At 54.7% G+C, this 60948-nt stretch overlaps 1 protein-coding gene across 1 annotated transcript; it reads left to right on the top strand.

Annotated features, from left to right (window-relative positions):
* The first annotated feature begins 1010 nt into the window (after window positions 1-1010).
* On the top strand, window positions 1011-56637 carry MDGA1 (MAM domain containing glycosylphosphatidylinositol anchor 1). Its single transcript, XM_045541880.1, has 17 exons — window positions 1011-1077; window positions 30086-30225; window positions 34798-34972; window positions 36844-37040; window positions 37818-37950; window positions 38172-38441; window positions 40266-40595; window positions 43736-44032; window positions 44794-45078; window positions 46705-46856; window positions 47718-47895; window positions 48145-48168; window positions 49113-49265; window positions 50047-50181; window positions 55133-55263; window positions 55461-55569; window positions 56285-56637. Exons 1-17 carry the CDS (start codon window positions 1011-1013, stop codon window positions 56374-56376), a joined length of 2868 nt encoding a protein of 955 aa, XP_045397836.1. The 3' UTR covers window positions 56377-56637.
* Window positions 56638-60948: the final 4311 nt, after the last annotated feature.

The following is a 60948-nucleotide window of genomic DNA, read 5'->3' as shown; positions in this document are numbered from 1 at the left end:
CGCCGCGCCCCGGAGCCCGGCCCGGCCCCGCCCGCCCAGGGCCCCCGCCGTCCGAGGCCGCCGGGCGGGGGCGGGGACGACCAACTTGGGGCGCGGCGCAGCCCCGCTCTCCCGAGAGCTCGGAGCCGGGGAGCGCCACGGCCGCGGCCAGACGGCGGGAGCCGAGCGCGGCGAGCGGAGGCGGCGAGCGGCGCTCGTGCCGCAGCCCCGGCCTCGGCGAGAGCGCGAATATTTTTCAAACGACTCAAACTTTCCTCCTTTCCCCGCCTTCTGGGGCCCCTCTCGCCTGGAATTGCTCTCCAGATTCCCGCGGGGCACCGGGGTGCGATTCCTCCCCCGGGTTTGTCGGCGGCTCTGCTAACTTCGCGGACCCGGGGACCTGCGGCACTCGCGCCTCGGCCGAACCCAGCCCGCGCTGCTCCCCGGCTCGGGAGGGCCGGGGCCGGGGCTCCTTCGCCGCCGGGAGAGCGCCCAGCCCGGGCCCCTTGGGTCGGACCGCTGAGCCCTCAGCACCCGCCGCAGAACTGGAAACAGCGGATTAACCCGAGCGGAGCCCGGGCCTCCCCGCCCCCGCTCCGCGGAGGGGCGTCCCCAGGGCAGGGAAACGACAAGTTTGTCAGGCGTCGGTGGCCTGTTGGATTCAAGCGCCGCCGCCGCCGCAGAGAGGTCCCCGGCAACCAGCACCCTTTGTGGACAGCCCTGGGGACCCGGGGCGGCTTGGCGGCCGGGCTCCTTGGGCCGGGGCGCTGGCCTCTACGCTGGGCGCGCCGAGGCACCCGGGGCCGGGCCAGCGCCCCCTGCGTCCCCACGCGGGCAGCGGCCCCGCCGGAGGAGAAACCCAGGTCGCTACCGCCGCCTCTTCAGTCTCCTAGTCTCCGCGGCCGCCGCTGCTCTCTGTCGCCTCTCAGGGAAAGGGGGGGACACAGGGGCGTCGCAGGGCCCCGGCGGATGCGCCCCCCGCCGCCTCCTGGGCTGCGCCGCCTCGCGGGGATGAAGCACCGGCCGTGAAGATGGAGGTGACCTGCCTTCTACTTCTGGCGCTGATCCCCTTTCACTGCCGGGGACAAGGAGTCTACGGTAAGAGCCCGCGTCCCGCTCCACGCTGGCTTAGCCCCGCGCGGAAACTTTGCAAGAGGCGCAAAGTGCGCGCTGCCGGGGTTCGGTGGAGCCCTCGGCTCGGACTCTGGAGTGTTTGCCCACGTCCCCGCCCTCTCCAGGGCGTGAGGAGACCGAGCTAGCTGCTTCGAAACACAGGGACCTGTCGTAGGGTCTGGCGTAAAGCTGGGAATGTCGGGGGGAGGTACCCACTTTCCCAAACCTTGCTAGGAGAGGGAGTGACTAGAAACCCCTGAGAGCGCCCAGTCGGCTCGGGAGACCCGGACAGACCCCAGCCCAGGGCTGGGGCAGAGACTTGCACCGAAACCTGGTTCTCTCCTGGCTTGGCCTCCGGAGTGGAAGCCAAGCGATGCACGATCCGGAGTTGCGTGCTGCTTGCCGGCGAGCCGGCTGCCAGCACCGTGGCGGGGCGGCGAGCTCGCCTTCCCTGTTGTCGCTGCTGCTTCGCTTTCTTCTGCTCGCTTCTTGACAGCCGGAGCAGATGCCGGCATCCGCTGACTCGGGTGCCTGCAACCATGGCATCCCTTTCGGACCTTTCCCGAGCCAGTTCTTCCCGTCCCCGGTTCCCGGCTACAAAATGCCAGCCCACCTTCCTTCTCCCTGCGCGCACACACACAGACACGTTCAGCCACCATCCCCAGGAAACGCGAACACGGCACGGCACGCACCCATTGGGCTACGTGTCCAAACTCTGCCTCCTGCCACGCAGCTTTGCTCCTGCGTCCCCACACCTTGCTCCTTGTCGCCAAGGGGGACTCTGGTTACCCTTCACCCTCCCATCCCATGGGTTTTCCCAGGGAAGGGCGGAAAGGCAGGCATCATCCCTTCAGGGTCACCCAGGCTCACCCCTCCCACAGTGCCTTCACCCTACAGCAACGAAAGTCGGTCTCCGAAGGCCCAGTGGCTCTTACTTTGCCTTCTCCTGACGGCAGGGTGGGTTTTGTAGGTCGCTTTTTGGTGACATGTAGCTGGAATGAGTAGGATTTTCTCTCTCCCTTTTTCTTGGGGTGGAAGGCCTCATGATGCCCCTTTAGATCAGGGGAGAGTTTGACCTGTTCTGTGTGGGGTGGCAGAGGCACTGTCCCCCTGCTGACAGCCTCAGGTGCTGATGCTAAATGCTTCCTTCTGGAAGGTATCTGGTCTGTCTGCCTGTGCCTGGCAAGAGGAGGGGGCGTCCTGAGGGGTGTTTGGGAAGTGACAGGCTCCTGGCCCTACACAGCTAGCTGGCTTGGGCTTAATTCCCTGGTGAGGCTGGCCCAGGCATCTGGCCAAACTCTGCTTTTTAATTAGTTTGTGTGTCTGTTACTGCCTGGCCCCTCACATAGGCCAGAAATGGCAGGAAGGAAGAAGAATGCAGCAGGGACTGGGAGACGCTAGGTGGTGGAGAGGAGGCCACTGGGCAGGTCCTGGAGGCTGTGGCCTCCCCAGGGCAGCAGTCTAGGGGTTCCTCTTCTTTATCTCCAAGGTTTCCCCGTAGCTCCACGGCTTCCTTAGAGGTGGCCTGAGAGGGATGCAGCTGAGGCCTTTGCGTCCTCACCACACCCCAGGGGCTCTGGAGAACATGGAGAACTGTCGCTGTGGCTGCTGGCCTCCACTCTCCCCCTCCCGCCGTGTGCTCTTGGGCAGATTGGGCAAACCCATCTCCTCTAGCTTCTCCAGCCTTCTCCAGGCTTCACAGGTCCCCATCTTGAGAGGCTCCTCTCGGCCTAGCCTAGAAACCCCAGCCATGAGGGTGGGGTTGGGAGACAGTCTCTGTGGACCCTCACTTCAGAGCACTCTGGGGCCAGAATGCAGCTGTAGGCTTATCTGTGCCCTTTTCTCTCTGCATCTGGTCCCCTTCTGCCTGTGGCCAGGTCCCAGTTGCTCTCACTCAGAGCAAATCGATGAGGACTGGGTACGCTGGGGCTAACCCTGGCCCTTGGGTGATGTTCTTTCCACCTTTCCTTTGAGAGCTTGGCTTCAGGGAAGGTTGGGGCTTCAGGGGAGTTGCAGGGTGGGAAGTCTTTATGGACGCGATGGAGAGGTGGAGAAGATTTAGTATGAGGGGGAAGAGGACAGTAAGAGGTCACCGAGTTTCTTGTGATGCTAGAAGCTTTGGCCAGATACAGCAGAAAGGAGCATCTTTGTAGGACTGGGACTGGGTTAAAAGAAGTGGGACCTCCGTCTGCTGGGATTAGTTCTTCTACCTAACCACCCCCCCTGTTTTTCTCTACTCCAAAGCAGATGAAGTAGCTTGAGAAAGAGTAAGAGTAGCATGTAGGGGCCAGCACCCATCATGGTGCCTGGCGCACACCTCGGCAGGTATTTGTTGAATGAATGAAGACCTGTGGTTGGGGGGGAGATTGAGGAAAGGCTTTTTGAAATTCTTTCTCCCCAAGGGGTCTCTCTAGGACTGGGCTTCCGGTGGGGCAGTGGGGTACTCTTTGTGGGTCTCTGCTTAGAGAGAGTCATGGAGTCCCAGGCTGCAGCCTTAGAAAGGAGAAGAGGCTGGCAGCCCAGTGTTGCCTTGGAAGGGAGGCAGTAGGTTTCATTCAAAGCACCCAAAAAAAAATGTGTGGCCTGGGGAGGGAGCCCCTGCCCCTCCAGCTCCAGGCTCTTGTGGCCGAGGGAGGGGCCCATTAATGCAGAGGCTGAATTGAGGAGCGGAGAAGAGCAGGCGGCAGAGGGAAAACCTATCGGCATTTGGCCTGGGACCAAACGCTGAGGCTGGTGGGAGGCAGGTGCCTGGAGCCCTACCCCCTGCTTCCCCCTGAGGTCCACCGTCCTCTGTAAGATCCGCGTCTGCAGTAGGGCTAGGGAGGCCCTCTTAGTTTGGCCAGGTGGCTTTGTTCTTCTTTGGGGCACAGATGCTACAACAGCCAAGTGCTGGACCAGATGGTCCATTTGGAGCCAGTCCCCCTCCCTCCTCCCAATCTCCTGGCCCAGTTTGTTGTCTTCTGGGATGGATCTTGTAATCTGCTTTCTGGCAGGCTGGGGGGCTGAGCTGGCCCCAGAGGCCTAGTTCTGGGGCAAAGGCAGTAGCCAGGCGGTGGAGGAGGAATACCCTGCGTGTGGATAGTGGCAGAGAACACCCCCTCTTCCGTCCTGGCTTCCTTTCCTCTCTCATAGCAGCTGGACTTCCAGCCAGCGGCAGGTTGGTGGGATTCCTCTCCCTTACAAAAACACAACAAACCCCTGGATTATTTAATATGCAGAAATGGGAATTGACATTATCCTTAAGACAGGTTGTTTGCAACTTACTGGTGGAAGTCAAAATATTTCACCAAAGGTGTCATCAGAAACTACTATCCTATGCTAATTTTTGTAGGAACATGAAGACAGATGTTGAATAATTTGACAAGAGCAACATAGCTTACAAAATTATCACCAAGTCAGGTTTCCTTCCCCTCCTCTGGGGAGCGTGGAGAAGGAATTCCAGGAAGTGAGTCTCCCAGTGCTGTCTCCTGGGTGTTGACCTGGGCACGGGCACTTGGGATTTTTCACTCGAGTTCCTGCCTCGTGCCTTGAAACTGTTGTCCACATCTGGCTCTTCCTCTGGAGACGGCCTCACATCTGAAAACTTTGGTTCCCTCGGGCTAACAGAAGGCTCAGAGTTTTCTTCATGTCCTCAAGAAGGTCCACATTTCTGTCCCTTCTTCCGTCTCAGTTATGGAAATCGCCGGCAGGAGAGCGAGCACCTTGTGTCTGCAAATGCAAGCTGTTTGTGCTTTGACAGTGTCGTCGTCCCCTGGCCAAGTTGATGTTGGCCCTTGAGCCAGCCTGAAGGCTCCCCAGGCCTTGGTGTCAGGCCGGAGGGCCCCCCTGAGGTTCAGGGTCCTCACGGTGTCCCCTCCTATATTACAGGCTGGGAATCTGTGCTTCCCGGATGGGTGGGGGCTCCAGCTGAGGGGAGGAGGTAGCTTAGAGGGATTTTATTAGCCAGGGAAGCACTGTTGAGGGAGCAGGCGGAGGACAGCCAAGAGTCCACGTGTAATTGGCCAGGCTTGGCTGTGAGCTGCTGGGGCTGGGGTGGCAAAGCCTCATTTAGAGCCTGGTATTAGCTCTGCTTTGCTGGAACATGGAGGGACAGGTGGGGGGTGCGGGGGGGAGCTCCGTAGGGAGAATAGAGGGAGCTAATCACAGCTGCCAAGGCCCAGCAAATGAATGATGCAGGAAATCAATACCTGGGGGCGGGAGTGGAAATCTGGGCAGTGGCAGCAACCCCGGCTTCTCCCGGCTGCCCAGGAGGCATGGGTGGGCCGGGAGGAGTGAGACAGAGGCAAGAATGTGGAGGATCCCCCCATCTGCCTCCCTCCACCCCCACGCCCCCACTCCTGACTTCCATCTCTTCAGTGGCTGGGCTCACCGAGGTTGGGTCAGGAAATGCCCCACCCAGTGAAGACGGAGGACCTGGGCGATGGAACCTTGGGCCCCTCAGTCCTAGAAGAGCCCCACCTTACCCCCCACCTGCCTCTGGACACCTGGACCTGACTAGGTCCCAGGTGCCTGGTGTGTGGGTGTGTAAGTAACTGCCTGGGGGCCCTGCCCTGTGTGGCTGGTGCTGCAGCTCCAGATGTGGCCAGCAGGGGGAGGGCTTGGCCGCCACATTGCTTCTTGCCTTTCCGGGGCTCTCGTGGGCCTCACCCTATCCGAGGCTTGAGCATTATTCTAATTCCTCAGCCTGGAGCCAAAGGGGACTCCTTAGGGCCTTCTGGAGCTCCAGGCCTCCCTCCAGCTCCCACATACCCACCTATGGCCCTGGGCAGCTGCCCGTGACCGAAGCCGCACTTCCTGTACTCTCAGCTGGGCCCAGGTCTTCCCTAGGCCAGAGGGGTGGGACTGGGCTTAGCTCGGTGGGCTCTTGCTCCTGCAAGGCTGTGTGTCGGGGAAGCCGGGGGTGAACCCAGGGCACGGCTCCCTTCTGCATCTTCTTCCCCATCATCGGAAGCCCCTGCTTTGCAGGCATGCACCTGCTGAGGGAAGGTTCTAGGTACCAAAGGGGCTCCTGTGGCATTTAAATGTTGATATGGGCAGCAAGAGCACTGCTTAGCTCAAAGGAATGAATCTTTTTTTTAAAACAATGGAATCTTATTTTTCCCCAAGTCTATGAGTAACACCATGAGTAACTACTATGAGTAACATGTGCTCTTTGCAAAACAATCAAAGAATACATAAAAGTATAAAGAAAGAAAGGAAAACTCACTCAATAACCATGATGGTTCTTTCAGGCATCTTTTTGTGCAGAGAGGAATGAACCTCTTAGGAAGGATCATTGGTTATAACAACAGTCCCTTCTACGTGTGTTAAGTGCCAAATGCCTTACCAAGCATTTTCATGCTTCTGTAGCCTTTGCTTCTCGTGACATTCTAGGAGGTCAGCATGTGCCTATTGTCCCTATTTAACAGATGAGGAAACTGAGGTTCTAAGAGTTTGTGACCTACTCAAGGTTATACAGCTGTTAAGAAGTGGCTCCAAGACTTGATCCCAGTGCGGCTTCTGATGTGGGGGTAAGGAAAGCAGTGTGATGTTGCTTTCACTCACCATTCATTAAATATTTACTGAGTCGCTACCTTGAGCAAGACCCGGTTCTGGGCATCGGCAGGGCTGTGAGATGAATGAGGTGGAAGGGGAAGGGGAGGGGAATCACATATGAGATGGTGGTTCCTGGAAGATCTTGATAAATGCCTGGCAAGACAGATACAAGGCTGTGAGAATTTGAAGGTGAAGAAATTACTTCCAGGCCTTGTGGAGGAGGGAGCATTTGAACTGGCCTTGACAAATAGAAGTGAGGATTGAGGTGGGCCTCCCAGGTGGACGGCACATTGTGGCAAAGGCATGGAGGCTAAGGAACCTGGGGGTGTGTGGGGAGCAGTGAGTTGTTCAGCTGGGCTGGAGCATAAGTTGAAAGGGAATTGGGGCAGTTAGGGTTGGAACGGTAAAGCAATAATAATAAAAATTGCTAACATTGACTACCCAGGCTGAGATCATGAATATGCATTATCTTCTTCAATCCTCACCATAACCCCTTGAGAGGGTTGTTCATCAGCCCATTTCACTGAAGAGTAAACCAAGGGCTCAGAGAAATGAAGTCCCTTGTCTAAGTGGCAGAGCCAGACTTGAACTCAGAGCTGCTGATTGCAAAGCCTGTGCTTGAGAGGAGGGGGCTGGAACCCTGGGTTTGGGAGAGGCTGTCAGGAGGGTGTTGAACAGGGAAATGGGTTGATGTGAGCCATATTTTGGGCTGGGTAGCTGTGAAGCTGTGTGTTGGAGGAGGCTGTGCAGATGTTCAGGGGAGTCACAGGGAGCCTCGTGGATATCTGCAAGGAGTGTGTTCCAGGCAGGGGAACAGCAGATGCGAAGGCCCTGAGTAGAAGCATGGCTGGGCTGTTTGAGCAACAAACAGTGTGGCTGGAGCAGAGTGAGCCGGGGGAGGGGAGTAGGAGGGAGGCCAGAGAGTTAGTAGGTCCAGACTGTTTGGAGCCTTGAAGGCTATGTAAGGACTTTGGGTTTTATTCTGAGTGAGATGAGGGACCACGGGTGGGCTTTGAGCAGAGACAGTTCATGAACTGACACCTTTTAAATAGCATTCCCCTGGCTGCCATGTAGAGACTAGATGCAGGTGGGTTGAGGGCGGGAGAAGGGAGCCAGTTAGAGGCTGTTGCAAAAGGCAAAAAACGAGACTGTACCGTCATTAGGTACTAAAAGTGTATTGGCAAGAGCTCAGATAAGGGATGGAAGCTGAAAATGGCTCTGAGGTTTAGAGTTGGGAGACTGAGCACACAGTGATAATAGGTCGAACAAAGCCACTGGAAGTCAGACAGGTTCAGGGCAGTGAAGTAGTTAAGAGTCTCAATTTCTGGGTAAGACACCTGGGTCTGAATCCCAGCTCTGCCCTGCACCAGCTGTAAGAGTCCATGAAGTTCCATGTGCTTTCCAAGCCATGGCTTCTCCACTTGTCAGATGCAGATAATTGGACTTCACCACAGGGTTTATGAGACAGTGCCTGGGAAGCCCTGAGCACATGCCTGGTGCTTAGCAGGACCTCAATAAATAGATTTGTTTTTTTGAGACAGTCTCGTCACCCTGTCACCCTGCGTAGAGTGCAGTCGTATCATCTTAGCTCACAGCAACCTCAAACTCCTGGTCTCAAGCGATCCTCCGGCCTCAGCCTCCTGAGTAGCTGGGACTACAGGTGCGAGCCACCATGCCTGCCTAATTTTTCTATTTTTAGTAGAGACGGGGTCTCGCTCTTGCTCAGGCTGGTCTCGAAGTCCTGAGCTCAAGCAATGCTCCTGCCTCGGCCTCCCAGAGTGTCAATAAACAGTTTTAATGAGAATGTGAACGCAGCTTTGAACTTCTTGGGACTGTGGCGCTGGGATGTCTGGAAGGGACATTGACAGGCCAGGTGGACATGAGCACTGGTGAGAGATCAGCTCTGAAGAGGTGGATTTGCACATCTGGACTTATGTCCACAGAACGGTGTGGGTTGAAACCATGAGGTGGAATGAAATTGCCAAGGACGGAAGAGTAGAGAGAGAGACGGACTGAGCTGAGGCCAGAGCCCTAGGGAGCACCAATGTTTGGGAGGAGGGAGTAGACCTGAGAGGGGACATGGACCTGAAAGTCAGGGACGGAGTGTGTGAGAGGAAGAGCTGTTGTCTGCGTAGAGGAGGAGACAGAGAGGAAAGGGCCTTGGGGGCTGGGGAGCTCTGGGCAGCTACAGCACAGAGTGGGGCTCCCCCGGGGATCTCGCCAAAATGCACATTCTGGTTCAGTGGGGCTGGGGCTGGGGCTGGGGCTGGGCTGAGATTCTGCCCAACCCAGATCCTGCCAAACTGGGTGATGTGAGGCTGCTGGCCCAGGATCCCACTTTGCACAACAACGGCATAAAGGAAGAGGACTGGACTCATATGGGCAGACTGGTTGGAGGGCCAGGTGGGCAGCTTGCTGCCTCTGAGGGTCCTTGCACAGTAGCCTCACCTCTCTGGGCCTCAGTTGCCGTGTCTGGAAGGCTGGTTCAGGCACACCTTCCTCTTGGAATTCCAGAGAACCCCAAGAGTGACAGCACTTTGTAAACCCTAAGGTGAACTATGGGGACTCTGTTTCACGAGAGCAGAGCGGGTGGCAGGCAGATGGCAGGGAGCTCCGGGTGTGGGTGGCATGTGGAAGCAGGAGGCGCAGGCTGCGCTTTTGAGAAATGTGGCAGGCCAGGGAGGGCTGCAGCGGAGTTCCCGCTACCCAAGCCAGCCTCTTGCCTGTCAGAGGCTGGGGCTGCAGGGCTGGGTGACCCTGGTGGGGTGGTGGTGGTTTGGGCAGGCCTGAGGGCGCTTGGAAGGTTCCACCCCAGGCTCCTCTTGGGTCCTTTCCAGTCTCAGCAACTCAGCCGAGATACTTTGATTATCTGGAGGGTTGGTAGCTGTGTAGAGAAGTGGTTTTCAGCCCCAGCGCATGTCAGAACCACCTGGAGAGCTTTTTAAACAACAGATGCCTGGCTCCACCCCGGACCTCCTGAATCGGAGACTCTGCAGGTGGCATCAAGGCATCTGTGGTCGTAAGAGCTCTTCAGTTGATGCTCGGGGACAGCTGGTGTAGACAGTGCGTCCGAATGAGTCAGGCCAAAACAGATGTCTTCCTCCCTTGGGCTTTCTGAGGGCATTTCCAGGTTTTCCAGGTCACTGCTCAAGCTTAGTTTCAACCAAGCACGTCTGCACCCTGGCGTCTTAAAAAAAATCCCACTTACTATTTTTTAAAATCCGAGCAGGGAGACTTTCTACTTTAATGGTGCTAACTGGAAGTGTAGGCCAGGGGCTCGGGAGACTGCCCCCTCTCCTGGCTTCTAACCAAGGGATTTCCAGTCCAGAACCTAGAGAGATGGGGACCGCCTCAGAAATACAGTTTTCATTGTTTTTTTTTTTTTTTTTAAAGAGACAGGGTCTCGCTCTGTCACCCAGGCTGGAGTGCAGTGGCATGATCATAGCTTATTGTAACCTCCAACTCCTGGGCTCAAGTGATCCTCCTGCCTCAGCCTCCTGAGTAGCTGGGACTACAGGTGTGTGCCACCATGCCTGGCTAAGTTTTTTTATCTTTTTTGTAGAGAAGGGGTTTTGCTATGTTGCCTAGGCTGTTCTTAAACTCCTGGCCTCAAATGATCCTCCCGCTTCAGCCTTCCAGAGTGCTAGGATTATAGGCATGACCCACCATGCCCAGCCTCTGTTACCTTTTGGAAATGTGGCCCTTTTGTTTGTTCTCTTCCTTGTTTGGTTAAGAATAAAGTGAAAATTTCAGGGCTGGAGTGCATAATAACAATTCAATGTAAAACAAGTAAATATTTAATGAGTAGCTACTAAGTGTCTGGAAGGGTGGTGGGTACTGGCTGCAGAGGTGAATGGCACCTGCCCCCAAGGAGCTCACAGCTGAGTGAGAGAAAGCAATCCTTTCTAATGCCCTCATTTTCCAGATGGAGAAGCCAAGGTTCAGACTGAGTGACTTGTCCAAGGTGCTACAGTGCACAGATGGTGGAGTCAGGATTTGAACTCAAGCCTGCCTAATGCCAGGCTGAGTGCCTGTCTAGTGCCCCAAGCGTGAGGTTCCTGAGGGCACTACCTGGCCAATTTTTGTTCCTCAGCCTGTGGTGTGGCGGAGGGGTTGGCCCATGGGAGCAGCAGGAGGACCCCAGTCCTGCTGCAGGAATCACATTCTGTTGCTATAATAGAAGCAAAGACCTGACTACAGAGGCTTAAGCAAATTAAGGTTGAATTTCTGAGGTCTAGAGGTAGGCTCTCCAGGCTCCTTTCATTTTTTTGCTCTGCTCTCCTCACAGTGGTGGTTCTCAAACTTGGCTGTACATTAGGATAACCTGGGAAGCTTTAAAAAAAATCCTGATGCCCAGGTTGCACCTCATACCAATTAAATTGGAATGTCTGGGGTTGGAAACCAGGCATCAGCATATTTTTTAAAAGATTCCCAGGTGATTCCAATGTGCAGCAATGTTTGGGAAACTCTGCCTGAGAACATTTTGCCGCAAGGTCACCAAAGGACTGCTGGGGCTCAGCCATCATGACACGTTGCAGGCAGGAAGAAGGGAGGAACCTTTCAGAGGCAGGCCTATCAGCGGGGCTGGCTTCCTTTACAGAGCTTTCCCCGAAGCCCCCTCCAGTGACTTTTGCTTGCGTCTTACTGTCCGTTCTTAGCTGCAAGAGAGGCTGGGAAATAGAGTATTTTAGATGGGTGCATTGTCACCTAAGCAAATATCAGGGTTCTGTTAGAAAGAAGGGGGGAATGGACATTAGGCAGATAACGATCCATCTTTGCCACGAGTCCCCACCTCACGGTCAGGTGGTGTTTCTCGGATGAGAGGGATTTAGGTAGATGTGAACTTCCATCCCGCCCCACTGTCCGCTGCCAGCTCAGGTGGAGGTGGGGGGTTCTGGCTGCTCTGAGGATGCCCAGAAGGGACCTTAGGGAAGATGAGACTGGAGCAGAGAAGTGACTTGCTGGGTCACCCAGACATTCACGGGAGAGTCCCACCCAGCTTCCTGTCTGCCAGTGCCCCACGCTGTCCACACTTCCGTGGGGTTGTTCATTTCCACTGGTTGGTACCTCTCTCCTCTAGTAGTATCTTCTTTCAGTCCCAGCAGCGAGAGAGCTCTGTGGACCCAGAAAAAGCAGCCTCCTGCTTTTTGGGAACAGAAGTGGAGGGGCTGTGCCAGAAGGCATGGGCCAGAGAGCACTGAAGTGGCCAATGGCGGTCCTTCTACCTCTCAGCAGGCCCACGCCCACATCAGACCTGAGACTCGACTGCTGTTTGCTCAGCGTCTCTGATCCATCATTTTGGGAAGTTCTTCTCATTGTCTGATCTTATTTCATCTTGTTGTAACAAGCTCTTGTCAGAAAGATTTAGGCCTCTGAGCTGAACTTGAATATCTCCTTGGCCCTGAGACTCTCCCCCAAAGATTCTTCAGAAACTCTTGATGAAACCACTTTTCCTCATGTCTGAGAGGGATATTCGGAAGGTAGAGGTGGGGAAGGGACTGAATTTCTGCTCTCTTCTACTTGGGTTTGACTCTGGTGTTCCAGTAAGATGCAGGGGACCTTGGGGAGGCCAGTCTACCTTCTGGCAAAATACAGAAGTCCACAAGGCAAGCTGAAGGCCTGTGAATCCAGGTGCCACAGCAAGGCCGGGATTCACTCTCCTTTCTAGCACAAGACCACAGGGTAGACACGGAAAAGGCCACGAGGAGGGGCACAAGAGTATGGCAAGGAGTGAGTTCAGCTGCCAGCCAGTGGCCTTAAGTGACCCAGAAACTGATCTTTAAGCTTCAGTGCAGTAAGACAGAGACCAGAGAAGGCAAGTGGCTTGTCAAGGTCACACAGCAATTAGGTGCCAAGGCTGAATTAAAAACCATGTTAAAGGACTGTAAAGCTGGATCGTTCTCATTCTGTGTCATCTCCAGGCCCAGGAAAGGCCATGGCCTGTGCACGTGGTATTCATTTTATGCCTGCATCTCCGTCATCCTTCCTCGACCCCTGCCAACCTCACTTCTTATCCCAGGCCTCATCGCATCTGGACTACAGGATCCGGTGCTCACTCTGGGTCCAGGACTCCGGTTAGATGTTAGAAGCCCTCAGTGGAAATGTTGGGAGGCCCCCTGGTCTGTGGGAAGGTGAGCCTACCTGGTAGTGTCAGCTGCAGGTTGCTGCCGGTCCCCACCGGGTCCAGCAGCTTGTCACACTGCCCACAGGTTCCACTCTAGAGTTGTTAACGAGTTAGCCAGCAGGAACACTGCCACTGCTTCTAGAAGTTTGCTGCAGTAAAACCTGGCAGCTCTAAGCCTTCTCCCCATGGCACAGGTCGGTTGATCAGATGAGTTGGATCTTGACCGACGGGATTCAGGCAAGGCGGTTTCGAGGGGAGTGATGGGTGGAGGTAGGGGACGATGGCAGGGTGTTCCATATGGGGGGGCGTTTGTTAGGCAATATGTGGGCTCTGGCTTGTGGCCATGTGAGAGATTTGATAGTGATGCCGAGGACAGTCAAAACTCACCTGGACTCGGGGTCTTAGTTTTGGTTCCCCCAGAGGCAGGCCCTGAGGTAGGTAGCTGAGCACTGTCGTTTATCTGGGAGCGAGTCCTGGACGCTCTGGTAGAGGAACGGGGAGGTGAGACAGGGAGGCCAAGGAGAGCAGGAGAGGTGCCTCACCAAGCCAGCTGCCGCCGTGTCCCATGGGGGAACTGTGGGACACTGCGAAACACACACTTCAGGGTTATTCCAGCGTGGGGTGAGGCAGCTGGGGCATGTGTACACCCCTCTTTCTGTCATCGGGTGAGGGCTGCTCCTGGGAGTGGCAATTGCACACAGCTAGTGTGAGCTGCTGAGGCAGAGGCCGCCGCCAGGCAGAGAGGTGCCTGCAGACACTGGCAGCTGGGAGCCGGCTGGTGGCACCGAAGTGGGGAGGAGGGGGGTGTGGTGGGGCACTGACATCCTGGAGCACATCTCACCCGAGCCAGAAGTCTCGCTTCTTCAGGGCAGCCGTTTTGCAGAGCCCTTTGTTCTCAAGGCTCTTCTGGGCTGCATGTGCAAGCCCTGATCCCAGGCTGAAAACTCTCCCGTGGCCACCAGACCTGGGAGCTGCTCGTTTACTTACTTGGATTCTGTGACCAGAATCCCAACGTGTCCATTTCCCCGAGACAGTCCTGAGAGAGTTCAGGCTGTCTCTGAGGATTGAGGGGCCTCACGCCTGTGGATGACAGGGTTGTGGGTCACTAAGGACAAACCCAGAACATACAGGGTCCTTTGGTCATTGCCATGAAAGGAGCGATCGTTTGTTCTTCACTGTGCTGAATTCAAAACTAACAGAGAGGTAGGGCAGTCTCTGAGACTAGAGGACTGCTCCTTCTCTCTGTAGGCAGGGTTCTGTGTGACAGGGTTGCCATTGGGGTTAGAGGGTGGGTCATAGTGTCAACTGCACTCTGTCCACTTCCCTCCCCAGGAACCAGCCTCCCCCCTGGGCCATGAGCAGAGTAGTCTGTGTCCCTGAATATCCCCGAGCCTTGTGGGTCCAGCCCCGCAGCACCTCCTCCCTGTTGTGTATGTCTCTGTCTCTTCACTCCCAGCTGCAACCTGAGATTAATTAGTTCGTTCAATATTTATTGAACACCTCCTATGTGCCAGACTCTGTTCTAGGTGCTGAGAAGACAGCAGAGAGCAAGACAAAGAGACGATCTAGACTCATAAAGTGCAGAGCCAGGAGGGATCGTGGGGTAAATCTAATCATTGGTTAGAAGAGAAACCTGAATCTCAGAGAAGGCAAGAGAAGTCTTCAGGCCACACAGCAAACAGGGGGCCCAGTTTGGAATAGAAAGTCACAGGTAATGGGCTTAGTGGTTACCTGGTCCTACCTGCTCAGTTTTGTTTTGTTTTGTTTTGTTTTGTTTTGAAACAGATTCTCGCTTTGTTGCCCAGGCTAGAGTGAGTGCCGTGGTGTCAGCCTAGCTCACAGCAACCTCAAACTCCTGGGCTTCAGCGATCCTACTGCCTCAGCCTCCCGGGTAGCTGGGACTACAGGCATGCGCCACCATGCCCGGCTAATTTTTGCTATATATATTTTAGTTGGCCAGTTTATTTCTTTCTATTTTTTTAGTAGAGACGGGGTCTCGCTCTTGCTCAGGCTGGTCTCAAACTCCTGACCTTGAGGGATCCACCCGCCTCGGCCTCCCAGAGTGCTAGGATTACAGACGTGAGCCACCGCGCCCAGCCCTGCTCAGTTTTAAGAGGCAGAAACCAGCAGCCTGAGACGAACGGGTCTCGCTGAGCTAATGCTCTACCTGCCAGCGAGCACACCTTCCTCTCCCACAGCTACCTCCCAGGCCAGAGCTGGGCTCTGATTTACTGAGAGGTGTGTGTGTGTGTGTGTGTGTGTGTGTGAGAGAGAGAGAGAGAGAGAGAGAGAGAGAGAGAGAGAGAGAGAGAGAGAGAAAGAGAGAGAGAGAGAGAGAGAGAGAGGTGTGGGCTAGGGTGGCAGGCAAGAGACATGAGTGACTTTCTTCTGATCAAGCCATCCCACCTCCTAGGAGGAGCTCACTCCTGAGGGATGCCCGGCATGGCTCACTGTCTTCTCCTGGGGAGCTGAGGGACAGGGGCTGTGAGGCAGGCTGGGATGAGGGTGGGCTGCACCCCTCACTGTCTCCTCTCCCTCGTTCTGTTGGAGACGTGTGTTTGTGTGTGTGTGTGTGTGTGTGCATGTGTAGACCATTGGCATGAGGTAACTGCTTTCACTGGGTACCCTGACAGGAACTGAAATACATTCTCCAGGTTCTCTGCCCTGTGCAAGTTCACTCTATTCATATTTTTTTGCACACGTAAATATGCGTGAGCATGCATGTGCTGTAGGTGTGTGAATGATGTGCACACAAGAACATGTATGTATGTGCAGGGGACCATGTACGTGTGTGTGTGCACCCTGCAGACCTTCCTAGGGGCTTCTCTGGGTCCACCTTTATCCCACTGCCCTTCCAGGAGCCCCTGGCCACCCTTGCCGTGGTTCCCAGGCCGGAGGTGGCACGTGCGCGCAGCACCCTGGGTCGCCAGTGCGGCGTGTGTGCGGCCTGGGAATGGCTGGCCTCCACCCTTTCCGGGAGACCTGGAGTGGGGGCAAGGGCAGGCCGAGGCTGGCCTGGAGCTCCTGGCTAATTTTCCCGGCCTCTATCGATCCGGCAGCTTCTCCTGAGTCTATTAGCAGTCGGCGAGTGAAAATATCCCCCATCGCGAGCCCTGACCTGAGACAGGGAGGAATCCATAGCAATTTGTTCAAACAGAGGAAAGCGTTTCCCTCTGATTTGTATTCCAATTTATTCCAGGCAGGAAGGGGGTCAGGGTGGGAGGGCAAACCCTGGCACAGCCAGAGTTGGGCCCAGACCCGTCCCCTTCAACCCCCCATGCCAGCCGGGGTGGCACCTGGTGCTCCCCATGGTGCCTGGGGGGGCTGAGAAGGGGAGGGTGGGCCACAGTGGGGGGCGGGAAGGGAGGCCCGCCAGCCTTCCCAGCAGGCCCTGCCTGGCTGGAGAGCTCAGTTGTGGATTTGATTTTCACAAAACACAAAGCCGCCCGCTCGGAGCCTCTCTCCCGGGCACTGGGGCCTGCGCCAGGCGTGCGCTCACCCACTGCGCCCGTGCCAGGTTGGGGGCTGGGCCGGGCGCATCGAGACAGTGGCCCCAGCTGGGCAGAGTGGCAGGGGGCCTATTCCTCTCCTGAAGCCCTCTCTGGCCAGCCGTGCAGCAACAGAGCTGCCGAGCCTGGAGGGGAGCTGGCACCTTTGAAAGCCCCGTGCAGGGATGCAGGGCAGAGAGCCCCTAGCGCAGCCCCCGATTCAGTGCTCGTGCTTCCTTCCTGGTCTGAGCAACTGAGACTTCCCGGTTAGGACACCAGTGAGCCTCTTCTGCGCACCTGCAATAATGACAGCTCCGGCTTACATTTATTAAGTACCCACTGTTTGCTGAGCACTGGGCTGGTGCTGCCAAGGGTCTAGTCCTTGCAGGGTCCAGTCTTCCTCATGTGCCTCAGTTTCCTCATTGGTGCTCCTCCCACCCTTCTGCATACCTGTCACCTCCCTCACCTACCTCTGCTCAGTCCTCACTTCCTCCTGGGAGTGGGTTCTGCCAATGACCTGAGGGTGGCCCTGGTGACTGAGGGTCTCAGAACCGATGCCTCTGCAGCCTCCCTTTTGCAGAGGGACCCCATGAACAGGCTAGCTTCCTTCCTTCTGGATCGCTTCCTTTGGCCCCACCTTGCCCTTCCCTCCCTGCCACGGCCTAGGCCTCTGCAGAGGTGGCGCCATGACAACTGGAGAGGAGGATTCTGGGAAGGGTCAGCCAAATGGTCCAGCACAGCTGCCCCCTCCCGGCCCCAGTGCTTCCTTCCCTCCTGCACCAGCGCCCCAGCGAGGAGCGTAACTGGAGAAGTTCTTCACACCGAGATGTCAGCGACTAGCAGCTCTGAGGTCAGCTGTTGCACATGACTTGCCAGGCTCCATGACACCACCAAGGGCTAATTACAGAATCAAGTAACTAAATATATCAACGTCGATGAATAATCATGTCTCGCTCAGGTGGAGCGTGGTGGGGCAGAGTGGCTCAGGACAGGAGCAGAGGTTTCCGAAGCAGACCTGGGTTTGAGTTCTACTCAGCCACTTACTGGCCCGTGTGATCTTGGGCAGGTTTTATGCCGTGCCTCAGTTTCCCCACACATGAGACAGGGATCATAATGGCACCTTCCTCAGAGGGCTGCGGTGAAGAGGAAGTGAGGGACATGTGGAAAGCCCGTCTTGGCCCCGTACCTGGCACGTGGGGAGTCAGTAACCATGGCTGTTCGGAGGAAGCCTTGCTAAGTGAGTGATCCCAGTGCTGGGTCCTGGCTCAGGAAGCCAATGCTGTCGCCTGCTGAGTCACAGAGGCCACCAGGGAAGTGGCATGGGAGGCTCTGTGTACATGCACGTGGCACCATATTGGGAGAAAGAGGGAACAAGACTGAGACCTGACCCAGGAGAAAGGGTGGAAGAAGTCCAGCCCTCTTCCCATTTTCCCTGGGGAAGTTTATAGCAAGAATCTTCCCTTTTAGCTAATTTACAGGGCTGGGAGCCAGGCGTGACTTGCACCCAGCCCTTTACTGCCACCCACCCCACTGTGCATTCCAGACTTCACTTTCCTCCCAAGCGGCAGCCCCCTCCTCCCATGTCCGCAGCCCGCAGGGGCCTCCTAATGGCAATGGCTTTTCTGCCCCTGGCTGTGACTGAACCCTGGTCCAATTGGCCTTCCCCATCCCCAAGTCCTTCACTTTTCTCCCTCAATCTACTGGATTTCAAGTCATTTACAAGTTGCTAGAGGTTCAGCATTATAATCAGATCCTGTGGTGCATGCCACTTATGTGGTTTCTAAAATTTCAGCCTAAAAAGGAGAGGAAACCCTTCAATGATGAAGAAAAAAACAAAAAACAATAAGAGAATACTTAAGCAGGAGGCAGATATTGCATTTCCTGATTTATAAATATACCTGATGCTAAAGAAAACATGTTCCTAAACTTTATGTTTCCTGAATTGACTCTTGGAAAAAGAAAAAAGATTGTTCATCCCTTTCAGGGATTTACTGTGCTTTCCCTCCCAGGGGTGTTTGCCTTTTGAAAAGGATACAGAAAGAGAATAAACAAGTGACTATTTAACGTGTTGGGCGTCAGTGAGTGTCACGGAGATCGCACAAGCTGGGGAAGGGGTTGGGAATGATGGGGTGCAGTTGAGCGTGTTAGCTCAGTGGGGGGCAGGCAGGGCCTCTCAGAAGAGCTAAAGGAAGTGATAGCGGGAGCCCTGGGGACCGGGGAAGGGCAGGCCAGGCAGGAGGTCTGAGGAGGGAATGGGCCAGGCCTGCTTGAAGAGGGCCATAGGCGGTGAAGTGGGACGGGAGCAGATGGCGGAGGGCGTGGCTGGCTGCTACAGAAGCACTGGCTTGGACTCCTGGTGACACGGGTGCCACTGCAGGGTGACAGAGAGGAGATGGGATCTGGCCTAGTGTTGCTGAAGGACCCCTCTGCCAGCTTGTGGAGGCCAGGCCAGGCCAGGCCAGGGCACGTGTGGGCCAGACCTCACAGGAGGCTGCTGCAACGACCCAGGCAGGACACGGTGGTGGCGGCTAAGACTAGGGTGGCATCGCAGGGGCGCATTTGGGATGGGTTCTGCAGGTAAAGCCGACAGGGCTCGCTGGCGGACTGGGTGTGGGGTGTGGGAGGAGGAGAGAAGTCGTGGATGGCTCCCAGATTTCTGCCTGATGCTTGGTCAGCAGGAGATAGTGTGTTCCCACTAATCTAAGCGTAGGGGTGAGCAGTGGCTCTCAGCCCTTGAGGGTGATGGGGGGTGATCAGCGTTGGCGTCCAGAGGTCAGCAGATGGAGGGGGGCATAACGCTAATCAGGTCCTTACACTTCTGCTCCCTGGTTTTTAAACCTCAGAGCTAATTCTCCTGCCTCCTCTTGGGCTAGGGCCGAGGCCTGGCCTGGAGGAACCTTGTAACTCCACATGCAGAGGTGGCTTTAAGGGGTTTCCAGCAGAGGTTGCAGCACCCCTGTCCCCACCCTGCAGCTGGGTGGTGCTTTCCAGGAGCTGGAGCTCTGCCCAGGAACCCACAGTGACCTGGGGGATGGGAGTGCTGCCTGGAGGCCCCCCCAGAAATGGGGCTTCTCCTTCCCTTCCCCTTCTGTCCTGGGGGCTGAGGCCCCACCTGCTCTCAAGCTGCAAGATTGATTTCTGCTTTCGGGGTTGTTGTTATTGCTATTATTATCCACTTAAACAACTTCATAGAAAAAAAAGCAGCCCAACGACCATGAAACATTAAGCATTCATTCTAAATTCCCTGCCCATACCTGTCAATATATTTTTACATAGCAGTAAACAGTGGTCCGTTCTGCTCTCTCGGCTGACTTTATCTCCTGCACACGTCTCTTGCTATTGACCGAGCCCTCAGACCTGTCACTTTAATGGCCGCAGGGCACCCCCTGCATTGATGTGCCAGAGTTTGGGTCACCATTTCTCTGGTGCTGGGCGTTCGGGTAAAGGAGCCAATTTCCTTTTCTTTTAGATAGCTCTGCCGTGAATATCCTTACGTGAATTACTTTTTCCTTTTAAATTATTTCCTTGGGGCCTATTCCCCAAAGTGAGATTGCCTAATAGGTCATAGGATAGGAACAGTTTTATGGTTCTCATTTCACACTGCCGGGTTGTGCGACAGAAAGTTTGAGCTGGTGCCGCGCACCGCCCAGCCACAGTGGATTTTATCATTTTAATTTATTTTCACCGGTTTAATAGGTGTGTTATGACCTGCTTTTTAACTTCCAATTTTCACTTCCTGAGCCATATTTGGGTCTTTCAGCACCTAATAATAATAAGACCCGATCTGTGCAGAACTTTACAGTTTACACGGCGCTTTCTTAAATGTCATCTCACTTAATAAGACACTGTGAGCCTAATATTATTGGCTTCTGTTTTACGTGAGGGAAATGGGGGTTTAATCAACTTAAGTGCTGGATGGAGCCTCCAACCAGTTTTGGCAGGTTTGGTTGCTTTTCCACTGCACCGTGCGGAAAGGACTCCCCCCGCGCGCCACCATCCCATTCTTACCTGAGGGCTCAGGGTCCCCAGATGTCCGTTTCAGCTTAGCCCCACTGCCTACCCTTGGCCCCCACACCCAGGCCTGTGCTGGAGCCCCAGGCTCAGCCCTGTGCCTCAGGGTTGGGGTTTAGCTCCACAGGGCTTGGAGCGAGCCATGTTCTACCCTTTGCCCCACCGGCGTTTGGGCCAGGCAGGGCTTTGGGAGCTCCTTGCTTCAGCACAGCCACGGCTCCCTCCATTTTCTGGCCTACGTCCTGCATTCTGGGTTGCTGACCTGGGTCTGGCAGCGTGTCTTTGATGCCACCCAGGAGGTGCCTATCCCTAGTGATTGTGAGACCGGGTCACTTAGGGTGCTGTCAGGCTCCACACTGGAATAGGAGGGCCATCTCAGGGTGGGCACACCCGGAGGCATGAGTTCGGTTTTATTCCAAACTCATGTATCTACTAGGCGGCATGTGCAACCCTCAGAGCACTCCATTCTTACTGTGTTTAGTACAACAGGGAGCACTCTTATACCGTCTTATAGTAGGGAAACTGAGGCTCTAGACTAGAGGGCTAAGTGATTTGCCTCAAGTCACACAGCTGTCATGGCAAGTGCCTGGACAAGAACCCCACTCCCAAGGCTGTGTCTGTCCCAGCCCTGCTCCTCCTGTGGGCTTGGTGCAGCAGGTGTGCCTTGACAGGAGGGGCTTGGTCAGATGTAGACTCTGGGCTGCTGCCAGGAACCCAGGCCAAGTGCTCCACAGTGGTGGGGTCTCTAGGACTGGCAGAGCTCAGTGGGGCTGGGTGTCTGGACCCCAGGCAAGAGAATTTTACATGCAGGACATTGGAACAGGCTCTCAAAGGGTCTTGGGCTATATAATTTTTTTTTTTTTTAAGAGACAGACTCTCTCTTTGCCACCCAGAGCTTGAACTCCTGGCCTCTAGTGATCCTCCTGCCTCAGCCTCCGAAAGTGCTGGGATTACAGGTGTGAGCCACTGTGCCTGGCCCTGGGCTATATTATTAAATGGAAATGGACTGGAACTGAAATTTATTGAGTATCTACAGGTACTAGTCACTGTGCTATGTATCCAGTGTGCATTGTCTTGTCTAATCCTCACAACGACCTAGAAATTATTTCCATTGGACATTGCTATGTATTACAGCCTCATCCCTATTTTGCAGATGAAGAAACTGAGGCATAAAGAGGTTAAACAACTTGCCCAAGATGACATGGTCATTGAGTAAGAGGTAGAGCCCTGTCTCCTGCCTCTCCTGCTACACCATCTGGGCAGCGCCTTCGGAATTGCCCTCGCAGCCTCCGATCAAGCAGTGCCAGCGGGAGGCCTGGGCCTCTCTGCTCTCTTCATGTGTGTCCTGCCTGCGCTGGACAGAGCTGGCCTATGTCCCCTCATCATTGAGAGTTTTGATCCTGTGGGTGTAATGGGGCCCACCAGAGAGAAAGTCCCTTTGTAGTGTCCCTCAGGGGGCCTAAGAGTGCTCATTTAAAGGGCTTTCCCAGTGGCCTGTCCAGACATCCCAGGGATCCGTAAGTGCGTGTGCAGATTAGACTTCCACTGATACACGATGAAGATTCTGTGAGCATCACCTGACACTCGCAACACCTGCGTGCCCTCTGATGAGGCCAGAATGTGGGTGCAGTAGTGCCGAGCATTCCCCGGGATTGGGGCACAGATGGACTGGCCACCACTTTCAGCAGAGGAGGGTCGTCAAGAGTGCCGGCCTCTTCCAGAAGCTCCGGGCCCTGCACCGGCTATGAAAGCAGATCTTGTTTTTATGCTCAGTCGTGGTGGCAGGGTGGCAGCCTGTGCACTCATCTTCTCAGCGATGGCTTCTTGCCACGTTCAGTGACAGTGCCCTTGTACCCAGAGGTCAGAGACACATGTCCTCTGGTTGGGGAGAGATTTTTGCGGCCAAAGGGAAGGTCAGCTGAATATGGGTTTGGTTTTGATTAGCAAAAAAGGCCTTGTGGTGGGGAGCAGACTATAATACGGTTTGTGGCAGGGCGAGGGCAGAGGTTCTTCGCCGAGGAGGAGGCTATGCCTCATTTGGCTTCGCATCCGAGCGCGGGGGGCAGGAGATTTCGCGTAATAGGTGCTCAGAAAATGTTACAGAGCAAATCAATGAATCAATGGCAAATTAAAAGGTGATTATGTGTGTCCTTTGAAGGATTGGGAGGACAGGGAGCAGGAGGGAGGACGGAGAGGGAATGAACTTGGCCCTAGTTCTGATGGCCTGTGAGAGAAGGAGCAGGGGCGGGTGGGCCGAGTCCGCGGTTGCTTTCCCTCAAGACGCTCTGCCTTCGGGAGGGGCCGGAGGACGTGGTGCGGTGTGGGTGGGGCTGTTGCAAACCGGTTTTCTGAGCACAAAACTGGGGTCTCCCCTAGACACAGAGCACTCTTGAGAAGTCACCTGTCTACCCCCAGCTGGGGGTGAACAGAGGACAGGCTTCGGCCAGCTCTGCAGACAGCCAGGGCTGCGGGAAGGGCAGAGCAGCCCCACTGCAGAAAGCACAGGAGGGCAGTATTAATTTTCCCCAGTGGCCCACGCTTGATGGCCCACGGTCCGCAGAGAGGCCCGGAGCATCATCCCTGGCAGAAGCAGGCCCTGGAGGAGCAGGCCAGGCGTCTGCCCAGGCAAGCCTCCTCGCAGGCCCCTGGCCGCCATTCTCTGAGCAGCTAATTAAAAGAGAAAAGCCTGTTAATATTTCAGCACTGTTAACTCTGCTAAATTATTAAGTGTCCATTTGCATTACATGCATAAAAGGATCAATAAACATGTGCGTACTAAGAGCTGGGAGGGCGAGGGGTGTCCCAGTGAGGGTGGTTCCTAAGGATGCTGCACAGTACTGGCCCAACTAGAGACTTGGGGACCACATCCTGAGCTGTGAGCCCCTGTCCTTGGCACTGTGCCGGGCACTCGGGAAGTGGAAATGCATGGAGGTTAGCATGGAAGTCGGGGAGTCGCACAGACGCCAGACCAGCGGGGTGTCTTTGGGCAACATACTTAAACTTGCTGAGCCTCAGCTTCCTCATCTGAAAAATGTGACCAATAATAGGCTTGTTACAAACAATAAATAAGAAAACATATGAAGCACTCAGTACAAAGCCGGCACGGAGTGAATGCCCGACACAGGGTAGCTATTATGGTTACAGTTGATCATGGGGGTGGACCGTGATAGGTGGGGGAGCCCTGAGACAGGGCCCAAGTCCCTAGCTCCCTCTGCCTCTCAGCAGGCCTTCCTAGGTGTCATTCTTTCCAGCCTTTCCAGACCATATGCTTCCCTCACACAGGCCCAAGTGCCCTGGCTCCCTGTGCCCCAGCACCAAGTTTAGCATCTCACACTGATGAGGATTGTTGAATGACTGTCTGATAGAAGCCAGGACCGGAACGCAGATCCCAGTTCTGTATCACCCTGTTCAGAACACTCAGTGATTCTTCTGGGAGGTGGCTGGGGTGGTGGTATCCGTTCTGCCATCTGTGGGCAGATAAAACCAACTACTGGTGGGGAATTCTGCAACCCCCTTGCTCCTTTTGCTCCTTGTCCCTCCCCCTGCTCTGCTCTTGGGAAGTATTCCTGGCCTGTAGACTCACTTCCCTGGAAAAAATCAGAACTAGGAAGAGGATGACAGCCCCAGCGTGGCCAAGCCACGGTTGGCCCTTTTTTCTTTTTTAATTTATCTTTAAAAATTTATTTATTTTTTGAGACAGAGTCTCACTTTGTTGCCCAGGTTAGAGTGCCATGGCGTCAGCCTAGCTCACTGCAACCTCAAACTCCTGGGCTCAAGTGATCCTCCTGCCTCAGCCTCCCAGAGTGCTAGGATTACAGGCGTGAGCCACCACTGTGGGCCCGATTGGCCTTTTTAAGTGCAGGATAGGGAGGAAAACCTGGAGGAAAACTGAAGGTGCTTTGGTCAAGCTTTTCCATTCGTTTTGTTGTCTGCCTGTCTTACCCGGCCCTGCATCCCAGTGTTGTATTCATGTGGATTCGACAGCACCCCTGCCCCTGGCTGGCAGCTGGAGAGCAGATTCTCTTACAGAGGGTGGAAGTGTCTGATGAAATTCCCTTCTTAAGTTCTAGTGAGATTCTCTTTGGAACCTTAGTAGGCAGGTTGCAATTTGCCTTAACCTGAGTCTCTGAGGGTTTGTGGCTGCCTCACGGGGCCTGCTGGGTGCTGGCAGACACAGCCCCTCCTAAAAATTTGGGGTGTACACTTTTGGGGGAGGAAAGGAGTGGGCTAATAGGCCAGGAGCATTCTGCCTTGGCTGTTCTCGTTACGACACTGCCCCAAGGGTGACATCTCTCATGCCACTTGGCTGTTCTCAGCCAGGGGCTGGGGAAGGGCCATGCTACTCAGGTTAAACAAAGTCACACAGATGTGTTTATGGCAGGACTTTTCAGAGCCTTTAATGCTATTCTGCGTGCCGAGTCTCTCTGAGAGGGAGAGAAAACACGCAGCGTCCTTGCTAGGCAGTGAAAATCTTCTGTGATGGACTGTCAGTGAACACCACGGCACACAGGTTGGGACATTCTTTTCCTTTTCCATGGGGTTTTGTCGCTAGAGCTTGGGAGGGTGAAATAGGAAAACGCTCATCCGCCAGAGGCAGGGAAACATACTCAGTTCCGAAATCCTGTCCAACTTTCTGTCCATCCATGTGATGTCAAGCAGAGATTATCGACCCCAACTGTGCCTCCGAAATTCCCGGGGAGCTTGTTCCAGATACACACTCTGAGGCCCCAGCCCTTAAGAGTCAGATCTGGTGGTGCTGCGTGGTCTGGGAATCTGCACTTTAACGAGCTTCCCTGGGCGACAAGTGGGGCTGGGGGTGGTCCGTGGAGGACTAAGACAGTGAACAGAACCCCAGCAGGGAGAAGGCCTGGGTTTGAGTCTTGGCTTTGCTACTGTCTCAGTGAGGGACTTGGACAAGGCATTTCTTTCTCCAGACCTCAGTTTCCTTCTCTGCCAAGGGGAGTAAATATGACTTGCCCTTTCTGCCTCAAGAACTGAGGCAGGGAGCTTGGAGACATACAGTGGACTACAGGAATGTGCCCACCCCATCATCTGTGACAGGAAGGCGGCCCCCTTTCACGCAAAGGGTCTGCAGGCTGCAGGGCAGGCGGGTGCTTGGGAGCAGTGCAGGCTCCTTTATGGAACCATAACGCCGCTAGCATTTTATATTGCTCACTGCCTGCCAGGCACTGTTCCAAGCACTTTATGTGAGTTTCCTTGTTTAATCCTCACAACAGCCCCATTTTACAAATGAGAAAACTAAGGCTTAAGGAACTTGCTGAAAGCCACACGGCTAAGTGCGCTAGTATCATAAGAAGAAATTCCTTTTCTTCCCAATCCCTTAGGAAAGGGCTCTCTCCCTCCCCACTGTTTTCTAGCTCCTCTCAAGCCCATCACAGCTCGGTATGAATTTTGAGCACATTCATGAAACATTCCTACTAGTTCAATGTCTGCTTTGAGCCTCTCCACCCCTGGGATGTAGGGGGGCCTCAGCAGGTGGTCTTCTGTCCCCATCTCTTGCTCCTATTTAACCATCTTGTGAGCTGTCATTTATGGAGAGAGCGCATACTGATTGGCCAGATGTTTTATGTATATTGCATTAAATCCTCACGCCCGCTCTGGGAGAAGGCATCGTTGTTCTTATTTTACAATTGAAGAGGCTGAGGCTCAGAGAGGTTAAGTAACTTGCCCAGGATCACCCAGCTAGTGGGTAGCAGAGCCAGGAATTAGTCCCAGACGATCCAACTGCACAGCCATTCTCATTCCATCTCTCTAAAGCTGACCTCTCTGCTCCCCATTGTTCCTCATCACACCCCCCTGTTTCAGAGTCATCGTATCACTTATCACGCTCTGAAACCATCCTGTCATTTCTGTTTCCTTTTTTTGCAATGCTCTCCCCAGCAATGCTCTTTGAGAGCTGATCGTGTTTGCTTTTCACGACAGCATCTCCAGCACCCAGCACAGCGCCTGGCCGGGAAGCGTCTGTTGTTTGACAGACTGAATGAAGGGACTATGTCATGGAGCATCTTGACACAGGCCCTGGCCTGGCCGCCTTTCAAATCAGGAGACGCTGCTACTGGCAGTGCCTTCCTGGAGTGCGCAGTGCTGGAGGCTGAGGTTCAGTGGGGTGCGGCCCCTTTGGGGTTCCAGCCATTCCAGGGGTGAGCAGAGCCAGGGGAGGCTGACTCATGTTGATGAAACTCAGTGGGGGGTGACAAGCAGATGGAAATGCCAAGGCCAAGGTAGACTAGGTAGTTTGCTCTTAGGAGCACTTGTTCTGGAAGGAAAACTACACCTGCAACCAAATCAGCGATGGGAAGTGGCTCATCAAGTAGGAGTCAGAATAGAAGGAGGTGGGTAATTGTGGTGGTTAGTGGATTCTCCTGGATAATCTCAGTGGTTAATGTCATCAAAGGGAGGTGGATGTTCTTGTTTTTTTTTTAATTCGGGTATGACTTAGGGCAAAATCTTAAGTAAATACATGTGTCCACTCACTGTGTAACCACCACGCAGATCAAGACGGGCAATATTTCTACCCCAACATATGGGACCCTACCTTCCCCCCAGAAAGTTTTCTTGTGCCTGTCCCAGCAAATAATCCCTCACCCCACCCAAGGGCAATCACTATTAGGCCTCTGTTACCCTAACATTAGTTGTTCCAGTTTTGAATTTTGAGTAAATGAAATCATACACTATAGATTCTTTCGTGTCTCAGTTCTTTCACTCAAATTGTGCCTGTGAGTTCAACAGTGTCCTGTCTATGTCCAGTTCCCTCTTTCCATTTATGGGGAATGTTCCATTGTATTAAGATGCCAGAACTTATTTACTTATACTACTCTTGATGGACATATGGGTTTTTTCTTGTTTTTAGCTACTATGAATAAAGCTGCTATGAATATTCTTATTGTCTGGTTGTCATAAATATTTCTGTTGGGTGCATACCCAGGAGTGGCATTGCTGCATCCTGGCTCCACACTGGTTTACCTTCAGCAGGTACTGACAAAGTTTCTTGCAAAGTGGCTCTGCTATTTTAGAGTCAGATAGTCTTAATAGTTAATGCCATCAAAGGGAGTTGGATGATCTTAACAATGTCATCCATGATACCTACTCACAGCCCTGTCTCCAGTGGGGAAACACATCTTTCAGGTGACCAGAGGTGCTGTGTCTGCTCGCTAAGCCCCATCTCCCCTGGCCTGTGCTGGCTGTGCTCTGAGAAAGTCCAGTTGTACAGCTCTTTTTCAATATTCCTTATCAGTCACCAAAGCCTCTGTCATTACAATACTGCTTGCTACCGGCAAGCCACAGTGTCCAAGATTACGGCTTATCTTCCACCGGAGCCCTGTTAAATTGATGTCTCCCTTGTTTAGAGGCACCCCAGGCCACTTGGTGTTATCAGTAAGTGGCATGCTCATCATCTCTTGGTAGGTTGTTTCTTGATGAGATTTCCTGGGGACCTTGGCCACAGATGGCTATCTCTTCCACATGCATTTTTGTTGTAGGGGGTGACAGTTTCAGGCCCAGTTCCCAGATTCTAGGGTGCATCTTGTATAGTGACTATGTGCTGATTACAAAATACATAGAAAGTGTGAGTTGAAAAAGACCTCAGAGGTCATCTTATCCACTCACCTCCTACATGTGGGGGAAACTGAGGCTCAGAGAGGTGAATTGAATTGCCCAATGTCATGCAGCTTGTCTCCTGACAACCAGCCCAGGTTCATTCTTCTGTGGCAGCCAGGCAGGCAGGATGGTCACCTGGACACTCAGACTCTGGGTGGGTGGCAGCTGCCACTGTTTGTAGAACCTGCTGCTGTTTGCAGAGACCCTCATGATTAAACATAGCCCGTGTCACTCCCAATTGCTGCCCTACAAGTTTCTCAACCTACTGCCAGGGGGCCTCTGTGGACCCTATTTCTGTGATTAGTTCATGTCTGTTCCATCAATATTGGTGGAAGACCCTATTTGCAGCATCTGTAGAACATATTACAATTCCACTGAGCATTTTTTTTCATTTATTTTGTGTTATCATCACATCCACCATTGTGAATTCTTAGGTTTATTTTCATCTCTTTATTTTAGAGATGAGAAAATTAAGGTCCAAAGATCACTAGTGGTTTACCCTATGTAGTATACAGTTTGGGAGTATCCTCTGTCAATCATAGAGCCTCCTTGTCCTTTGAGGCCTGGTTCAAAAGCTGCCTCTTCCATGGAGCCCTCTGAGGTTCTTCCTCTGGAAGATAGTGATGTCTCTGTCCTCTGGTCTCCTAGGGCCTTCTATATCTCTCTGATGGTGCTTAGCAACTTGACCATGGGATAGCTTTGTAAGTTCATTCATTCGAGGTTTACTGAGCACCTGCCTTGTGCTCAGGGCCTTGTGCTGGGGATACCAGGAGGAAGCTCATGGTCTGGTTGGCAGAAAGACAGGAATCCCGAATTTGGCAGACAACAGGTGTGACGCTGTGCTGTGGCACCAGGGGAGTGACACGTACTCTAGACATGTGAAGAGCGAGGGTGCCTGTCTGTCGCGGGGTGCTTCCTGGAGCGAGTCAGACATTTATGTGTGGGCTTTATCTTACCTCTGTGCAACCTTTCGGGGCAGGGGTGCACTTGCACCCCTTTGTGTGCCCCATGCTCTGGGTCACCTCTCTCACCTCTGCTGTCAGCTGGGAGCAGACAGGTGTGAAGCTGGGGGCCTTTCCTCCTCCCAGAGCCCAAGCATTGGTGGGCTGGGGCTGGTGTGCCGTTAGGACAGTGGGGCTAGACACTGAGGGAGGGGTTGTGACCTTGGCAGGTTCAGTCACTTTCCTGCTGGGCCTGTCCAGTCATATCCTAGCTTTTGTCCCCTAGCCCTGGCCGCAGCCCAGCCCTGGGCACTGTGGGAGAGGTCAGGGAGGAGCCACAGTCTTCCTCGAGCTCCCAGGCCCGACTTCCCTGAGAACTTCTGCGTCTTGGAGAAGCCGGGCGCAGGCTCAGGCAGCAGTGAGAGAAACGAACAGGGCTTTGGGGAGAGGAAAGGGCAGGCAGTGGGGTTGGAGCCTGTGTGTCTCCTGGGCCAGGCTCTCTAAAAGCAGAGTCTGAGATGGCTGGGCGTGGGGAGTCGTGGTTGGGACAAGCGACTTGCTGAGAAAATGCTCTCAAGAGAAACTGAGGGAAAAAGGGAGGCGGCCAAGCCAAGCTGTGGTTCAGGAAGTTCAGCCTCAGCCCGTCCCCAGGGGGCGCTCTGGAGCCCGAGCAGCGCCACAGGCACCCCGCCCTGCCTGTGTGTGCGTGTGTGTGTGCATGTGCGTGTGTGTGCGCGCGTGTGTGCGTGTGCGTGTGTGTGTGTGCGCGCGCGTGTGCGCGTGTGCGTGTGCGTGTGTGTGTGTGTGTTGGGGAAGGGGCAACCTCCTGAGCACCTCACTCTGGCCGAGGCAGTGCCTGCTGGCCGAGGGCAGTTCCCTGGGAAGGTGAGCGCTGGGAGGCGGCCCCAGAGGCACCGACACACCTGGGCGGAGGACCCACTGCATCCACTTCTGCTGCTGAGACAACCGTGCGCACTGAGTGATAACCAGTCTGTGCAGATGACAAAGCCCCCTCCCACACATCAGCCCAGTGAAAGGCACGGGTCTCTTTCTGGGGGTGGGGGTGGGGAATTGTCCCCTTCCTGGAGTCCCTGGCCCTCCTGGTTCTGGCCTGAGGACCCTGGGAGGAGTCTTTCCTGGGCTCAGTGGGGTCAGGCCTCTGAGGAGTGGCCTGGGGAGGTCTGGGCTGACCCCTGCCCCGACACACTCAGGAGTGAGTCCCAGAGCCCCCTGGCCCGGGGCTTCTTCTCTAACCCGACTCCATCCTCTCCCATCAGCTCCAGCCCAGGCGCAGATCGCTCACGCGGGCCAGGCGTGCGTGGTGAAAGAGGACAACATCAGCGAGCGCGTCTACACCATTCGGGAGGGGGACACCCTCATGCTGCAGTGCCTTGTCACCGGGCACCCTCGACCCCAGGTAAGCCCCCAGCCGGCCTTGCCTGGGCCCCTCCTGCCCTCACCCCCGTGCTGGGATCAGTGCTTGAGAAGAGGCAGCAGGAGACGAGGATGAAACGTACAGTAGTGGCAAGTAGGTAGGAGACAGGAGACTGGGGCTGGGGAAATAGCTGGAAAATTAACTCTGTGGGGAAGGGCAGGAGGCTGCGAGCTTATTCACCTGGAAACACTGACGACTGAGGGGAACAGACGAATGCCGGTTGTTCAGTTTCACTCTGTGCCATGGATCTGTTGAGCAGACACATCCTTAGATGCTCCTCCAGCCGGTGTCTGAGGGCAGACCACGTGCCCGGCTCCATGCTAGGTACTTTCTCCAGTGTGTCCTCTTCAGAGCCTCACGGCTGTGCTGTGAGGAAGGCATTAGTGCCCCCATTTTGCAGCTGAGGAAACTGAGGGTCAGGGAGGTTGGGTAAACTCCCAAAATCACAAAGCTTTGTGAGGCTGGAAGCAGAATTTGAATGCAGAACGAGTGTTCTCTGTAGCTGGTAGACTACCAGCACACCCTGCTTTGGGTCGAAGGCTGCAGGAGTTCCAAGCAACACAGAAAAACGATCTCTGCTTTAGGAGGCTTTGAGGTTCAAAGACCCAAAGCAATTAGAACGGAACAGAAAACAAGAATCTGGAAATGCCAGGTGAATTCTGTCACAGAGCAAGTGTGTGGTTCAGGCAGGAAGTGTTAGCCGGTTATCACCGAGAGCTGATGGGAGGAGGCGGGCTGGAGGGGTGGGTGGAATTTGCTGGTGAGCTGCTGTGACCTTTAATAGCAGCAGAGAAGGTGGCAACTGGATCCTAGGAAGGACAGTAAAATGGAAAATTTTTTTTCCCCCCGGGATAATTTTTGGGACAGGATGGCTGTAGTATGTTTGGCCTTGAGACAAACAGATGGACAAGGAAACCCCTAAGGTCTCTTCAACCTAAAAAATTATTATCACTGTTTACTCCTTCCCAAAGGTTTGTTTGGAAGTGAAAACAATTCCACTAGATTTAGGTCGGTGTTGGTGTCAGGTGCGACTGTTAAAGTGGGGATGGGCCTCCCTAAAAGCCAGTGAGGGAGCTGGGCCATCTCTCCCTGAGGCCACACCGGCCATCTGTGTGTCTCCCGGTGTGTCCCATGTATGAGTCATTTGTGGCTGTGACTGTGTGTACGTGCACTTGTATTTCTATTTCCATTGGAGGTTTTGTTGTTTGTTCTCCCACCCAGGCTCCAGCCCTTGGACTCATACTTGACTCTGTTTCATCTCATTCCCCACATCTAGCTAGACTCTGAGGCCTTTCTTTTTACATTGTGCATGGATCTTTCCCTCTCTATTCCTCATTGCCCCTCTAGGTCAGGCCTTCAGTCCTGTCCCTTGGACCACTGCAGCAGACTCTAAACTGACCTCCCAGTCTCCTGCTCTCCTCCTCCAATCCATTCCTGTATTCTGTTACCAGAATAACCCCCAAACATGCTACATCATATCGTTCCACCTTCAATGGCTTTCCGTTACTTAGCAGACCCATTCAAGCTGCTAGGAATGGGATTGAAGACCTTCCCCAATCTGGCCCCACCTGCCTTTCTTATTTGATCTCCCACTGCCATCTTTCTCACGCCCTGTGCTCTAGGCCGGCCTCCCCATCACTCCCCAAGTACACCTTTTCTGGTCCTACTTTAGCCATAGATGCTTGCCTCTCCTGAAATGCCTTCTAGCTTCTTATTTGTACATTTCATTACAACAAATATTTATTGAGCACCTGCTTTGTGCTAAGCACACTGACGGGTCCTGAGGATGCAACTATAGTTCCTGTTCTCAGGGAGCATGGAGCATCCAGTCTAGTAGGGGAGCAAGGGAAACATCATCTCCTGGCCTACTTTGTGGTCAGGGTGGGGGACTGAGTGGACATGGAATTCCTCACTCCAAACAAGTAGCAAGAGAGGGGGGATATCTGTGGAATAGACTTGCAGATAGACTCTACAGTGATGGCAGTGAGCAGAAGTTGAAGAACCTGCCCACAGAGAGACTGGGACTGCATACACACTGTAGCAATGGTCACATTAATACACACATGGGGAGTACGAGTTGAGGCCACAGGTCCATCCATGGCTGGGAGCTGGAACTGGACTCTACCGGAAGCTGGAAGCTCAAAAAGAGTGGTGCCATCTATGAATGGGGACCAGATGATGTCTGTCCCACAGCCCAGAGTCACAGCGGGGAGCAGACTCTCTGCTTCAGGGTATGGGTACAAACAGAGTCACCTATGAGAGCGCATAACCCTAAGGCTATCTGTGTCTTGCACTATCCAAATGGTGAGGAAACCCTAACCTGAGAAACTAACATAAAAACTGGTTGAAGCCCATGAACCCATTACCTTGGGCATAGGCAAACATAACACTATACCACATACAGCCTGTAAAGACCCCAGTAGGGCGTCTGTGGAAGATAATCCCCCTGAATACAGCCTGTGAAATAAAATTTCAAAACATTTAAAAATAGTGTGAGGAGGATCAGTCCATAGACCCAATAAGTTGAACAATTCACATCTGAGGAACAAGAGAAAATAGAGCGATTAGAAAGGGTCTTCAGAATAAAATTGTTTAAAATATTGGAAGAGATAATGGAAGGAATAGAATCTATAAGACAGGAGATTATGAAACCTGATCAATCAGATATGGGGAAAAAGCAAATAGAAATCCTAGAAATAAAAATACAGTCTTTAAAAAATTTGGCCTCAATACCCTAGAGATAGCTAAAGAGAAAAATGATTGAACTGAATGGTAGATCCGAGGAAATCTGCCATAATGCAATCCGGAGAAGACAAAGAGATGGAAAATGGGAAAAAGCAATTGAGAGATGGGGAGGATAGAAGGAGAAGCTACAACATAAATTAAGGCATTCCAGAAGGACAGAATAGACAACACAGAGAGGAGGCAGTATTTAAAGAGATAAGACTGAGAATTTTATAGAATTGAAGAAAAGTAGAAACTCTCTGATGGATGAAGCAAACCAAGTCTTGACTAGTGTGTAATCAAACTCTAGTTAGATAAATCATGGTAAAACCATACAACATCAAATACAAAAACAATAATTATGTTCACGACCCTGTTCTCTCTCCAAACCATGCTCTGAGCTAAGGATGGATTACCTGAAACAGCTCTAATGTTTTCCAAGTTTTGTAACCTCTAGGTCACTGGGGATAGAGTCGAGGGTGGGGAGGGGATGAGAGCAGAACCATTGTGGCCCTCAGGGGCCCCTCCCTGCATGAGAAAGATTGCCCTTTCACCGGCTTGTCCCCAGCCTTGTTTTTGTGGCTTCTTGCCTGACCTATTCACCAGTACCGGGGTCCTTACTAAGAAATCCTCCCCACTTCAAGACTGAAGCTGCCCCCTCCCACCCCTTACACTTAATTATCTGGAACTGAGATGTTTCTCTTAAACCTCTAGCACCTTGAGTAGTAGGCTCAAGTTTCCCATGTGATCTTTGCTATTTTTGTACAATCTGAGGCAATATGAATAATAGAAATTCGTTGAGTGACTAATATATACCAGGCACCACACCTAGGTGCTTTACATGCTTTCTTTCTAAACCTCATAATAACCTTGCAAAATGGGTGTTATGATTGCTGCATGATATATACTCCAAAACCTGGGGGCTTAAAACCACAAATACATACTGTCTCACAGTTCCTGAGGGACCGGGACCTGGGAGCAGCTTAGCTGGCTGGCTGTGGCTCTGGGTCTCTCTCAAGGCTGCAATCCAGGTCCAGCCAGGGGTGTGAACATCTGAGGATGACCGAGGCAGAAGGATCCACTTCAGACTCACTCAATGGCTGTTGGCCTGAGGCTGCCATTCCTCCCCAAGGAGGCCTCTCTCTAGGGCTGCTCAGGACGTGGTAGCTGGCTCTCCCCAAAGATCCCAAAGAGTGACCAAGATGGAAACCAGTCTTCTGCAACCTAATCTTGGAAGTGACACACTGTCACTCCGGCTGGCTGCATTCTGTTGGTCACACAGACACCGTAGTACAAAGTGGGAGGGGACTACCAAAGGGTGGGAAGACCAGAAGGACATCTCCGAGTCTGGCTACCACACACGCCCCCTTCACAGATGGAAATCGGAAGCTGAGAGGCCAGTAACCTATCCAAGGCCACTAAGCTAGTGAGTGGAATAATAGAAACATTTTATCAGAGTCTCAGTCTTCCAGGCACTAAGTATATACTCATTTAATCCTCCCAGTAACGCCAGGAAGGAGGGTAATATTCGCCATTTTACAGGTGAGGAAAGCAAGGCAGGAGAGGTTAGGTAACTTGCCCGCAAATCCGTGCTCTTAACCACAGCACGGTACGCCTGATGTAGAGCGTCTTCCCTCTGACCCTGGAGTCCCCAGGCTCTTGACTCTGGTGTCCGACCGCGTGTGTGCATCCCCACGAGTGCGTGTGGGGTCGTCTCCGAGGCCTGTGAGTGTCCCACGCGCGCCTGTGATGAAGTATGGGGACGGGGCAGCGCCGGTGCAGGGCGCTGGGCCCTGAGGCCCCCGGACCTCAGCCTCTCTGGCGGCCCAGGTGCGGTGGACCAAGACGGCGGGGAGCGCGTCGGACAAGTTCCAGGAGACGTCGGTGTTCAACGAGACGCTGCGCATCGAGCGCATCGCGCGCACGCAGGGCGGCCGCTACTACTGCAAGGCGGAGAACGGCGTGGGCGTGCCGGCCATCAAGTCCATCCGCGTGGACGTGCAGTGTGAGTGGAAGCCCTCTCCCTCCCCGGCCCCGGGCAGCGCACGGGGACAGGGGGCGTGGGGAGCTGGGGCGGGGAGGGAGGGCAGGAGAAGCGGCACCTCGGCGGGGCGGTGCAGATGGCCCAGGCGGTGCGTACTCCACTCTGCCATTTCCACGTTCCCATCTGTAATCCCGCGAGAACCTTGCGGCATCCCTGTAAGGTGGGCAGGGAAGGCAGGACGAGTTGGATTGTATCCCTTCCACAGATAAGAAAACTGAGGTACCAGGTGACTTGCTCGCAGGCATAGAGGCCAGATCTGTGATGAGGACACACAGGTCTCTTCCCTATGGCCCAGTGCCTTCCCGCAGTACTTCATGTCTCTGCTTTTGCCCCAAGGGCAGCTCTGAGACGTCCCTGCGCTACCACCTGTAGGACTAAGTACACCACCCACCCCTTGCCGCTGGCTGAATGGGAAGCCCTCAGTTGCTACCTGCCCACCATGGGTAGCCCCTAACCCCAGGAGCCTGTCTCCCTGTGTGCCACCCGTCCCCGCTGACACAGGTACCCAGAAGCTATAGGTCCAGGCCCAAGGGTGTGCCTGGCACTATCTTAGCCCTACAACGAACCTACCTATTAACCATGTATCCTCCCACCCCCCAAGTGGGACCTGATAGAGTGATGAACAGTGGAACTCCAGACCTCTCTTCTGTCCCTCATCAGCCACCCAGGGTCCTGCTGACCCCTGGGGCTGAATGTCATTTCTCAGGTTATCGGTGCTGGAAGGGGCTGGTGGGTATAGCCTGGGCTTCACCAGTGCCCACCTCCACTCATGGCCTTGTTTGCGATGTCTGTCCTGGGGGGCTGTGGAAGGAGGACAGAGTAACAGGATGCTGGGACATCAGCTGTGGGACGTTGGAATGTGGACTATTGGTGCCTGTTGTGCACAATCCTGGCTGTACACTGTAATCTCTAGGGGATGCTTTATCTTTTTTTATTTTTAATTTTTTTTTTAGAAACAGATCTTGCTCTGTTGCCCAGGCTGGAGTGCAGTGGCACGATCATAGCTCACTGAGATCTCAAACTCCTGAGCTCAAGTGATCCTCCTGCCTCAGCCTCCTGAGTAACTGGGACTACAGGCATGCACCATAATGCCCAGCTAATTTTTCTATTTTTAGTAGAGACGGGGTCTCCCTCTTGCTCAGGCTGATCTCAAACTCCTGATCTCAAGTGATCCTCCTGCCTCGGCCTCCCACAGTGCTAGGATTATAGGTGTGAGTCACTGTGCCCGGGAGAGTGTGACTTCTTACAAATGTATGTGTGTGTGTAAACACCATCCAGTTCAAGGTATAGAATTTTTCCAGGACCCTAGAAAGTTCCCTCATGCTCTTTCCTAGTCAATAATTCCCCCAGAGGCAATCACTATTCTGACTTTTGACACCATCAATGAGCTCTACCAGGCATCAGTATCAAAAAGAAAATCTCCCTGTGATCCTATTGTGCAAACCGGGGCAAGAACCACCAATCTACTCTAGTTTACTAATGAGGAAACTAGGGCCCAGAGAGAGAGAAGGGACTTAGGCAGGTCACACTACAAATCAACAGCTAACCTAGGATTTGAACCAGGGTTTTCCTGATTTCCAGTCTGCAGCCGCTTCCTCCATCCTCATGCAGGTCCCTGGGAGGCACAGCTGGGAGGGATTCTGGGAAGCCATCAAGTCCAGTCCCCTGCCTCTAACAGGCTGGTCAAGCTTGCAGGGCTGGGAGAGCATCTTGCTCCCTGGAAGTGTACCCTGAGGGTGGCTCAGCTTTCCCTGAGGGCTGCCAGGAGCCTCAGCCCCGCCCCCCATTTGGGGTCACCCAGTCCTGACTCCACAGGGGCTGTGCCCTTGCAGACCTGGATGAGCCCGTGCTGACGGTGCACCAGACGGTGAGCGACGTGCGCGGCAACTTCTACCAGGAGAAGACGGTGTTCCTGCGCTGTACCGTCAACTCCAACCCGCCTGCCCGCTTCATCTGGAAGCGGGGCTCTGACACGCTGTCGCACAGCCAGGACAATGGGGTCGACATCTATGAGCCCCTCTACACCCAGGTCAGGACGGGCAGCTGGCTCACCCCACACTGTTCCTCCTGCACCAACAAGGGAGGGGGCGGGGGTGAGTTCTTGGGACTGCCCTGATTTCAACAGTCCTGTTCTGAGGTTGGGAGCGCACGGTCCACCGGGAGTTCACATAGCCTGGGGCAGGGAAGGTCAGGGCAGAAAGGTCAGGGAGCAGTGGTGAGGACAGGAGAGTCCCCAAAGCCACGTGTCCCCCAGGAACAGTGCTAGTTTAAGGGGAACGCAGGCCCTGGGGCAGACAGGTCATCCCTGCCCCCTGCTGGCTGGTAGAGTATTGGGAACCCACGGGCAGGCACAGCAGAAGTGGGGGCAGGGAGACAACTCTCTTCCACCAGCCCCCTTCAGTCCCAGGAGATGGTGATGATGCCGTCCTGCCCGGGAGGGCTTTCAGAGGTGGCTGCCAGAGCCTCGCCTGTGGCCTGTGGGCCAGCCTCGTGTGTGTGGCTTGCATAAGGCAGAGCAGGATTCCCTCCTTACCCCTCATTTCCCAGAGTGAGGAAACTGAGGCCTGGTCAGCGAGCACCAGGGCAACCTCAGAGCCAGAGAAGCCCATGACAAGGCACTGCCAGGGCTGTGGCGAGTCTGGCGTCCACTCCAGGCTCAGGGCCCGGGGCAGGTGTGTGGATGGAAGCTGAGAAGACAGGACTTAGAACAGGAATTTGCTGTAGCCGCTGGCGCTCGGTGAGTGAGTGTGTGGGACCCCTGGAGACTCGAGCAGGCGCCTCACCCCAGTGGTCCACTGCCGCCCAGGGGGAGACCAAGGTCCTGAAGCTGAAGAACCTGCGGCCCCAGGACTATGCCAGCTACACTTGCCAGGTGTCTGTACGTAACGTGTGCGGCATCCCAGACAAGGCCATCACCTTCCGGCTCACCAACACCACGGGTACAGGCCTTTCCCTGCCCACACTCCTCGCCCACCCCCACAGGACTGCAGGCGCGTCGCTACTGGTGTCCAGCCCGCCTCCCCACTCCCTGCTCGCTGTCTTCTCCCTCCTCATCTCCCCCCAGGGCTTCCCTGCCTCCATGGTTCCCTAGCCCCCTCATCTCCCCCACATCCAGCCCTGCCTCACTGTCCCCTAATTCCCCACCTCCTTGTCCTCTTAGCACCACCAGCCCTGAAGCTGTCTGTGAACGAAACTCTGGTGGTGAACCCTGGGGAGAATGTGACGGTGCAGTGTCTGCTGACGGGCGGTGACCCCTTACCCCAGCTGCAGTGGTCCCACGGGCCTGGGCCGCTGCCCCTGGGTGCTCTGGCCCAGGGCGGCACCCTCAGCATCCCTTCAGTGCAGGCCCGGGACTCTGGTTACTACAACTGCACAGCCACCAACAACGTGGGCAACCCTGCCAAGAAGACCGTCAACCTGCTGGTGCGATGTACGTGGCCTCGAGGAGGGGTGGGAGGGAAGTTGTGAGGGGCAGACAGGGTCCCTGTCCTCCGGGAGCTAGCAGGGAGCTGGGCAAGGGGCCTGTCTGCTTCTCTTTGGTAGGTGAGGCGTGCTCAGGAGGCGTGTTCCAAGCACTTTGATTTCCCTGCAATTCAGCCCACCTGCCAGCAGAGGGCAGGACTAAAATTTGTGTAAAGTTTTATTTACAGTTTACAGTCTACATTTCCAAATACAACCTCAACAATCCATTTTTTTAGGTGAGGAAACTGAGGCTGCAAAAGCTAAATGCGGACATTCTAGGCTTTAGGAGAAATTTCCTGGTTTTCTCCCTCTACAATGGTTTCTACGTGATTCACTGAACATAAAGTAAAAATAACACACATTTCCACATACCTAATATGTAAATCTTTATTAGGAAAGCATTTAAGTGAATCTGAAGGCAATTACTAAGGGTAAAAGTGATGCAAAACTTGGTGCACAGTCTAAAGAAATATAAACACGTTTCTTACTAAGCCTCAGCCTCTGTGTAATACCATCAGCTGCTCATGATGATCTTGATTCTGTCACTCTGATTTAAGGGGGAAATGTAAAATTTTTCTGCTTGTACAGCTTGAGGGTTTTTTGTTTGTTTGTTTTTGGTTTTTAAAATCCAGGCTTGTTTCCAGCTCTTTAGCCCTTGAAAGTAAAGTACAGCTTCTGCCAAACCCAGCTGAGAGTCAGTGATGACCTGGTGTCTCTGATTCATTCATTTCTCACCACCAGCCTCTTTGACTCTCCTCACAGACTTTCTATTTAATCAGAGCGAGAAAGAAGGTAACAAGACTGTGGCTAGCTGATGACTACTTTTTCTCTCGATGGTACTTTTCCCATCAGAAATTATTTTCTCCGCCTGATTCCATTTGGCCTTCAAAACCTGGGTTGGTGAGATCTCAATTTATAGGAAATACTTATGGTCACCTTTTATTGTGACTATATAGCCTGCCTTGTCCAGCACAGTCCCGGTGTGTGGCTGTTGTACCAGTGTCCTGTCCAATAAATTGGGTAACCTATTAAGAACTCTGTCTAACTCTTAGTTTACTTCAAACACGATCCACATTTTTTTAATGAGTCCAGACCGTTTTCTTTCTAAACTCTGTGTTTTTTTGTTATTGCATGTAAAATGATTGTATTGGTCTTTTTTACAAAAATTACATATGCTTGTTACAAAGTCAAACAGCACAAAAGGTAAAATGTGAAAATTAAATTGCCTGTCATTTCTTCTCAGTTCCACTCTGTAGATACAACCACAATTATATTCTAGTGCATCCTTCCAAATGTGTATTTTGCGTATTCAAGGTTTAAAACTGATAAAAATAAAGCAGTGTAGTGGTCAAGAGTGTAAGCTCTGCGTTTGAATTCAAGATTTGCTACTTTTTTTGGCAAGTTGCTTAACCTGTCTATGAGCCTCAGTTCCCTCCTTTGTAAAATGGGGACCATAAAGCACCTCCCTCAGAGAGTTTTGGACGGGTAAAATGAGTGAATCCACATAGAGTGCTTAGAACAGTGCCTCTCACACAGTGTATGTTCAGTCCGCAGTGGCTGTAATTATTACCAAACCTGCTTTTCTGCAGTGAGCTTTTTTGAACTTTTAAACACTCTGAGCAAGTAGAACAATTTCCAAGCAGAGAAAGTGATGGTTTCACCTGGAGGGGTTGTAGCCCCCCACCTCCAGGAGGGCCAGTTTGAGGGGAGAAGCTGGGTCTGGGTGGGGTGGGACATGGGCCCCTGGCTTCAGGCCAGCCCCAGCCATCCTTCCCTCCCCATCCACCCGTAGCCATGAAGAATGCCACGTTCCAGATCACACCTGATGTGATCAAAGAGAGTGAGAACATACAGCTGGGCCAGGACCTGAAGCTGTCATGCCACGTGGATGCAGTGCCCCAGGAGAAGGTGACCTACCAGTGGTTCAAGAATGGCAAGCCAGCACGCATGTCCAAGCGGCTGCTGGTGACTCGCAACGACCCTGAGTTGCCCGCTGTCACCAGCAGCCTAGAGCTCATTGACCTGCACTTCAGCGACTATGGCACCTACCTGTGCATGGCTTCCTTCCCAGGGGCACCTGTGCCTGACCTCAGCGTCGAGGTCAACATCTCCTCTGAGACAGGTGGGCAGCTGGAGGGGCGTTGGGGAGATGTAAGGGAGGTAGAGTGGGGGGAATAGCTTGGGAAAGGGAGGCCAGAGTAAGGAGGATGCCATTTGTTTTATTTATTAAGCCCCTGTCATATGCCAGGCACTGAGCTAGGTCCTGGTGTAGAATAGTGGGCAAAACAAACTCTGCCCTTATAAAACTTAGTAGGAAGGCAAACATGTTTCAGATAGCCTCACAAATAAATATATCATTGCAGACTGTGATAAATGAGAGCCTGGAAAGAGTTCCCTGAGATAGAATGTTTGATCTGAGATCTAGGCAGAGGAGAGCAAGGAAGGGCCAAAGAATCAGCATGTGCAAAGGCACTGAGGCAAGAAAATGCACTGGACACAGGAGAACTGAAGGAAGGAAAGTGTGGCTGGGAGAATGGAGTGGGATGAGTGTGGAGAGGTTGGCAGGGGCCAAATTATGTAGGACCTTGTAGGCTGTTATTAGTCAGCTAGGGCTGCCGTAACAAGGTACTACAGGCTGGTGGCTTAAACAACAGAAATTTATCTTCTCACAGTTCTGGAGGCTAGAAATCTGAGATCATGGAGTTGCCGAGGTTTATTTCTTCTGAGACTTCTCTCCTTGGCTTGTAGATGGTCATTTTCTCTCTTTGTCTTTACATGGTCTTTCTTCTGGGCATGTCTATGTTCTGATCTCTTCCATTTATAAGTATACCGGTCATATCAGACGAGGGTTTACTCTAGTGACCTCATTTAACCTTAATTACCTCTTTAAAGATTCTGTCTCCAAACATAGTCACATTCTAAGGTACTTGGGGTTAGGACTGCAACACATAAGTTTGGGGGGGACACAATTCAGTGCATAACATAGGCCATGGTAAGGATTTGAGTCTTTATTCCAATAATAATAAACAACAATAATGAAATGGTATGGCTAACATTTATTGAATGTTTGCTGTGTGTTCTGACAATTTTATATTTATGTCATTCACTTTCATGATTTACCTTATGGAATAGTAGTTTATCTTCTCATTTTACAGATGAAGAAACTTAGGGTCAGAAAGTTTGAGAAACTTACCTAAGGTACTACAACAATAAATGGTAGAGCTGGGGTTTGAACCCGGGCAATCTGACTTCAGAGCCTGATGTCAGCCACCGCTGAAGGGTTTACACTTTGAGAATGACAGGAGGTTGGAGGGGACCTTTTGGAGAGGGTCTCCAGAATCTTGGCTCCAGCCCTAGGACCTTGTACTGAGAGGCAGGCTGACTTCGGCCGGCTGTCCGCATGACCAGGTGCAGAAATGTAACAGCTATGAGTATTTCTTCCTTTGGCTCTTCAACTCTCTGGGCCTCAGTTTCTCTCTGTGAGAGACTGGACCACTTGGCCTTGGAGGCCTCTTCCACCCTGACATCTGCACAAGGTGAAACTGGAGAGGTCAGAAAAAGCTTCTGGAAGGAGATGAACTTGAGCTGGCTTTGGGAGTGGACCAGAAGTCCATAGATTGCATAAATTCATTTTGCAAACTGTCTTATGCCAAGCCCTGGGTGCCAGACTGAATGCACAGCCCTTCCTCAGAGCTCACTGCCTAATCAGGAGAGAGGGACGTGTTGGGGGAGGGGTAAGGCAGGAAATGGAAGGGCAAACCTTGGAAGTGTGACATGGAGGTAAAGGAGGAGTCTGTAGAGCATCCTGGGGAAGCCAGAGAAGTCTTCTTGGAGAGGTGTGTTCCATGTGAGCCTTGAGGGCCTGATAACATTTGCCAGATGGGAGGACACTCCTAGGAGAGGATATGACAAGCAGAAGGAATAGAGGAGCACCCAAAAGTGTATGAGACCTGGTGTGTCCAGGGATTGTGTTTCTCACAAGTGGATCCCACAGCTGGGACACAGGATGGGAGAGGGGAGATGAGGCTGGGGGTGGTAGAGGCTGGAGCAAGAGGACCTTGTTTGCAGAGCTCAGGAGTTTGAGCTTTAACCTGAGGGTAGTGCAGCCTGGAAGGGAGAGAGGCTCTTAGCCTGTGGGGAGTATAGAAGGGTGGGGAGCTGGGATGTTTTCAGAGCCAGGAAGGGGCCTGGGGCTGTTTCCACCATTTGGCTCTAGGCCTAATGCCTCAGGCATGGAAGTGTTTTTAAGGACTGTGGAAACAATTTAGGACTGGACAAATAAATTAATTGGGTCTCAAATACAAAGAGAAAACTGCAAAATTAAAGCCAATAAATGCACAAATGTTTATAGAGTATAAATTATGCTAACTAGATAACTGTACCTTAGCTTGCCTTGTAGAGCTATTTACAAATAATAACTTTATATTTAATTATATTTAATGTAGGACATGGGTACATTTTAATGTTTGATGGGCTGTGTGATAGGACCCATGGAAGTCTTCAAAAGACCCTTCATTGGGGCAATGTGTTGGGTTGGATTAGGTTTGGTTATGAATCACAGAAGAACCCTAATTAATAGTGGCTTGAACAAGCAGATGTGTATTTCCTCTTCATGTAAAAGTCTGGGGTGAGCAGTTCGGGCTAGTATAGAGTCTCTGCTCCACCAAGTCCTCAGGGCCCCAGGCTGCAACTGACTTGCTCTTCCATCATCCTTAGCATGTGCCACCTTGTCCACGATGGCAGTTCCAGCCATTGGCCAGAATTCAGTTATGTGGCCACAGCTAGCCATAAGGCAGGCTGGGAGATTAGTCTTTATCCTGGGTGGATGTGTGCCCTGCTCAAAACCAGGCATTCTATTACTTTGGAAGAAAGGGCAAGGATGTTGGGGGACAGACTAGCAGTCTGTGATAACACTTTAGGCAAGAGAATATGAAGGCTTTAACCAAGGCAGGCCCAGGGGTAGGAGAGAGGGGACTGCAAGTGGAGATATTTAGTCGAAATGTTTAAAAAGTGGAACCCTCAGTACTTAGTAGTGTTGGGGAGGAAGGAATAGGCCAAGGTGACTTCAGGTCTCTGAGTTGGGAGACCCTGAGGTAGAGAGGATTTGGAAAGATGAGTTCTGCTTTGAAGATGCTGGGGGTCCCGTGGGAAGTCTGGGATGGGGGAGAGAGGCTTGCACTAGGGGGAGGCAAGCAGGAACCAGAGCGCAGAGGCCAGAGGGAGCTCTAACTGGCTCCCACCTCTCCCCCCACCCCTCCGCAGTGCCGCCCACCATCAGCGTGCCCAAGGGCAGGGCCGTGGTGACTGTGCGCGAGGGATCGCCTGCCGAGCTGCAGTGCGAGGTGCGGGGCAAGCCGCGGCCGCCCGTGCTCTGGTCCCGCGTGGACAAGGAGGCTGCGCTGCTGCCCTCGGGGCTGCTCCTGGAGGAGACTCCGGACGGGAAGCTGAGGCTGGAGCGCGTGAGCCGCGACATGAGCGGGACCTACCGCTGCCAGACGGCGCGCTATAATGGCTTCAACGTGCGCCCTCGTGAAGCCCAGGTGCAGCTGAACGTGCAGTGTGAGTCACACCACCCCATCCCCACTGCCTTCCCAGCCCGGCTGCCCTCACCCACCCCGGTCCCACCAAACCCCCCATCTACTGCTGTACCCCAAAAGCCTCCCTGCCATCCCGGTGCTGAGACACGGAGGTCTGTGTTCCCGGCCCCACTTCCGTCAAGCGAACTCCTACCTTCATTTTCAGGGACCCAGTGAACAAAGAAATGACTTGATTTTGACAGGTGGAAATGGGATTTTGAGGAGGAGGAAGGACCTTCAAGGGGAGCACACTATCTGATAACAAAATGATGAAAATTAACTTATCATGTGCCAAGCACTATTCTAAGAAAGTTTTAATGCACTCATTTAACCCTTCACAGCCCTATGAATAAATTCCATTAGTCCCCTATTTTTACGAATAAGGAAACGGAGGCACAGAGAGGTTAAGTAACTTGCCTACGGTCTCACAGAGGCAGGGCTGGGATTTGAACCCCTGCGTTACGCTGCTTTTCGTTACATGAGGGGTGAGAGGCCCACTCAGGGCGTGACCAGAGACAGTCTGGGAAGCACGGTTGGAGGGAAGGGCGAGGAGGGAGGGAGTGTCTGAGGTCGGGGAGGTATGAGCGTTGCTATTGTATGCGTGTGTTGCGAGTGTGCATCAGCCCTGAGATCCCTGCAGGCTGGGGGTCACGAGAGTAGGAGTGCGTCGCCTCCCTGGCGGGGCCGCTCCTCAGACCCCACTCGGTGGGGCCAGGCCCTTCTGACCGCCGCTCCCGCCCCCAGTCCCGCCGGAGGTGGAGCCCAGCTCCCAGGACGTGCGCCAGGCGCTGGGCCGGCCCGTGCTCCTGCGCTGCTCGCTGCTGCGAGGCAGCCCCCAGCGCATCGCCTCGGCCGTGTGGCGCTTCAAAGGGCAGCTGCTGCCGCCGCCACCCGTCGTCCCTGCCGCCGCCGAGGCCCCGGACCACGCGGAGCTGCGCCTGGATGCCGTAACCCGCGACAGCAGCGGCAGCTACGAGTGCAGCGTCTCCAACGACGTGGGCTCGGCTACCTGCCTCTTCCAGGTCTCGGGTGAGCGTCCCGTCGGTCCCGCCCCACCCACTCCCACCTGGCGGCGGGCTCCGCCCCCGTCCCTGCTCGGCCGCGCGGGCTGGGCCCCGCCCCTTTGAAGCCCGCCTCACCTGGCTTCGTCCCGGCCTCTCCAAGACCCGCCCATGCCCGGTCTAGACCCGCCCATGCCCGGTCTAGACCCCGCCCCATGCCGGATCTAGACCCCAATCTGGACCCAATCTCCCGGACCTCACGGCCCCGCCCCCTCCAGATGCGGGCCACGCCCCTTCACCCCCTCCCTCTCTAGGTCTAGGCCTGCCCCTTTCAAGGCCCTCCCACACCTGTCTTAAGCCCCGCCCACCACAGCTCAGCCACCTCTTCCTTGGCGTGTTGCAGCCGCACCCCTTTCTAACTCGGCCTTCACCAGGGCGGACCGTGCCCCTGTGGCCCCGCCGGCCTCAGGCCTGCACCGCCCCGAGTCTGGGCCCCGCCCACATAAGCATAGGCTCCGCCCCTTTCGGCCTCGTCAGTCCCAGCTCTATGCTTGCAGCGTGGTCGGCTCCCGCCGGCTTTAGACCCGCCCAAGCCCTGGCACCGTCGTGTTCCAAGCCCCTCCTCCCTCATCCTTGGCGCCAGAGGCTGCAGATAGGGAACCACCTCAGGGTCCTGAGCTGTAGCTTAGAGGAGAAAAGACGCCCCTCAACAGCTTCTCTGGAACGTCAGCGGTGGCTCTGGGCCAGACAGCAGCCGTTTCCTGAGCTGCCAACCTAGAGATGCAAGCCCTTCTGTGCGCAGGAATCCACCTCTGCCCCAGCCCTTCAAGTCATTCCGGGGAGGGCTGTCCGGGGCTGCAGACAGGCTGTGGATGGGTCAGACAGGGGTGGAGGTGGTGAGGGCCTAGGGGAACACAGAGGGTTGCCATTGACCCGCTCCTTCCTCGGTTTGGGGAGCGTCACCTCCCTGCCAGAGCTGGTGGCAGCGCCCTTGGAGGAGAGCCCAGGTGTGCCTGTCCCCCATTCCACTGCACACCCAGCTTTCCCGACAGCACCTAACTGACTGGGTGCCCCTTCAGCTCCTGTTCGGATGTCCCCACTCGACAGCAGGGAGCTAGGACCACAGGTCACTGGCCCCCTCCCCTGCCCCTCCCCGCCACCCAGCCCTGCCAGCCAGAGGCCCCTGTGACATTTCCCACCTCCTTCCCTTCTCCCCTCTTCTCCCACACTTGCCCTGTCTCCCCACCTCTTTGCCTCCCTCTGTTCCCCTCCTTTCTCTTCTCTTCTTTTCCTCTCAATATCCCCAACCCTTCTGTGTCTTACCCCAATCCTCCTTCCCTCATATCCCTCCTCTGTGTCTTCCCAAATTTCTCTTTTCTGTCTCTTCCTTGGCCTTTTCTCATCTCACCAACATATCACCTCTTGGAATTTCCAATCTGCCTTGTCTATCTCCCACCTTCCCTCCTACCCATCCTCATTCTCCCCAATCCTCTCTTCTCCCAACATCTCCCTCCTCACAATGTTCCCTTTCTCTTTGTTCCCTGTTCACTCTCTGTTCCACCCTGTCCTCTGTTTCCCTTCCCATGCCTCCTCTCTCTGTGTCTCTCCCCTCCCCCACCCTCCACGGCCCCATGCCCCCTCCCTGCCCTCTCAGCCAAAGCCTACAGCCCGGAGTTTTACTTCGACACCCCCAACCCCACCCGCAGCCACAAGCTGTCCAAGAACTACTCCTACGTGCTGCAGTGGACGCAGAGGGAGCCCGATGCCGTTGACCCTGTGCTCAACTACAGACTCAGTGTCCGCCAGGTGGGACATGGGGGAGCAGGGGCCTGGGGGTCGCTGGGGAGTGGTGTGGCTGATTCTGGAAATGCTCCTCAGCCCAGGAGAAGGGGTTGGAGACAGGGACTCTGACACATTGACCCGCTTGTAGGCAACTCTTTAGAGGCAGGAAAAAAGTGTTCTGGACATAGCAGCAGGAGATAGGAGGTTCTAGGGACCTGTCCCTTCTGGACCCAGACACAGCCCTGAGAATTGGGCAGGCAAGGGTCTTCTGGGTCAAGGGGGAGCCAGCACCAGCCACAGAACATAGAATCTACTCTTGAGTCAAGAGCTTAAGGAGGGAGGGTCAGTCTCATCTACAGGGTCTCTACAGCACAAGGCTAGAGTCATTGAGCTGTTTCCGTGCCCAGTCTCATTCCTTGTGGTTCTGCCCAGCCCCAGAGGCAGCTGGTGGCAGGGTAAGAGTGTGCTCTGGGGCAGACTGCCTATGCTAGAATCCAGTTTTGTGTGAGCTTGGGCAAGCTTCATCTCTTTGGCCTCAGTTTTCTTATCTGTAAATGGGGGTAATATAATATTCTACCTCAGAGGAGTGTTATTGTGGGATTAAATGAGTTAATAATGGCAAAACACTTAAAACAGTGCCCAACACTCATTAATTGTGCAATACATGGTGCTATCATTATTGTTATTATTACGACAGCCTTGGGAGGTGAGCATGGAAGGGGCGGTTGTCCCATCTCACAGATAAGGAAACTGTGGGCCTGACTTCCTAGTCCTTTGTTCATTCTGCTCCTCCACTCTGTCCCTCCCAAGTCCCACGAGGGCCTGGGCTGGGCTCCAGCGGAGAGTGGGGCCTGCCATGCATCTGGGAACTCTCTGTGTTTACAGTTGAACCAGCACAATGCCATGGTCAAGGCCATCCCTGTACGGCGTGTGGAGAAGGGGCAGCTGCTGGAGTACATCCTGACTGATCTCCGTGTGCCCCACAGCTATGAGATCCGCCTTACACCCTATACCACCTTTGGGGCTGGTGACATGGCCTCACGCATCATTCACTACACAGAGCGTAGGTGACAGTGCTGGTGGTGGTGGGAAAGGTGGGCCCATCTCACACCCAGGGACCCCCTCCACCATCCCCACATGGTTCCTGAGCTTGGGGCTCCCCACTGTGCACTCTCCTACCCTGTCACTACAGGCCAGGCCCACTGGCCCCTAGTCCTGGCTCTAAGGACCCTGTCCCCTGATCCCAAGCAGGACACCCTCTGCAAAGCCCCACACCTCGGTTCTGACTTGGTTTTCCTGCTTGCTTTCTCAGCCATCAACTCTCCGAACCTGTCAGGTGAGACACCAACACCCCGTCCAGACACACGACTTCCCCTTCCCTGTAGGAACACAACTGCTCTCCTGGTAGGAGGAAGGGACCTCGAGAGATACTCAGAAAATGACTTCTTGCTGTCTTTTTGTGGGGCAGGGCCAGCAGCTAGAAGGAGAAGCAGAGCTGGGCTGGAGATGTTTGCATTTAGGATTTATTCTGGGGCTTAAAGCCTGGGCAGGTGAGGAAAGATTACTGTCCCCAAAAGAAAATAGGAGAGGCCAGACTAATCCACACTCCCTGTTGCCTGGGGCAGGTTCCTAGTCTGTGAGCCCGGGACCCCTAAGGGATGTGGGCGTAGAATTCCGGGGGTCTATGAACCTGGAAGGGCATACGATTATTTCTTTATATTCCCTGACTTCTAGCAGAAATGTAACATCTCCTTCAATGATGAATATCGACCACCAACCACAGCAGTGGAATCAGTCCCTGTGCTTTGTCAGCAGTGGCAATCTGATGTTTTCACATCACCTTGTTGTTGCCAACAGCTCTAAATATCATTACATTCATTACTATTTCAAAACTATGGTAGTTATTAGACCAAACACCAGATCTTATGATTTAGAAAATAAAGAAGCCCACTTGTAATTTTATGACAAATTAAAAAATATTTTGACAACTATATTTCAATATTATTGATATTCTTTATACTCCTATGTACTTCATTTTATGCATCTAAAATCATTATTCAGACATGCGGTCCTCAGGCTTCACTAGATGCCCAAAGGGTCTGTGGCACAAACATGGTTAATAAGGCTCGTTTCAGGAACGAATTTGTTGCCGCCCCGTTGCCTGGTCTCGCAGAGTCCTGGGTCCGTTGCTTGGATGCGTGGGAGCCGCCCCAGGGGTGGGCGAGGCTGGGCGGAAGCGCGGAGGAGGCTGACCCTGTCTCATCCCCTGCCCCAACGCAGACAACACCTGCCACTTTGAGGACGAGAAGATCTGTGGCTACACCCAGGACCTGACAGACAACTTTGACTGGACGCGGCAGAACGCCCTCACCCAGAACCCCAAGCGCTCGCCCAACACCGGTCCCCCCACTGACATAAGTGGCACCCCTGAGGGTGAGGACCTGGCCGGCTGCTAGGAATGGAGGGCTGCTTTCGGGAGGGGGCTAGGCCCAGGGAGCCCCAGTCTGAGGGGAGACACGGCCCCATCCCCGGGGAGCCCCAGTCTGAGGGGAGACACAGCCCCGTCCCCGGGGAGCCCCAGTCTGAAGGGAGACACGGCCCTGTCCCCGGGGAGCCCCAGTCTGAAGGGAGACACGGCCCTGTCCCCGGGGAGCCCCAGTCTGAAGGGAGACACGGCCCTGTCCCCGGGGAGCCCCAGTCTGAAGGGAGACACGGCCCTGTCCCCGGGGAGCCCCAGTCTGAAGGGAGACACGGCCCTGTCCCCGGGGAGCCCCAGTCTGAAGGGAGACACGGCCCTGTCCCCGGGGAGCCCCAGTCTGAAGGGAGACACGGCCCTGTCCCTGGGGAGCCCCAGTCTGAAGGGAGACACGGCCCTGTCCCCGGGGAGCCCCAGTCTGAGGGGGACACAGCCCTGTCCTCGGGGAGCCCCAGTCTGAGGGGGGACATGTCCCCGTCCCCGGGGAGCCCCAGTCTAAGGGGAGACACGACCGTGTCCTCGGGGAGCCCCAGTCTGAGGGGAGACACAGCCCTGTCCTGATAGAGGATGAGGAAGAAGAGAAATTGCCGTAGAGCTGAGAACTCCTGGGCGCGGACCAGCCTCCTGTGCGGTGCTGTGAGGCGGGAGGATGGGGTGAGGTGGCTGAGGGGGGCAGGAGGGAAGCAGGGACAGGGCGGGGAGGAGCCTGTTGGCACATCACCCCCCGCCTCCCCGCAGGCTACTACATGTTCATCGAGACATCAAGGCCCCGGGAGCTGGGCGACCGTGCAAGGCTGGTGAGTCCCCTCTACAATGCCAGCGCCAAGTTCTACTGTGTCTCCTTCTTCTACCACATGTACGGGAAGCACATCGGTGAGTCGGGGGACCAGGTAGTGTGACTGTGTGTGTGCTGGGGGTGGGAGGGAAGGGGGGTCACAGGAGGCCGGGGGCTGGCCCACGTGAGGCCTGAGCTTCCCGACTTGGCTAAATCACAAGTCCTTGGACAGGGTATGGGTAGAAGGTTGGCAAGGGGAGAAGTTGAGGATTTGAGATGATCAAGGCTTGGGCAGGGCGAGATAGAGGTCCCGCAGGGATGGAGGGGACCACGAAGAGGCTGTGTGTATCGAGTGCCTGCCAGGTGCCAGGTGATGTCCTGGGTGCTCAGCATCCCTGGTCTCACTGACCCTCACCACTACCAGCTGGGGAAGTGTTACCACACAACTCGGAGAGGTTAAGCATCTGCCCAGGACCACACAGCAACCGTCTGTCTGACTTCCCTGAGTCCTAAACACGGGGTCGGAAGGGTGCCGCTGTGCACGGTGGGAGGAAGTCCTGCTTCCCAAGTGTTAGAGTGGACTGAAGAATGCCCTTTGGTAAGAGGCGGCACTAGTTGGAGTGTCACATTGGTCAATGACTCATCAGTTCAACCCCCACTTCCGGAGCACCTGCCCTGCGCCAGGTATCCAGTGCCGCAGTGCACGAGATGGAAGAGTTCCCCATCCTCTTGGCACTTGCAGCCGAGTGGGAGAGACGGACACTAAACAACCAGTGGCACCAGGTGGGAGTGGCACCCTGTGGCAGTGGCAGGACAGGACAAGACAGCTGGTAACAGGGAGACTTTACCGACCCTGGGACATGGGTGTGGAAAACTCTACGGAGGAAGCAATGATTTGTTTAAAATTTTGTTTGTTTGTTTACTTATTTATGGGAAAGGCAGTATACTTCACATGGCTCAAAAGGCACAAAAGGGTGCACAATGCAAGTTCCCTCCCATCCTAGTCTTTCTGCCACCTAGAGCCCTCCCCCAGGGGCAATGAATAGACTAGTTTGGGGGCAGATTTCCAGAGGTACTTTATGCACGTAGAAACCAGTGCCTATTTATATTCTGTTTCCTCCCAGCTTTACACACGCTGCTCTGTGCTTGCTTTCCCCTCTGAGCTGTGCGTCATGTGGCCATCGTTCCTTATCAGTGTTCGGGCAGCTTCTTCATGTTTTTCGCAGCTGCACAGTGAGGGAGTGACTTTAAGCAAGCCTCGACCCGAAGGCTCAGCAGGGAGAAGTCTCCAGGGCTAGAGTGAAGGGTCATGCTGCCCGGGGGGAACTAGAATGGAGTGGGATGGATGGGTCTGCAGCCACTCGGGCTCCTAAGCCATCCACATGGACCAGTTTGCCCATGGCTGGGTTGGGACTTCCTAGGAAGCTTCCTTTGGAGTAGGTGAGGGTGGGTGACAAGGACTTCTCCGCCCTGGTCAGCCCTCTCGTTTCCACTGGACTTCCCCAGCTGGGGTAACCAGTCCATTCTGGTTCGCCCCAGCCTTTCAGTTTTAGCACTGAACCCCCTCCGTCCTAGGCAAACCAGGACAGTTGGTCGCTGTATCTCCAGCTGAGAAGGGGCACTGGGGACCAAGTTGCCAAGAGGAGCATGTTGGCTCCAGGAAGGCCCTGAGAGATCAGGCCCTATGAGCTGGGAGAGAGAAAGCCTGAGGGGGCAGTCCCTGTGACAGACCTCGCTCTGAGTTCCCCAGGGGGGAGAACAAACACCGTCAGGGAAACTTGCGGGAGGCAGATTTGACTTCTGCCTAAGGAAGAACCTGGAAGCGTCAGATCTGCCCAGCAAAGGAGTGGGCTCTCCCTGGGCAGAAGGACTATCTGGCAGGGATGCTCTGGAGAGGACCCATGTCCCAGATCCCCCGCTCAGGCTCTCCGAAGGCCCCCAGCACCGCCTTCTCCAGGCCTCCCACGCCTGAGCTGGCCCCCGTCTGCTTCCTTGACCCCTTTTGCTGCCATGCTCCCTGGCTCCCACTCGGCTCTAGCACGCGGGTCTCCTTGCTTTTCTTTAAATACTTGAGGCAGGTTCCTGCCTTAGAGGCCTTTGCTTGTAATATTCCCCTAGCCTGGAACATTCTTCCCTCCCTTCATTTAGGTCTCCTCAAAGAGGTCCCTGACCACCCATCTAAAAACAGCTCTCGGCCGGGCGCGGTGGCTCACGCCTGTAATCCTAGCACTCTGGGAGGCCGAGGCGGGTGGATCGCTCAAGCTCAGGAGTTCGAGACCAGCCTGAGCAAGAGTGAGACCCCGTGTCTACTAAAAATAGAAAGAAATGATTTGGACAGCTAAAAATCTATGTAGAAAAAATTAGCCGGGCATGGTGGCGCATGCCTGTAGTCCCAGCTACTCGGGAGGCTGAGGCAGTAGGATTGCTTAAGCCCAGGAGTTTGAGGTTGCTGTGAGCTAGGCTGACGCCATGGCACTCACTCTAGCCTGGGCAACAGTGCAAGACTCTGTCTCAAAAAAAATAATAATAATAAAAATAAAAACAGCTCTCTATCTTTTTCCCTGCATTATTTTCCTTATAATGCCTACCTCCAGTAAAACGGCAGCTCCACAAGGGCAGGGCTCTTCGTCTTGTTCTAGTGCCTAGAACAGTGCCTGGCACACAGTGGTGCTCAGGTAGTCAAATGAATGAATGAAGGACTAAATGAATGATGGGGGATTTGGCCTTGATAAACTCTGAGGTCACTTCCAACCCTGAGATTCTGTGAACATCCTTAATGACAGTCATGGAAAGTTCTCCCTCCATTCAGCGTTTAATTGTTGAGAACTGATAGGAATTTGATGTGGGGGCTGAGCCTAGAAGAAAGGATGGATGGATGGACGGAAAGGATGTGAGCCGGTGAATGAAGGGTCAGGCACAAACGCCTGCCGAAGCTGCTTGTTTGTTGAGTGCAAAGGTCAGCTGAAAACAGCTGACCTGTCTGGAACTTGTTAAAGAAATTAACAAACGGCCCTGACCCTTTGCACATGTCCTTGGAAATAAATACTGGGAGGAACTCGGCTAAGGAGGTCATTTTCTCCCTTAGATTTTGGTCTCTCCCCTTCTCTCTAAACACTATGTGTTTAGAGTAATCATTCATTCCTTTGCTACCGAGCTCAGGAGCAGAGAAAGTAGCCACAACAATTTGACACAGACCTTCCCTCAAGGAGTCGGTCGGGAGAAGATGTGGATCAGGGTTGCCATGCCGCAGTGCAGAGAGGCCTGGGCTTGGGGAGCTGCAGGTTAGGGACTCGGAGTTCACGAGAAAGATGAGGGGCTCCCAGCTCAAACCTAGGAAGATTCCTGGAGGAGGCGGCATTCCAGACAGGCCTTGAAGAAGGGGAAAGGATTTGGCCAGGGAGACACAGTAGGGAAGGACATCTCAAGCAGAGGGAACAGCCTGGGCAGAAGCCCAGAGGCTGGGAAGCTGGAGTGTGTCCAGGCACCAGCGCGTAGTTCCATTTGGCTTTGGAGGTGGCAGGAAGGCACGGAGGAAGGTAGTGTGCAGGCCCACTCTTAACGGAGCTTGAGGGTCTTGGGCCCTGGCTGACCCCTGGGAAGGGATGTCAGGAAGGCCCTGAGCCGGGAGGATATTGGAGCTGATCGGGTGCCGAGAGAAGGGGGTAGAAATTCTATTTTAGTTTAAGCAGTGATAAAGCAGGCACGCCCATCAGGGTCCTTGGGGCAGGGGGTGGAGGAAGAAGAAATGGCATGAGATTGAGGCTAGACCCCAGGGGCATGGAGATGATGGCAGATCCCCAGGAGCGGGTAGAGAGAGTGGTCCCTTTGGGGCTGGCAAGAACCCCAAGAGGCATTGTGGCTTCAGCCCTGCCAAAGCCAGGGTGGGCACCTCCTGTTCTGTTGGGTGCTAGCTGCAGCCTGGGCCCATCTCCTGCTGGTAAGGGTGCCTTGAACCTTCGGTGCACTCCACAGGCCTGGCTCTGCTGCTGGGCAGGGGTGTTTCTTGCTGTCCTGGTCCCTCCTCTCCCCTCCCCTCCCACCCTGCCTGGCAGCTCAGGGCACCAGCTGTCCCCAGACCTTGTGTCTCGCTGGCTCTCCTTGATCCAAGCCAGCTTCTTTCATCCCAGGAAGGTAACATTTGGTGGCTCTCCCCCATCAGGAGGTCTGTCTATCTGGTATCACAGATGGTGCGCCTTTGTCTGTGGGCAGTGCCATGGAAATGCCAGCCACCAGGCGCCATCTAAGATTGATTCCCCTTCCCTCAGAGCCAGGTATTTCGTGTCGCTGGGGCTCGAGGTGGGCTGGGAGAGACAGGCAGGGGGCGTTGACATTGCCTGGGTGCTCTTAGCCAAGCCACGGTCCCCTCCTTCTCCTCTTGTGCCCCTCAGCACCCCCGGAATCCCAGGTCCCTGTGGCCGTGGGCACGTGGGCTCAGCACCCCCAGGCTAATGCCTCCGAAACCTCACTCGCACCGTTTTCACCATAGCTGTGGAGCACAGGCACCATCTTTCTTTAAATCAACTCACTCTTTTTTTTTTTTTTCACTTTGTCCTAAGCATCAGTATTAGAGAAATCCTGCGTTTGAAGGGTTAGCTTCATTCACCACATGCAACATACAAACGAGTGTTAAAATTTTAAAAGTCCCTTCACCTCCAGCAATCACGTCCTGCCAAGGTGTGCACTGTGCTCTGCGGGAGTCCTGCCCTGTGCTCAGACACAGGTCCCACTACCCTGGGACAACTCCGCTATTTAGAGGGAAAGGAGGGGTGTGTTCAGGACTGGGGGATTAGCTGATTAGCACGGAAGGAAAGAAATGAAGCAACATTCTCAAGTCATCCTGATGAACTGAAACCCTGCTGCTGTCCTCTGTTCCCCACGCTGGGGTCTCCCCGCGGGACGGGGACGTTGAGCCAGGCTGCAGACGGGGAGAGGGTCCTGCCACTGGGGACAGGGCTGTGGGCAGTGGTGGGAGAGGAGGGCTCGGGAAATGCAGAAAGGCAAGGGTGTCCTGGCTGGGCCTCACCGCCCTTGTCTTCACACCCACCACAGGCTCCCTCAACCTCCTGGTGCGGTCCCGGAACAAAGGGGCTCTGGACACGCACGCCTGGTCCCTCAGTGGCAATAAGGGCAACGTGTGGCAGCAGGCCCACGTGCCCATCAGCCCCAGTGGGCCCTTCCAGGTGAGTCCGCTGGGCCCAGAGGCCCCTCCCAGGCGCGGGTGGTTGTCCTGGCTGGGAAGCGTTTCGGAAAGCTTCGCGTTTGATCCTGGGGCCGGGGAGGAAAACAGGCAGGGCGGGGGGACTTGGGGGCAGGGGGCTCTCTGGCACCTGGAAGAACCTTCCCAACCCCTGCTCCCTGCTTTCTGACCCCACCCCAGATTATTTTTGAGGGGGTTCGAGGCTCAGGCTACCTGGGGGATATTGCCATAGATGACGTCACTCTGAAGAAGGGAGAGTGTCCCCGGAAGCAGATGGATCCCAATAAAGGTGCAAGATGGGAAGCGGGTGGGGGAGCCGAGTCTGGGGAGGACGGGGTGGGGGGGCCAGGGGTCGATGCCCATCTGTTGTGGGGGCATTTGTGTCTGAGTGGGGGCTCAGAATGAGTGAGGGGAATCATGTGTCTGTGACTGTGTGAACATGTGCCCACCGTGGGCCCCACCCCGACTCGGGCTGTGGGGCATGCATAGGACAGTGGGCAGCCCCAGACCCGGCCTCCTTGTGAGCAGACTGAGTTATTTGCAGTGTCAGAGCTGCCTGTGCCTGAATGCATCTCTGTGTACCTGTGGCTCCTGACATGAACGGGGTCCCTCCGGGGGGCCAGGTGTTTCCAATACTAACAGCTCCAGTTTACTGAGTAATTTCCACGTACCAGGCAAGGTACAAAAACCTGTATATGCACACTTCACTTAATCCTCACAGCAGTCCTTTGGGGCAGCTCACACTTTTAGACCCATTTTACAGATGAGGAAACTGAGGCCCACTGAGGTTGAGTAAATTGCTACCCAAACGCAGCAGGCTGAGCCAGCCCTCACACTGCAGCACCTCACGTTTGTACCACGAGTGTGTCTATGAGCATTGAGGGCGGTGCCCACCTTGAGACTCCCTAAGGAGGGGCAGAGCCACAGGGCCCCGTTACTGCTGACCTGCCCCTGCCAGAGCTGACCGGAGCCCTGGCCTGTCCCCTCTCTCTCTCCTGTCGCAGTGGTGGTGATGCCGGGCAGTGGAGCCCCCCGCCAGTCCAGCCCACAGCTGTGGGGGCCCGTGGCCGTCTTCCTCTTGGCATTGCAGAGATGATGAGAGCTGCTTAGCCCCCCACCCTGCCCCCGGCACACCAAAGTGTCCACATTGTACCAAAGACTGACCCCCGCCAGCCGGGGTGCCCAGGGGCAGGGCTGGCCCGCCTGGGAGGGGGCCTGCGTTGGCTGTGAAGATGAGCAGAGGACAAGGACAGAGGCCGGCACTGAGGCCACGGAGACGGTTGTTCCACACACGCACACACGCACACACTCACGCTCACACACACAGAGATATATTAAAGCACAAGTTTCTATCCGACCTGCCAGCACCTTCTTTACTGCGAAGACAGGGGACTTGCCTGAATGGCGTCTGCCAACCCAGGGACCTCGGCGCGACCTAGGCCTTGACTTGGCTGCACCTGTGGTGTGTTTCTGACCTTCCCCTGTCTCCTAACTCAAGGCCGAACTCCAGCCTGGTGGCTTTGCCAGGAGGGAGCCACAAGTGGGACGGGCACGGGAGCCCCTCCCTTGGTTGGACTCTGGGACTCCCTGGGATGGGGAGGCAGGGATCACGGGAGGGCCAGGTGGGACTTTGTATGCTCTGTGACTGACCCCGTCCAGGGGATGACAAGGAAGGTGGGGTGCCCGCTGCACCCAACTCTATCCCAGAGTGAGGGCTGCATGGTGGAGACCCTAGGCCACCCCAGGTCACCTGGCCTATTTCTGGGACATCACGTTCCCCTCCTCAGTGTGCCCCCTTTGAAAGGACCCAGCACAGGGTCTTGGCCTGGGCAGTCTGAAGATTGACGCCTCCCCCATCCCACAAGCAGCTGGACTCCTGCGAGCACAGTCCCCTCCCTAACCTCAGCCCCCAGATGGGTCTCAGAGGAGCTGGGAGAGTGGTGGCCAGGACATTTTCTGGGGTGAGGCTTGACTTTGAGAGAGGCGGAAGTCCTGCTTCTGTAAGTTTGTGCCCCCTTAGAGGACACTGAATTTGGGAGGAGCGGAGCCCCCCTTTGTTATCTGCTTGGCATGAAAGCGTGCCCTGGGTAGGAGGGCTGTGCAGGGCAGAGCGCCACAAAGAACTGTGGAGTTGGCTGTTCCTCCCGCACCCAGAGGCAGTGAGGAGGAGGGGTTTGTAGAGCTGGGGTTGGTAGATGGACAGTTGCTGGTTCTCTTGTTCCCTGTGAGCTGAGCCTCATGCCCTGAACTGTGAAGGGGCTCCCTGTCCTTGGGTCCTGGGTTGGGAGCCTGAGAGCGACGTGATGGGACCTAGACCTCTCCACTTCCACATCACCCCAGAGGCCCCCACCCCCATCCCTGGGACAGAGGAGCCCCAGCCCCTTCCAGGATGAGGCTTTATGTATGCATGTGGCCGTGTGTCTGTGTGCACGTGTGTGTGTGTGTGTGTGTGTGTGTGTGTGTGTGTGCCCATCTATGTCTGGGTACCCCGGTGGGCACATCGCTGGGCAGGAGTGTGTGCAATATGGGTCTGTGTGTGCAATTCCATGTGTCTGCCTGTGAGGCTGGGTCGATACCCCCTCTGTGAGCGCCTGTGTCCATCAGCCTGCGTGTCCGTCTCCCTGAGTGACAGGCATGTCTGTGGGGTGCTGGCCGAACAGACCACCTCCAGCCCTATTCTGTAGTCTCAAGCTGCCCGGATGGCCTGAAATTCGACCTTTCAAAACCTATGGATGACAAAGAGCTTATGGACAACCCTATTGAATGCAAGCACGTTGGGTGGTGGGGGGTGTCACAGGGCTCCTCCTGGAGCATTTGGTGGGGACAGCTGCAGGGAAGAGGCCGGGAACTTGAGCAGCACTGCAGCGCCAGGAGGCTGGCAGGGAACCGAGGCAAACGCTGCCCATCTCTGTGCTCTGCCAAGCCTGTGTTATCATCATCACCAACAGCTGGTGGGTGGCAGGGCCAGGCTGCAGCTGGAACTCCTGATACTGATCAGTGTGGCTGCCTTCCTGGCCTGGTCAAGGTCTCTGTCCGGCACACGCCTCCGTCTCGTCTGCAGGGTATTGTTCCTTAACTCTCCCATCTGTGTGGAGTCTGTTGCCCCCAACTAGACTGTGAGCTCCTCCTCTGAGCCGTCCAAGCCCTCTCCTACCTCCCACCCATGCCTGGCGCAAGCGAGCCTGGTAAGGAAGCCACGACGTGGGCTTTGCCCAGTGGAAAGGATTCCGTGAATCAGTGGTTCCCAGCCCGCTGCAGAATAGAACCACCAGAAGGTCTTTTAAGAAGCATTGCTGCCTGGGCCCCACCCCAGAGTTACTGATTTGATGGGCACCAGAAATGTTGAAAAGCTCCTCAGGAGAACCCAAGAGTGGGAACAACTGGCCTGTCACCTGGCACTTCCTCTGTGCCCTCGCTGGAGTAGGTGCCAGAGCGCCGGGAACGAATAGCCCCAACCGCTTCCTCCTCCTGGCTCTGCGATGCCCTGTGCCTGCTTCCCTCAGATGACCTTTCCAGTCCGTCTGCCCTCACCCTGGCTGCTCCGACGTGGGATTTGTCCCCCACGGTCATCTCTGTGTCCATAGGCCCTAACGCAGAAAAGTTGCTCAGCACTTGTCAGCTGAGCTGACCCGCACACACACGGCCCCCGAGCTCCTGGTCTTTTGGACAGAGGTTGCTGTTCCGGGTCTCAGTGGGCAAGGGCAGCCCCGCCTCGAGGGTGGCTTGGCCTGGGATTGACAGAGTGGTGTGTCTGCTGGGACGCCGAGGTGACGTGTGCATGTCCCTGCGTGCCAGCAGGTGTGTGGGATGTGGGTGTCGGTGTGTTCTAGTGGGTGCTGTGAGTGCCTAGGCACGTGCCATCTGTGTGTGTGTGTGTGTGTGTGTGTGTGTGTCTGCAAGGAATGAGTGTCTGTGCATCCCTGAGTGACTTGTGTGTCCGTGTTGGTGAGTCTGTACAGGGCGCCTGTGAGTTGGCATCTGTGTGTCGGTGCTGCCTGTGCCGTGTGTCTGTGTGTGCCAGCGAGCGTCAGTGTCTGTGTTGGCGGGTGGCCCGGGAATACCCCAGCCCAGGGGAGACCAGGCTGGCTGGATCCAGTGCATCTCCCCAGTGGCAGCCTCACCCTCTGGGTCAGGGTGATGGAGGCATTTTGTGGCCTTAAAATGGGGAGTCCAGGGTCAGCCCTCAGGGTGTTGGGGCCCTTCCACCCCTGTCCCCTTCAGGCTGGTGTCTGGGGAGAGAGGGACTCCTGGGGCCAGGGGCTGCATAGCAGCAGATGGGGAGTCTCAGCTTAGCTGTCCTGCTCGTGGGACCACAGACAGCCTCCTAGGGGTGCTGAGTTAAGCTGAAGACCAAGCCCCCTCCTCCTGGAATGCTTCCCCACCTTTGCCCTCTCTGGGATGGGCCCCTCACCTCTTTCCCATTCATTCTCCTTTTCCCTGTGCTCTGTGAAAGGCCCTGGCTCAGGCTGTGGGACAGGATGGGCCTTGGAAGCCAAAGCCCTTTCTGGTGCAAATGAAGAAGCTGAAGCCCAGCGTGGGAAGGGACTAGCCCAAGGTCACACAGCAAGTTTGGGTAGAGCCAGCTTTGGAAGCCAGGTACTACAGCCCTGGGGCTGTCACACCACTGGCCACTGCCCCTGAAATCTCCTGCCAGACTGCCATAGGGAGCTTGGTCACATTGCCCTGTCTGCAGGGTGCTGGCTGAGATGTTACCGATGTCACTGGGATCCTGCACTAGAAGAGATACTGTCCCCCTGTCCCAGAATTTTCTGGTCTCTCATCCCAGGCCACAGACTGTCCCACCCCATGGCAGGCCTGGGTGCCACACAGAGGCTGTCACCCTCTGCCCACAGTGACTGCAGCTGCTGCCCATCCCCCTGGGTCCCAGCGAGAGGAGACCCTGTTTCCCCTCCCCTCTCCTCTGTCTTCACAAGCGCCTGGGCCAGGAGGGAAGGGCAGCGTGTCCTCACGTCTTCGTCCTCTTGACTTCCCCCCAAGGACCTGGAGGGCTGGGGGTGAGGGTGCAGAATCCTGTGTTTTCTGCTCACTGGACGGCCCGAGGGAGTGGGGGTTATTCCCATGACCTGTCCCCAGGAATGGGACGGGTGAACCTGCTCTGGAGGGTCCCTGTAGAGCCACTGGTTGAGGCTGAGTTCTGGGTTCAGGGATTCAGAGTTCTCTGTCCAGTCAGTGCTCGGTGTGTGTGTGAGGGTGTGTGCGTGTGTTGGGGCAGAAGGACCACTTTTTCCTGGGGATCCCTTGACCCTTAGAGCTGGAGGGGACCTTAGGTACCATCTAATCTGGTGCCCCCATTGTACAGGTGAGGTCCGGAGAGATGGCATTTGCTCACCCCCAGCCCCTCTCCCTCACGTCACCTGCATTCATTTCCCAGGGGCCCTACTGGGAATGCCCTCCCCTCTAGAACCTTCCTGCCCCCTCCCAGCTCCCACCTGATCACCCTCTCAGCCCAACTCTGCCAGCCCCCTCGGTGCCTGTGGTCTCTACGCATCCTTCCTGCCCCAGGGTGGCAGCTCACCCAGGCCTTCATCCCCAACCCAGGACAGGGGCAGGGAAGGAGGGGCTGCTGCAGCCCTGAGGCCTCAAAGACCTGGGAGAAAAGCCAAGCCCTCACGCCCAGGCCCACACGTCTGGCCACTCCAGCCCTCCC

Source organism: Lemur catta, chromosome 2 (genome assembly GCF_020740605.2).
Source record: "Lemur catta isolate mLemCat1 chromosome 2, mLemCat1.pri, whole genome shotgun sequence".
Classification (NCBI taxonomy): Eukaryota; Metazoa; Chordata; class Mammalia; order Primates; family Lemuridae; genus Lemur; species Lemur catta.
Note: the sequence above shows the minus strand (reverse complement) of the source record. Positions and strands in the feature narration are given on the sequence as shown.

Excerpts from the sequence above, each read along its gene's own strand:
- MDGA1 (XM_045541880.1), top strand. The coding sequence starts at position 1,011 with ATGGAGGTGACCTGCCTTCTACTTCTGGCGCTGATCCCCTTTCACTGC. Across the intron at positions 37,951-38,171 it reads CCGGCTCACCAACACCACGG|CACCACCAGCCCTGAAGCTG; the intron begins GTACAGGCCTTT and ends TTGTCCTCTTAG. Across the intron at positions 48,169-49,112 it reads CAACTCTCCGAACCTGTCAG|ACAACACCTGCCACTTTGAG; the intron begins GTGAGACACCAA and ends GCCCCAACGCAG.